General features: G+C 49.3%; 1 protein-coding gene across 4 annotated transcripts; it reads right to left on the minus strand.

Annotated features, from left to right (window-relative positions):
* Positions 1-25,210: 25,210 nt before the first annotated feature.
* Positions 25,211-55,188, minus strand: DPM3 (dolichyl-phosphate mannosyltransferase subunit 3, regulatory). Of its 4 annotated transcripts, XM_068252527.1 has the most exons (4): positions 55,045-55,188; positions 33,544-33,593; positions 26,815-27,015; positions 25,211-25,883 (listed from the first exon to the last, which is right to left on the minus strand). In XM_068252527.1, exon 4 carries the CDS (start codon positions 25,816-25,818, stop codon positions 25,540-25,542), a length of 279 nt encoding a protein of 92 aa, XP_068108628.1. In that variant the 5' UTR covers positions 25,819-25,883; positions 26,815-27,015; positions 33,544-33,593; positions 55,045-55,188; the 3' UTR covers positions 25,211-25,539. The 4 variants fall into 4 exon arrangements, with proteins under 4 accessions (XP_068108628.1, XP_068108627.1, XP_068108629.1 ...); XM_068252526.1 differs by lacking the exon at positions 33,544-33,593; XM_068252528.1 differs by lacking the exon at positions 33,544-33,593 and having other exon boundaries at positions 26,806-27,015.
* Positions 55,189-68,426: the final 13,238 nt, after the last annotated feature.

Consider the following 68,426-nt stretch of genomic DNA (forward strand, 5'->3'; position numbering starts at 1 on the left):
CGACGTCATCATTTATGTACTGCGCAGGAGCAGTAGTTTTGCACCTGCGCAGTACATACCTGATGACTTCAGGTTCTCAACATGCGGTACGCGTACCCCAGGGGGTACGTCTGATGGGTCCAGGGGGTACGTGGGCTTGATGTATTTAATTAAGTTTAAAAAATGTTTGGTTTCAGAAAATAACAAATCCTATTTAAACAACAGCCAAACTAGTATTTTAGCTATATAAAAACAATAGCAAATGCTTGGAAATGGTTTAGAAACAATCATCAAGTACTACTATTCAGTGTATCTGTATCAAGGGGTACTTGAGATAGTTCTTACCATATCAGGGGGTACTTGGCCAGCACAGGCTTTCAAAAGGGGTACATACCCATGAAATGTTGAGAAACACTGACGTGACACACGCCGTGGAGCGCAAAAGAAGCCGATCTGGTGAGGTCGGCTTCTGCAGCAGACACCGGGAGCCACCGGAGCTGCGGTGAGGGCACAGGACAGCTGCCAGGGGCTGGAGGAAGCCCCAGGTAAGTGGATTTAGATTTTAGCCTGGATGTGTCCTCTAAAAAGCTGTGATTGGTGCATGCAATCTCCTAAATTATGCTTCCAAGCGGCAAGACGGCTGTGGCCCGGAGTATTCTGCTCATGCGTAGTTCATAAATAATCTAAATCGCACATGCACAGAACATTACTGGTTGTGGCTGTCTTGCACAGATGCTGAAGAGCTTGAGGAAGTGTTGTGCACACAGGTCATTTGCAGGTGGCTTAGCTGCGTCACAGATTTTTAGGAGGGGTGACAGTAATATGACAGATATGAGTCCTAAGGAACTAAGTGGCAAGAACAAGAACACTATGGGGAGCTGCAAGAAATCTCAGGAACGTGTACATCTTCATTAACTCACACTGCCCTGGTCCCCTTCTCCACTGAAATACGACGTGCTCTCTCACTTCCTTAACGCTGGATGTGAGACTAGGTGCCCTGGCAGCCATACATTCCTTCAGTTCAGCCATGTAGAAAAGAGGCTGAGGAGTAGAGCCTCTTGTTGTCACTTTCGTAACTGCTGAACAAGGAGCTCCTGAATGCTTCACATGGCCCGGGCACACAAGCAAGGGGGAGGAAGCAGGGGAGGGGAGGGGCAGCCTTAACATTTGATGTCTAAGAGAATGACATCGGGCATGGCTTCAGTGATACAGCCACTGCTCCTGTCACACTCAGAGTCAGATTAGTAAAGCTCGCTGCCCGGCCAGCTCTGTATCCTGTCTGTAGCCTCTGCTGCTGCACACACAGAGACATGCTCCTGTGTGAAGAGCTAAGCAGAGGGCGGCTGCAGACAAGGCAGCACTACATTATTATGAGGAATGGTGTCGGCAGCTGTGAGGACACTGGTTGGCAGGTTGACTGCCTGTTTGTAAACCCGCCCCTTCTTTAGCTCCGCCCTAGGAACGGGCCTATATTGGCCTTCCCACAAATCCGGCCCTGGTAGTAGCACAGCGTCATAGTGCTGGCCAAAAAATTAAATGCACCCGGTGACCCGGGCAGTGTGAACGCAGAGTGTAGTAGCGTCTGAGTCAGGAGGACAAAGCGGGCGGTCAGTTCAGCAGCAGTAGCACAGTAGTAGTAGCACAGCGTCATAGTGCTGGCCAAAAAATTAAATGCACCCGGCGACCCGGGCAGTGTGAACGCAGAGTGTAGTAGCGACTGAGTCAGGAGGACAAAGCGGGCGGTCAGTTCAGCAGCAGCACAGTAGTAGTAGCACAGCGTCATAGTGCTGGCCAAAAAATTAAATGCACCTGGCGACCCGGGCAGTGTGAGCGCAGAGTGTAGTAGCGACTGAGTCAGGAGGACAAAGCGGGCGGTCAGTTCAGCAGCAGCAGCACAGTAGTAGTAGCACAGCGTCATAGTGCTGGCCAAAAAATTAAATGCACCCGGCGACCCGGGCAGTGTGAACGCAGAGTGTAGTAGCGACTGAGTCAGGAGGACAAAGCGGGCGGTCAGTTCAGCAGCAGCAGCACAGTAGTAGTAGCACAGCGTCATAGTGCTGGCCAAAAAATTAAATGCACCCGGCGACCCGGGCAGTGTGAACGCAGAGTGTAGTAGCGACTGAGCCAGGAGGACAAAGCGGGCGGTCAGTTCAGCAGCTCAGAAGGAGGACCATGGCAACTTACTGGTAGTAGTACCATAACACCAAAAAATTAACCAAGGTAGGCACTAGGCAGGTAGTAAATGTCTTTATAAAGGCAGGCATAGTTAACAACAGCACATGCAGCAGCCACTTCATGTCTAGGGTTGCCACCTTTTGGGGGGAAAAATACTGGCTTGTAGGCGTGGTCTGGGGGTGTGGCCTAAAAGTGGGAGTGGTTTGTCCCGACATTCTTAGTTTGGATCTGGGCCTCCTGCATAGCAACAAAACGCATCTCGAGCCTACAGGCTGGTTATGCATTTGTACAGCCTCAGTCCTGCAGTGAATAATCACAATACTTTTTTTTTTACTTATTGCAGTCAGTCGGGTGCTGTTTATAGTGGCTTTTATAGCAGTGACATATTTTTCATAATTAGAAGATTATTTTACCTTAAAAAGGTCGTTCCTTAATTTAAAGTACCCCTGAACTGAGGTACTGCTCATTGTCCTTGGGGTCTCCCATACCCCTTCATATTTGACGGAATCCTTCAGTTGAATATGAAATCCAGGAGGCTCCGCCTAACGATGGAGTGCGAATCAGAACTGCGCTGGTGTAAGTTCCAAATGGTGCAAACACAGAGAAAGCAAGTGCTCATTCACAAGCATTGTCTATTACTGTGCTGATCAAAACCCACGCCTGTCAGTTTAGAGTAGTGGGGGGTTGGTGGATTAATAGGGGTAACCCTGAGGATAACGAGCAATGCCAGGACACTTCTATGAAGGTAATATAGCCCACAATGGGCATCCTTCAATAGATTTTACCCTGGCTCAGGGGTACTTTCAGAAACATTCAAGATGGAGTCTTAAATGCTAAGAAGGCTCTAAAGGTCCCGTTCATATACTCAATGTCACTCAACGGCTATTGGGACCCAATTCCTCGGGCGACATTGCAGGGCAAAGGCTGTGCAGACACGTTGCTTGCTTGCTAGGAAGGAAACAATGCATTCTCCCGGGCTGCTGCAGATTTTGGATTGCGGAGGCGTTTCTGCCTCAATGTTAAGTATAGGAAAAACGCAAACCGCTCTGAAAAACGGCACTTCAGAGCGGTTTGCCAGGCGTTTTTTGTTACAGTAGCTGTTCAGTAACAGCTTTACTGTAACAATACACGAAATCTACTACACCAAAAACGCTTCACAAAACCGCAAAATGCTAGCTGAAACGCTACAGAAAAATAAGAAAAAGCGTTTCAAAATCTGCTAGCATTTTGCGGATCTGCTAGCGTTTTTTGGTGTGCACCAGGCCAATGTGGGCAACATGTCAGCAGAAAACAAACACAATTTGGGCCACATTTCAGCAAAAAACAAACACAATTTGGGCCACATTTCAGCAAAAAAAAATGCAATTTGGGCCACATTTCAGCAGAAAATAAACGCAATTTGGGCCACATTTTAACAGAAAACAAACGCAATATGGGGCACATTTTAGCAGAAAACAAACGCAATTTTGGCCACATTTTAGCAGAAAACAAACGCAATTTGGGCCACATTTTAGCAGAAAACAAACGCAATTTTGGCCACATTTTAGCAGAAAACAAACGCAATTTGGGCCACATTTTAGCAGAAAACAAACACAATTTGGGCCACATTTTAGCAGAAAACAAACACAATTTGGGCCACATTTCAGCAAAAAAAAAAAAAAAAATTTACTCACCTGACAGAAGTCCCCTCACACTGCCGACCTCTGGCGTGCAGCTCCCCGGACGATCCTCCTGCAGTCTCCCGCACTGAACTGAATAGCAGGGCCACGGGAAGATGGCACCCGAAGCCCTGTACTGGAGACACAAATAGTCTCCAGTACAGGACTTTGGACGCCATCTTCCCGTAACCCTGCTCTGCAGGCTGGAGCGGGGCTGCGCTGGCTGCCTATTAGACGCCGCGGCGCAGACAACAGTGTGACGTCTTGATGACGTCACGGAGCCTCCGAGGCCCCTAAAAACATGAGGCCCCAAGCGGCTGCTTGGTGCCTGGTGGCGCCCGTGCTGTACACACGCTTTTTAGCAGAGGTGGTTGTTAGCAGCCTCCTTGGACAAGTTTCATCAGGCCTTAAGATTAGTTTGATAAGGAGCCCTTGGTTATACAGTTATGCCCCTGCTGTAGCAGGACATACCACACATTAACTTTAAAGGGCAACTGAAGTGAGAGGGATATGGAGGCTGCCATATTCATTACCTTTTAAACAATACCAGTTGCCCGGCCGCACTGCTGGTCCGCTTTACTGGAACAACCACACTTCACCACCATTACAGGTCTCTAACAGGGATGCTCAAATCCGACTCGGGAGATAGCCGGATAGTTGCTATCCGGATATCTCCCAGGAGGGCTGTGCGGGGTGGGTCCCTCGGCGCCTCCCACGATGCGCTCCACGCAGCGGTCACGTGAGTAGTACAAACACTTCCTCCTTCCAGGTTGAAGGAGGAAGTGTGGAGCGCATCGTGGGAGGCGCTGAGGGACATATCTAGAAGACGTCAGACAGGTAAGCTTGACCGCTTGAACCGCCCACCCCCCCCTCCCCCAAACACCCCCGCACAGCCGTCCTGGGAGATATCCGGATAGCAACTATCCGGCTATCTCCTGGGTCAGATTTGAGCATCCCTGGTCTCTAACTCTAGAACTGGAAGCCGGTGCAAGCCCCCTGCGTGTACACCTCTCCTGCAACACCATGTACTAGAACAAACTTAGATCCTGCACACAAAAGGCTTCTTAAAATATCTGTATTAGCAGCATACAGAGCAAGCAGAGGCACACGACAGGTTTTCTCAGGTGAGGAAGAGCTATGCCCAAAACATGTTGTGTGCCTCTGCTTGCTCTGTATGCTGCTAATGCAGATACTTTAAGAAGCCTTTTGTGTGCAGGATCTAAGTTTGTGTGCAGGATCTGCTAGTCTGCTTGGCTGCAGTAGTGTCTTAATAATGCCAATAACCTCTCTATCGAAAAGTATTAGAGGCAGAGGATCAGCTGAGCTGCCAGGCAACCGGTATTGCTGAAAATGAAATAAATATGGCCACCTCCATAGACCTCTCACTTCAGTTGTCCTTTAAAGTGAACCTGAGATGGTTCACTAGCCCCTATTTATACTTACCTGGGGCTTCCTCAAGCCCCATGAGCACTGGGGCCTCCCTCGCCATCCTCCTCGGCCCCTCTGTTCTGCCGCTATATCTCTCTGTTCTGCTGGGCAGTCACGGGCTTCTGTGCATGGGCATCTCGGGTGTGCCCACACCCCTCATCGTACTTCGGTGTCCTGGAGGATTCTGCGCCTGTAGGGGAGTTTATCTGCCCTGGGCTAAAGCCAGATCTCAGCGGACCATTGGAGAGGACATTACACTGTCCTCTCCCTCTGACTGCTTGTGATCTGGCAGCAGGTGGGAACGTAGCCTAAGGACTCAGTCACATCACTGATGCAGAATGGCCGTGCTATTGGGACGCAATGCATATGATTGCACGCCATCTGCGCGCTGCTGATCTCATTCATTACAGTGAATGGGATCAGCGCTGTGATTCCTGAAAAATGCATGCAGCAGTGTGATAGCGCATCACACTGCTGTGCTGTACTGTACAGCGCAGCATAGAAGTGCGGTCTGTGCACTTCTGCCATTCTTGCGTGTTGCACATAATATGTGCTGCCAAAATGTGCACCAAAGTGCCTATGATGTGAATGAGTCTTTATCCTGTAAAAGCAAAAAGACTGTTTCCATTAAGTCTGAATGTGCAGATGGGAAACTACTGCCGATTCAAACAATAGCTTGCTGTCCAGATCGCTTGCCAATCTGGACAGCAGTTCTCCAAAGCACACACCTGAATCCCTGTAACCATAACTATAGTGATTCAGCTTCGCAGCAGCACTGGTGACATGCCCCAATGGAAATGGACATGGCACCTTACAGGTGGGAATGTCTGTTATCGTCTATAGCTACCATTCAGAAAAAAAGAATTGGTTGAAGTAGCTGCAGGGCTCCTGCTTTTCAGACAACTTGCAAGCTCAAAAGCCCCATTTGATTGCAGTGTTAATCTGCATATCTTTAGGTAATAGCCTTCTTCACAAATGTTTGACGCTGTAACAGCCTGTCATTAACACCTCCTGGTCCCTCAGGAATTTTTACGACAGGTAGCCTCTCCTGGACTCCTGGTACAGCGGAATATACTCTATTCACTCGTAACAATTCACTGAAAGAGAACTGTGACAGACTGACAACTGAGCCGACCATGAGAAACATAGAATGTAATTATGGAGAACCTGTGTGACGCTGCAGACTTCAAAGTTTCAGAAGACTGCACTGACTGCAGTGGAGCAGGAGGAGGGGCAGACACTCTGCTTGCTGCATGTAGAATACATTGCACTTCCTCCTTCTACACCTCGGCCACGAACAGCTAGTGTAGGCACAGGAGTGGGGCGGGCCAGCCCAGCCAGTGGAAGCGCTCTCATTGGCTGGCAGCAGTTTGGGGAGGTTTTATATAGCAATGCTCTGTTTCTCCTCTTGTTTTTACCGGCAAATCCTGAGCAAATGCCCTGCCGGTAAAAAAAATATTCCGGCACCGGCTTTCTAATGAAAAAAACGGCCCTGCCGCCCGAATACCGGCTGGGTGGCAACCCTATTCATGTCCCCCTGTGTCCGACAATAGGGGCCAGGAACTCACCTTCCACCCAAGCCTGGTTTATTTTCAGGAAGGTGAGTTTGTCCACAGAGGCGTGGGAGAGCCGAGAGCGCTTCTCTGTGACCACGCCACCGGCCGCACTAAAGCATCTCTCTGAGAGGACACTGGAAGGAGGGCAGGATAGGAGTTCCAGGGCGTACTGGGAAAGCTCGCTCCAGATGTCCAGTCTCTTGACCCAGTACTCCAAGGGGTCCACAGGGCTGTCGGTGTCATTGAGCCCGCTGGATGACCCCATATAGTCAGACACCATGGTGGTCAGTCGTTGCTTGTGCTGGTTGGTGGTGGATGCTGTGGCGGGCACCTCTGTTCTGGGCTGCTGCACTGCATACAGGCTCTTGCTTAGGCTCTTCAGGTCTCCGGGGCGCCAGTTGCTGCTGCTGCTGCTGGTGGTTGTTGTTGTGCTGCTAGTGGCAATGGCAGGCACCTCTTGCTGGCTTGGCAGAGCAGTTACAGTGGGGGTGGAAGGCTGGGGGAATGCTTCCAGTAGTCTGCGCACAAGGGCCTCCTTCAACTCCCTTGTGCGTTGCTCGGTGGTGGATGGCGTCATTAAGTCTCCCAGCTTCCCCTTCAGACGGGGATCAAGCATCAAGGTAATCCAGATGTCCTCCCTTGAACGCATCTGGATCACCCGGGGGTCCCTGCGAAGGCAGCGCAACATGTGCACAGCCATGGGAAACAAGTGGGCCCTGCCAGCAAGATCTTCCTCGTCCTCGCCATTGTCCCATAACGCATGCCTGTCCTCTTCCTGTGCCATGTCGTTGTCCTCCTCAAACCGCCATCCACGTACAACGCCTGCTGCACTCTGCTCCTCCTCCTCATTCAGGTTAGGGACCTCCAACTCTTCCACTACCTGCTGTGAGCCCTCCTCTGAGCTGCACTGTGCTGCCATCTGCTCCTGTTCTTCCAACTGCCTCAGGGCTTCATCCCCACGCTCAATTAAATTGTCCATTGCCTGCTCCAGTAGACAAACCAAGGGCACCCACTGGCACACAGAGGCCCGCTCCTCACTGACCATCTTGGTTGCCTCCAGGAAGGGACTCGGCACCAGGCATACTTGCTGCATCAGTGTCCACTGAGTGGCAGTAATCATGGGGACTTGCTGGTTGCTGGGGACACTTGGGTCTAGCATGTAGGCCCTAAGAGCCAGCCTGTGCTGACACAGCCGCTCCAACATGGCCAGAGTCGAATTCCAGCGAACTGGCATGTCGATGATCAGCCGGTGTTGTGGCCTTCCATACTGCTGCTGTAAGGTGGACAAGAGTGCAGAGGCAGTGGCTGACAGGCGGAAAAAGTGTACCACCGCCCGGGCATCCTGCAGCAGCTCGCTCATCCCCTGGTAGGTGCGCAAGAAGCGCTGCACCACAAGATTGAGCACGTGGGCCAAGCAGGGGATGTGCTGGAGGTTTCCCTGCTGCACTGCTGCCACCAGGTTGGCCCCCCGTTATCGGCTGCCACATACCCCACTTCCAGGCCTCTGGGGGTCAGCCACCTCCGCTCCTGCTTCCTGCTTCCTGAGGGCAGCCAGGACATTGGTGGCCATAAGCCTCTCCTTCCCCAGGGTCACCAATTTTAAAAGGGCTTGGCAGTGCCGAGGCTTGGCGCTGCTGCTGCCGAGGCGGGCTTGCTTTCCGGGTGCAGAGGGAGTGTCGTGACAGGACCCTTCTGCATCCCCCCTGATCCCGCGTGGTGGCACCACTAGCTGGGCTGATGCGCTCTTGTTCTCCCTCCCTTCCATCAGTGTCACCCAGTGGGCCGTAAAGGACAGGTAGCGACCTGTCCCAAATCTGCTACTCCACGAGGTCACGTGGACCCGCTTGCCCACAGAGTAGTCCAGGGAACGGGCCACGTTTTCCACCGCAAACTTGTGGAGTGCTGGGATCGCGCTCCTGCTGAAATAGTGGCGACTGGGGACTTGCCACTCGGGGATGCCAAATTGGAGCAGCGTCCGCATGGCGCTCCCCTCCTGCACCAGGGAGTAGGGAAGCAGCTGTGATGCCATGGCCCGGGCCAGCAAGTCATTTAGTTTGCGGATCCGCCTGTGGCTTGGAGGCAGAGGCTTGGTCAGACCCTGAAAGGTGTCGCTCAGCAGGGTCTGACGACGCTGGGATGCAGGGGAGACAGAGGAGAGAGACGAACACTGGCTGCCAGCCTCAATGTCTGTGTCCTGAGCAGCCGAGGTGGAAGAGCGCTTGCGTGCTACTACTGCTGCTGCTGTGGGGGATTCACGACCCCGAGGGAGGGAGGATGCTGCTGCGCTGGTGGGCCTTCTGCTCTCAGGAACCCCTGCCAGCAGTGCCTGCTTCCTCTTAAAGTCCGCATACTCGCGGCAGTGGCGGCTTCTCAGGTGGCCCTGGAGGGATGAGGTACCCATCTTGCTCAGACTTTTCCCATGGCTCAATCTTTTGCTGCATAACCTGCACACCGCATACCTTTTGTCATCAGTACATTCCTCAAAGCAATCCCACACTGGTGACTTTAATTTACTGCGCCCCCACTAGCAGAGGGTGCAGCGGAGCAATGTGTGGTAGTAGTTGCCGGGGGTTGCATGGTGGTGGTGCCGGCTGAAGCTGACTCCCCCGCCTCCTCTTCTGTCCCTACATCCCCAGACACAGACCCCTCTTCTTCATCACCAGAACTCAACAACGCTTGTGGTTGTGGCCCGATCTCAATCTCTGCCACATCAGTCCCCAGTAAGTCCTGAGCTTCTTGCATCAGCAGGTTCCCAGATGCCGGACTGAGGGACAGAACGCTGTCATCCTGGGAGGGCTGCTGACCAGTGGGTGCTGGGGTGGATGTCACAACAAGCGTGGGATGTTGGCTGCTGCTGCTACTGCTTGGAGTGGTGCTCACAGTAGAGGTCTGGGAGGAAGTCATGATGTCCATGAGTACGTCAGGTTCCATTTGCTCAACCACCACACGGGGACCAGAAACTTTAAAATATTTGGACAATGGCGTCCGCTGACTCGGCCCAGGCTTTGCTGCCCCCTTTTCTGCTGCATCACGACCACGTACAGCTGGGCGTCCTCTCCCTGGACGTGGAGCAGTCCCAGAAGTGGCTGAGGCAATTGAACTCCCTTTCCTCTCACCCCGCGAAACCCTGCCAGACATGTTGCTAGTAATGAATCACTGGATGCAGTGGGCACAGTACAAGGTCACTGAAGGATGCAGTGGGCACAGTACAAGGTCACTGAAGGATGCAGTGGCCACAGTACAAGGTCACTGAAGGATGCAGTGGGCACAGCAGTGGGCACTGGATATACAACTAGGTCACTGAAGGATGCAGTGGGCACAGTACAAGGTCACTGAAGGATGCAGTGGGCACAGCAGTGGGCACTGGATATACAACTAGGTCACTGAAGGATGCAGTGGGCACAGTACAAGGTCACTGAAGGATGCAGTGGGCACAGTACAAGGTCACTGAAGGATGCAGTGGGCACAGTACAAGGTCACTGAAGGATGCAGTGGGCACAGTACAAGGTCACTGAAGGATGCAGTGGGCACAGCAGTGGGCACTGGATATACAACTAGGTCACTGAAGGATGCAGTGGGCACAGTACAAGGTCACTGAAGGATGCAGTGGCCACAGTACAAGGTCACTAAAGGATGCAGTGGGCACAGCAGTGGGCACTGGATATACAACTAGGTCACTGAAGGATGCAGTGGGCACAGTACAAGGTCACTGAAGGATGCAGTGGGCACAGCAGTGGGCACTGGATATACAACTAGGTCACTGAAGGATGCAGTGGGCACAGTACAAGGTCACTGAAGGATGCAGTGGGCACAGTACAAGGTCACTGAAGGATGCAGTGGGCACAGTACAAGGTCACTGAAGGATGCAGTGGGCACAGTACAAGGTCACTGAAGGATGCAGTGGGCACAGCAGTGGGCACTGGATATACAACTAGGTCACTGAAGGATGCAGTGGGCGCAGTACAAGGTCACTGAAGGATGCAGTGGCCACAGTACAAGGTCACTGAAGGATGCAGTGGGCACAGCAGTGGGCACTGGATATACAACTAGGTCACTGAAGGATGCAGTGGGCACAGTACAAGGTCACTGAAGGATGCAGTGGGCACAGCAGTGGGCACTGGATATACAACTAGGTCACTGAAGGATGCAGTGGGCACAGTACAAGGTCACTGAAGGATGCAGTGGGCACAGTACAAGGTCACTGAAGGATGCAGTGGGCACAGTACAAGGTCACTGAAGGATGCAGTGGGCACTGGATATACAACTAGGTCACTGAAGGATGCAGTGGCCACAGTACAAGGTCACTGAAGGATGCAGTGGGCACAGCAGTGGGCACTGGATATACAACTAGGTCACTGAAGGATGCAGTGGGTACAGTACAAGGTCACTGAAGGATGCAGTGGGCACAGTACAAGGTCACTGAAGGATGCAGTGGGCACAGTACAAGGTCACTGAAGGATGCAGTGGGCACAGCAGTGGGCACTGGATATACAACTAGGTCACTGAAGGATGCAGTGGCCACAGTACAAGGTCACTGAAGGATGCAGTGGGCACAGCAGTGGCCACTGGATATACAACTAGGTCACTGAAGGATGCAGTGGCCACAGTACAAGGTCTCTGAAGGATGCAGTGGGCACAGCAGTGGGCACTGGATATACAACTAGGTCACTGAAGGATGCAGTGGGCACACAAGGATGTCACACTGTGTAATGAGATGCTCATATGCCAGCGAGCGAGCGAGCAGTGGGCACTGGGCACGGCACAAGGTCACTGACAGAATGAATGAACAGCGCTGGCAGAGAGTGGCGGCGCCGGCGGTGTGACTGGCTGCCTGCAAATAGTACAAGTGTATAACTGTCACTGGAATATACAAGTGAACACTGCAGCTGCACTAACCTGCCTGCCTGCACTCTACACACAGATAATCCCCACTCCCACTACACTGCAGCACTGAACCTGCCTGCACAGCACTACACACATTTAAATAATCACTAGACTCCCACACTCCCACTACACTACACTGACTACAACTAACTACAGCAATCACTCACTGACTAGCTAACTGTGTACAGTATAAGAGCAGTGTTAGCAAAAAAAAACGCTTTGTTTTTAACACAATAAATGCACTTGCTCAAACAACAATGGCCTGGAGATAATCCTCTCAGCACCACAGTCTAGCAAGCCAAGGACAGAGCTTTTCCATCATGGCTGCCGCTTTATATTCAGGAGGGGAGGGCATAGCTCCCCTCCTGTGATTGGTTGCTAGGGCCTGGCTGGGGCACTCTGATTGGCCTGCAATGTGTCACTTCCGCATAGTTTGACGCATTTCCGCAAACCACGACTTCAGCACCGGGTTTCACGAGCATGAATGCGGATTTCTGTCCGCATTCACGCGAAGCCGAAGTAGATTTTCGTGGTTGAAAATCTATTTACGGATTTTCGTGTCCGAGGCGGAATGCGTCAAAATGGTCGTGAATCCACGCGTAAGCGTGATCACGACCTGGCGGTGAGCACCACTGCAAGGCAGCCTTCATATCCATCTCACTTCAGTTGTCCTTTGAAAATTACGCTAAAACTAGAATGTGTAGCACCTGATCTGCATATTTGTTCGAGCGCCACACGCAATAGCCACCACGTGGACTGTCAGCAGGTCAGATATGCAATTCGCTATGTCAAATCAAATCAAAGATAGCATTATTGGCATGACCAAGATTCATACAGGCACTGCCAAAGTAAGGGAAAAGGGGGACACCACCTTAGTCGGCCAATTCTCCAACAATGACGAGCAGGAATACCGCCAGCAGGTTGACAGGATTTGCCACTGGTGCAAGGAGAACAAGCTGGTCCTCAACAATGCAAAAACCGTTGAGATTATCATTGACTTTAGGCAGGGCCGGGCCGAGGCATAGGCTGGAGAGGCTCCAGTCTCAGGGCGCAGTGTAGGAGGGGGCGCACAATTCATTCAGCTGTCATTCCTAATTGTGTATGAAGCAGAAAGAAATAAGAAAAGGGTATACATAGCCGTGACTGCAAGCCAGATAACTAGATATATGTTTTTCTCTCATCTATGTCTATCCATGTAAATGTGGTGTCCGTTATGACGGACATGTCATAGATACTGTTGCTATCTAGGACGCTGGGTTTTTGTGAGGTGTCTAATGGCCTAAGGGCCCATTCACACTTAAGTGATTAGTGGGCGATTCCTGCTAATTGCTAAAGCGATATCGCTTTTTTAAAGCGCTAGTGCTTTTGTTACCCTATAAAGGGGCCTGACGGAAGCCCCAGGTAGTTTCATTTTCTCAAGTTTCCTTGAAACTGGCCATACTCCAGCAGTGGCAGATCAACAGCCCATAGTGTTGCAGTGCATCAAACAGTGTAAAGCTGGCCATATAGCCATCCGATTCAATAATGTTACTGAATTGGATAAAAATTGGTGCCGTAACAAATGTGCCTAAATGATAATCTGATCAATTTCAGGCCAAAATAAGTCAAATACATCAATCAAGCAAGCTGGAAAATCTCAGTGCATGGTCAGCATGCAATTTCGCGACTACCAATGGGCCACTGCCCCCCTCAAATGTAAAGGGGGGAGGGGGCATTGAATTTAGGTGGGCAGCCAGGCAGGTGGAATCGTGAGGCCGATTCCTGTGGGATTTCATGCTAAAATCCATCGGGAATTGACCTGCAGTTTATGGGCAGCCATCAGATCTCTTTCCCACCAGAGAGGGGTTTGTCTCTTGGTCGATCGCCAGATGTATGGTCGCCTTAATGCTGCAGTTAGATTTTTAGTAGATTTCATGATGGAGAATGGTAGAACAGTTCCTGTTGAAACCGTGTATGGCCAATTTTAATCAGTATTTTTGTGTCCAGCCCTAGAGAATCCTGGAGATCCGGAAGATCTGATTGGGAGATGTTTCACAGGTGAATGACCATAGAATGAGCTGCTTTATTATGAATGTGTTCCCAGTCCAGATATTGTTGAAGTGGATAGTGAATGTTTCTATCCCAGGTTTCCTCACACCCAGCTACTGATGATTTCCAATAATGTGGCCATGATTGGCTGCTGCGCAGCACACATAGTCCCACACTGCGTGTTACATAACTTCAGACATGTGACAGTCACACATACTTCTCATACCAGCATAAAGCAAGAAATGTCGCCGTGACTCCATATTCCCGCATTCGCTTACTTATTACCCCACTTCAAAGAGAAGACTGACAGCCAGAACCTGAATGGCTGGAGCAATTCAGACAGTTTTCATTTCACTGTAACACAAGACACTTCTATGCTGAAGGCAGCGTGAGGGGAATTTCCCTCCCGGGCAACCTATTCAGCAAACAGACCTGACCCAAGCCCTATAGCTTCCCATAGGACTAAGAAGATATTTTGTTGCATTCTATGCCACTTCTGTTGATATTGTCCTCACTTCCTGCCCTGTGATAGTACAGGAAGTGAGGACAAAATATTCTTACATGCAAGGATACAGCCAGTAGTCCCATCACACAGTATTTCATCAGTTCAGAAGGCAGGCTAGACATCATGGACCCCTCCAGCACTGTCCCCACTGGAAAGCTCCATCTTCTGCTCCACTCCATATTTGTTATCCTCATCTTCTATCCCTGCTCTCCTCCAACCCCATCTGTATTCCTCATCTTCTATCTCCTTCAGCCAACCCCCGCCATAGACTCACAACCTTTTGCCCCTGGTACTCTACACCCACCCCATGTCATAGGCGCACAGTCTTCTACCCCTGGACCTCTTCAGCCACCAGCTTGCCATAAACACACAATATTCTGCCCTTGGTCCCCTACACCCACCCCATGTCATAGACACACAATATTCTGCTCCTGGTCTTCTTCAGCTAACCCCGCCATAGACACACAATCTTCTGCCCCAGGTCCTCTTCAGCTAACCCCGCCATAGACAACCAATCTTCTGCTCCTGGTATACTTCACCCATCCACCAGCCATAGACACACAATCTTCTGCCCCTAGTCTCCTTCACCCATCCACCAGCCATAGACACACAATCTTCTGCCCCTGGACCTCTTCAGCCACCCCCATGCCATAGACACACAATCTTCTTCCCCAGGTCCTCTTCAGCTAACCCCGCCATAGACACCCAATCTTCTGCTCCTGGTATACTTCACCCATCCACCAGCCATAGACACACAATCTTCTGCCCCTAGTCTCCTTCACCCATCCACCAGCCATAGACACACAACCTTCTGCCCCTGGACCTCTTCAGCCACCCCCATGCCATAGACACACAATCTTCTTCCCCAGGTCCTCTTCAGCTAACCCCGCCATAGACACAATCTTCTGCTCCTGGTCTCCATTAGTCAACCTCATGCCATAGACACACAATCTTCTGCCCCTGGTCTCCTTTAGCCACCCCCATGCCATAGACACACAATCTTCTGCCCCGTTCCTCTTCAGCTAACTCGCCACAGACACACAATCTTCTTTCCCTGGTCTCCATTAGTCACCCTCATGCCATAGACACACAATCTTCTGCCCCTGGTCTCCTTTAGCCACCCCCATGCCATAGACACACAATCGTCTGCTCCTGGTCTCCTTCACCCATCCACCAGCCATAGACACAATCTTCTGCCCCTGGTCTCCTTCACCGATCCACAAGCCATAGACACATGATCTTCTGCCCCTGGTACTCTTCACCCACCCACCTGCCATAGGCACACAATCTTCTGCCCCGGTACTCTTCACCCATCCACCTGCCATAGACACCCAATCTTCTGCCCCTGGTCCCCTTCACCAATCTACCAGCCATAGACACACAATCTTCTGCCCCTGGTCTCCTTCACCTATCCACCAGCCATAGACACACAATCTTCTGCCCATGATCTCCTTCACCAATCTACCAGCCATAGACACACAATCTTCTGCCCCTGGTCTCCTTCACCTATCCACCAGCCATAGACACACAATCTTCTGCCCCTGGTACTCTTCACCCATCCACCTGCCATAGACACACAATCTTCTGCTCCTGGTCTCCTTCACCCATTCACCTGCCATAGACGCATAATCTTCTGCTCCTGGTCCCTATTAGCCACCACCATGCTATGGACACACAATCTTCTGCTCCTGGTTCCCTACACCCACCCCCTGCCATAGTAATACCGTCTTCTCTTAGTAGTCCCCTCCAGTCTTGTTCCTGGTAGGACTCTAGCTACTGCCTGGAGCCGGTAAGGAGCAGAGTGCGTGTGGAAAACAGGTGAAACATTACTGACATTCCAGCACCCGCACACTGGGCTCTGCTGATGACAGACGCCTCAGGTAACAATAGGTTGGAATTCTCCAACGTCGGGGGGCCATGACGGACCAGACAGAGCACAGGGCACAATAAAGGAGGTTTACCCTCCCACAGATTTGGTCCTGTGTTGCTGTATATGATTTTCCACCAGAGCACTGCAGGCCAGCCAGTCAATGGTGAACCTGTCTGGGTCAGTAACAACAAACCGACAATATACAACAAGCTAAAATTTACTTTGCTAACCTCCAAATTATTTCTTGGTCATTTCAAATGACTTCTCCCTGTACAATTAACTGCAAGAGGTGCCCATTCCTGATAAATCATTATTGGTTATAAATAAACACATTAGGGCCCATATGCAATTACCTTTTTCTCCTCCTGAGTTATCTCCTAGGAGAGATTATTCATATTCTCTTTAAAATAACTTTCTGGCATTTTACAATTGAAAAAGTACCTAAAAGTAGGTGACAACGTACTATCAAAATTATTTTCTTGCTGGTGGTTTAAAAGGCAGTTTTTGACAATGTGTGACAATATCACCCAAGAGAAAACTCTAAGGCTGGTTTCACAGTGGGACGTTACAGGCGCACGTTAGAGCAGCCTGTAACGCACCCCACCGCACAGCAATGAAAAATCAATGGGCTGTTCACAGTGCCCACGTTGCGTTATACAGTAACGCTGCACGTTCTTTTGAAGTGCAGCATACTGTGCGTTCTAGCGGCTTAAGCCGTGTTAGACTGTTTGCACATGCTCAGTATGGATGATTTTTTTTTTTTTATGGGCGGAGAGGAGGCGGGGAGAGGCCGCTACGTAGCCAGGCACATGGCTACTTATTATTGTGTTTACTTCCTGGAGCGGCCGCTGATTGGCTGGCGGGACCACGTGATGCGGAGAGCTCCGCTCACGTGGTCTCCGCAGTGCCTCAGACAGAGCAGGCGCACCAAGAGCTGCTTGTAACGCAGCTCTTGGTAGCGTCCTGCTCCAACACCACCAGGCGTTGCGTTAGGGGCACGTTATGCGACCTTAACGTCCCCTAAAACGCAACGTCCTGGTGTGAAACCAGCCTTAAGAGAAAAAGTGAATTGCATATGGCCCAAAGAGTGCAAGTATTCATCTTCCTCCAAGAAAGAAAGTGGAGGCTCGGTTCCCACTTACGCCGGATCACTTGCGGCCAGTGGGAGCGGACATTTTGGTGTCCTCTCCAATGGTCTGTGGTCCGGCTGGAGCTCGGGGGAGATGTGTTACCTCCATAGACTATAGGGGGAATGCATCCACCTGTCCGGGATATGTGAAGTGCGGCCCGCTTACTGCAATGGATCCGTTACAGACTTGACAAGTGTGAACAGCTCCTATATAAAAAAATTGGAGCTGTTCACTGTCAGTTTTGCAATGAGTGGAGAACAGACAAAAAAAATGTCCATTCTCAGCTTAAGTGGGAGCACAGCCTAAGGCCTGGAACCCACAACAAAGCGCTATCGCTAATCCCTAGCGTTTTGAATGAGCTTTTGTAAGCGATTTCATGCAATGTAAAGTATATAAACACTGGCGTAATCGCTCGTCAAAACCTACACAGAGCGATTTTGCTAGCGTTTTAAAATTACTGCACACTGTAAAAAAATTAAGATCAATTGAAAGGACCAATCAGAATTAAAAACGCTAATCGCTACACAATCGCTGGCAAAAAGCTTACACTTTTTAAAAACGCTACCAAGATCACCAAGAAAACGCTCATGAAATCGCTTACAAAACGCTCATTAAAAATGCTAGCGATAGCTATTTGTAGTGGGTTCCAGGCCTCAACACACAAAAAAAAAGCCCAGCCCTGAGGGCTCTAACCCACTAGCAGCCTTTTCTAAGCGCTAGTGATTTAAAAAAGCTCTTGCTAATGCAATGCTATGGGGGATTTTTATAAAATCACATCGCTCTACAAAAGCGCTCCTAGTGGGTTTCAGGCCTAAAGCTGATTTAGCCATACAAATATTTTTATCGAAGCAACTGACATACACGTCTGCGTGGCCAAATCAGCCTATCAGCAGTTCATAGTAGTGTTGCCAGATTCCTTTAAATACAGACACATATGCATTATACAGGTGTTGCGGCTAGCTAGATTTAGTTTAGGCACCAATTATGTGTTAATAGACCCAGAACCTGCATAGCTTAGATGTGCAATATCTAAGGGGATGGTTTGGCAACCCTAGTTTAGGGCTGGCGTACACCGAGCGGGTTTTGTCGCGTTTTTTACAGCCGCTTGCGGCTGTGGAAACGCGTGGGTAATGTATTTCAGTGGGCTTGTGCACACCAGAGCGGGAGGCGTTTTGCAGAAACGCATACTCCCGGGCTGCAGCATTTTTTGGATTTCTGAGGCGTTTCTGCCTCCAATGTAAAGTATAGGAAAACCGCAAACCGCTCTGAAAAATAAGAGTTTCACTTACCTGGGGCTTCTGCCAGCCTCCTGAAGCCGACCTGCTCCCACGCAGCCACTCACCGATCATCTGGTCCCCCGGCACGGCTCACTTTTACTTTGCGCAGCTCGGGGGAATTGCGCCTCCTTATCCACGTTCCCGAAGCTGGACGCATACTGCACAGGGGCAGTAGAGATCTTCTCGTACTGCGCAGAGCGCTCCGGGCTACACGAATGCGTACTAAGATACACGTGGCTAGGGTTAATTTATAAACACAGAATGTTAACCCTATGGCTGCTTCCATGAAAGCAGGAAGTGGACACACTGCAGATTTATTGCAGGATTTGTATCAGCTGTAACACATTTTTTTCTTTACATTTTATTATGCTGTTGCTTATCTTTTGAAACAGAGAGGAAGTTATGAGTTCAGGTCCACTTTGAACTGAAACAGACCAAAATCCCCTGACACCTCAAGCAGTAGTAAAGATACTTAGGCCCGGTGCACACCAAAACCTGCCAGCAGATCCGCAAAACGCTAGCGGTTTTTGAAACGCTTTTTCCTATTATTCTGAAGGGTTTCAACTAGCGTTTTGCCGTTTTGGGTAGCGTTTTTTGTGTAGCAGATTTCATGTATTGTTACAGTAAAGCTGTTACTGAGCAGCTTCTGTAACAAAAACGCCGGCAAAACCGCTCTGAACTGCCGTTTTTTTAGCAGATTGCAGTTCCGCTTTAAAGGACAAGTGAATCGAGAGGAATATGGAGGCTGCCATATTTATTTCCTTTTAAGCAATACCAGTTGCCTGGCTATCCTGATGATCCTCTGCCTCTAATACTTTTAGCCATAGACCCTGAACAAGCATGAGGCAGATCAGATGTTTCTGACAATATTGTCAGATCTGACTAGATTAGCTGCATGCTTGTTTCTGGTGTTATTCGGACACTACTGCAGCCAAATACATCAGCAGGGCTGCCAGGCAATTGATATTGTTTAAAAGGAAATGAATATGGCAGCCTCCACATTCTTCTCGCTACAGTTGACCTTTAAGGCTGGATCTCTATTGTAACAATGCCACCTTTATTCAGTTTTTGTGGTTACATTTTTGGATTCCTAGTCACACTGGAGGGGGTGGGAGGAATTGTAAAGCCGGTACAACCTTCCCTCCTGTTGTACTGGTTGCTTGTAAGTACACTTTTGTGCCGTCTGTGATTTTCACGGACGGGCAGATGCGTTTCTCATACAGTAGAGCAGCCTTTCTCAACCTTTCTATCCTGGAGGAACCCTGCAAATAAGTTTTTGGATCTCAAGGAACCCCTGTATTTATTTTGCAGGAGGCATGGTCTTTAACCTCCTTGCCGGTCTAAAAAATCCAGCAAGGAGGCAGCGTCGCACTTTTTTTTAAAAAATTTTTAAATCATGTAGCGAGCCCAGGGCTCGCTACATGATAGCCGCTGAGCGGCGGCATCCCCCCACCCACTCCGATCGCCTTCGGCGTTTAGAGTATGCAGGAAATCCCGTTGAGAACGGGATTTCCTGCAGGGCTTCCCCGGTCGCCATGGCGTCACAGGGAATCCCGAACCGCCCCTCAGCGCTGCCTGGCACTGATTGGCCAGGCTGCGCAGGGGTCTGGGGCGGGGGGGGGGGGGGGCGGCTCGGCGCGGCGGGGATTGCGTACTACACGCAGCTAGCAAAGTGCTAGCTGCGTGTAGGAAAAAAAAAAAAATTATGCTAATCGGCCAAGCGGGGCCTGAGAAATCCTCCTGCGCAGGTTAACCGGCAAGGGTGTTGAAAGTATGTGTGGCTGTTTATTTCACTACCCCCATTACACTGCCACTCATTATACTGTCTCCTAAGCCCTCAATTTAGTGCTTCTTGTTACAGTACCACCTATTATAATGTGCTCTATTATACTTCCCCCACGATGGGGGAAAATGCCAAGGAACCCCTGCAGAGTCCTCAAGGAACCCTGGTTGAAAAAGCCTGCAGTAGAGGCTATTGCTGAAACACATTGGCCCCATGCTTCAGCCGGACCACAGTAACAGAAGCTACACACACTGCCCCCGCTGGCCATATATAGTCCAGCTGCAAGTGGGAATCCAGCCTTAGGGCCCATTCACACTAGAATCGCTTTTCTGAGCGATTTGCGATTGATTAGCGGTCTTTAAAATCGTGGTTTTCCCACTTTTTTTTTTACTAAAGGTGACTGGGGCGATTTTAAAAACTGGTAATCAATCGCAAAACGCTCAGAAAAGCGCTTCTAGTGTGAATGGGCCCTGAGCCTCTCAATGTTTGGCTGCTCTGCGCAACACAGACGGTGAAAGTGTCACCCTCTTCACTTCAAGAACAGAAAGCAGCAGCTCTGGAACCCACTGGGAGGTTTTCTCCATCCAAAAAGAAACCAGGCAACAGAATATCCTGGCTTCACATAATTTATTACTTTAGATTGCGCCTTCCCAGAGCCCTTCTGTCATCACACCGCCCAGAACTGACACATCAGGCTGGAGAGAGAAACCGGTTCCGCTTATCTCTCAGGGAACTCCAAGGGTGAGATCCCGGCACTCCTGGGTTCCCAGGTCTGTGGACCTGCCACACCCACTACAAGGTGTTTACCCTCCCCTTCCTGCTGGATTCATTTATGTAATGGGAAAGCAAGGAATTTGCACCAAATAAAGTCTGTAAGAATTATGAAAAGCCAATAGGGGACTTAACCACTTAAACCCCCGCGGTACGAATTTCTCCGTCCCTTTTTTCCCCCCTAAAAAACCAGGGACGGAGAAATCCGTACCTTCCGCGCTACCGCCGCTGTCCGCGCTCCCGCCGCTCGTGCGCGCGCACCCGCCGCTCGTGCACGCCGCCGCCTGCTCGCACGGAGATCAATGAACGGGAAAATCCATTCCCGTTCGTTGATCTAAGCCCCCGCAATGATCGCGCTGCTTCTATTAGAAACAGCGCGATCATAGTGATTCTCCCAGCCTCCTACTGCTTCCTGTAAGCGTCCGGAAGGACGCTTACAGGTCGCATGTAAACAAACACTGTGGCCATCTTGTGGCCAAATAGTAAACTACACCCTAAAAGCATTTTACATAAACAAACATTACATTTACACAATAAATTAACTCATTACCTCCCACACTCCCCAATTTTTTTTTTTTTTTTTTGTAATTAAAAAAAAAAAAAAATACAAAAAAAAAAAAAAAAACATAAATATTTACCTTAGGGACTGAACTTTTTAAATATTTATGTCAAGAGGGTATAACACTGTTACTTTATAAACTGCGGGCTTGTAATTAGGGATGGATGCAAAACTGAAAAAAATGCACCTTTATTTCCAAATAAAATATTGTCGCCAAACATTGTGATAGGGACACAATTTAAATGGTTTTATAACCGGGACAAATTGTTAAATACATTTCATGGGTTTTAATTACAGTAGCATGCTTTATTTAAAAACTATAATGGCCGAAAACTGAAAAGTAATATTTTTTTCCCACATTTTTTCCTATTTTCCCATTAAAACACATTTAGAATAAAATAATTCTTGGCATAATATCCCACCTAAAGAAAGCCTAATTGGTGGCGAAAAAAACAAGATATAGTTCATTTTATTGGGATAAGTAATAATAAAGTTATAGACGAATTAATGGAAGGAGCGCTGAAAGGTGAAAATTGCTCTGGTCTTCAAGGGGTTAAACCCCTCAGTGGTGAAGTGGTTAAAGTGAACCTGAAGTGTAAATAAAATTTATGAGAATGAATTATAGGTGAAGTATGGAAGTTCTGAATGCCCTGGGAGGAGAATTCTACATAGCTAATCAGCCTAGGCTAAGCATCACTGGGACAACGGGTTTACTTACCAATATACAGCAATATATACAGTGGCTTGCAAAAGTATTCGGCCCCCTTGAAGTTTTCCACATTTTGTCATATTACTGCCACAAACATGAATCAATTTTATTGGAATTCCACATGAAAGACCAATACAAAGTGGTGTACACATGAGAAGTGGAACGAAAATCATACAGGATTCCAAACATTTTTTACAAATAAATAACTGCAAAGTAGGGTGTGCGTAATTATTCAGGCCCCTTTGGTCTGAGTGCAGTCAGTTGCCCATAGACATTGCCTGATGAGTGCTAATGACTAAATAGAGTGCATCTGTGTGTAATCTAATGTCAGTACAAATACAGCTGCTCTGTGACGGACTCAGAGGTTGTCTAAGAGAATATTGGGAGCAACAACACCATGAAGTCCAAAGAACAGACCAGACAGGTCAGGGATCAAGTTATTGAGAAATTTAAAGCAAGCTTAGGCTACAAAAAGATTTCCAAAGACTTGAACATCCCACGGAGCACTGTTCAAGCGATCATTCAGAAATGGAAGGAGTATGGCACAACTGTAAACCTACCAAGACAAGGCCGTCCACCTAAACTCACAGGCCGAACGACAAGAGTGCTGATCAGAAATGCAGTCAAGAGGCCCATGGTGACTCTGGACGAGCTGCAGAGATCTACAGCTCAGGTGGGGGAATCTGTCCATAGGACAACTATTAGTCATGCACTGCACAAAGTTGGCCTTTATGGAAGAGTGGCAAGAAGAAAGCCATTGTTAAACAGAAAAGCATAAGAAGTTTCGTTTGCAGTTTGCCACAAGCCATGTGGGGACACAGCAACCATGTGGAAGAAGGTGCTCTGGTCAGATGAGACCAAAATTGAACTTTTTGGCCAAAATGCAAAACGCTATGTGTGGCGGAAAACTAACACTGCACATCACTCAGAAGGCACCATCTCCACTGTCAAATATGGTGGTGGCAGCATCATACTCTGGGGTGCTTCTCTTCAGCAGGGACAGGGAAGCTGGTCAGAGTCGATGGGAAGATGGATGGAGTCAAATACAGGGCAATTTTGGAAGAAAACCTCTTGGAGTCTGCAAAAAGCTTGAGACTGGGGCGGAGGTTCACCTTCAACCAGGACAATGACCCTAAACATAAAGCCAGGGCAACAATGGAATGGTTTAAAAAAAACATATTCATGTGTTAGAATGGCCCAGTCAAAGTCCAGATCTAAATCCAATCGAGAATTTGTGGCAAGATCTGAAAACTGCTGTTCACAAACACTGTCCATCTAATCTGACTGAGCTAGAGCACTTTTGCAAAGAAGAATGGGCAAATATGTCAGTCTCTAGATGTGCAGGGACATACCCTAAGGCTGCTTTCACAGTAAGACGTTACAGGCGCACGTTAGTGCAGCCTGTAACGCAGCCCCACCGCACAGTAATGAAAAATCAATCAGCCCGTTCACAGTGCCCACGTTGCGTTACACTGTAACGCAGCAGATCCGTTGAGAGTGCTGCATGCTGTGCGTTAAACTGCTTGCACATGCGCAGTAATGTTGGGGAGGAGGGGAGAGCGGCCAGGCACATGGCTAATTAATATTCACTGCACGGTGTGACGTGCAGTGTTCACTTCCTGGAGCGGCCGCTCTGTGCAGCGATTGGCCAGGCGGGACCACGTGATGCCGCATGCGTCCAAGAGTACGCATCACGGACGCCAGAGTGAGCTGCACAACGCGGCTCACTCTGACGTCCACATCAGAGAGCACCAGGCGTTGCGTTAGGGGCACGTTATGTGCCCTATAATGTCCCCTAAACGCAACGTCTTAGTGTTTAAGTAGCCTAAAAGATTGGCAGCTGTAATTGCAGAAGAAGGTGGTTCTACAAAGTGTTGACTCAGGGGGCTGAATAATTACGCACACCCCCACTTTGCAGTTATTGAATTGTAAAAAATGTTTGGAATCATGTATGATTTTCGTTCCACTTCTCACGTGTACACCACTTTATATTGGTCTTTCACATGGAATTCCAATAAAATTGATTCATGTTTGTGGCAGTAATGTGACAAAATGTGGAAAAATTCAAGGGGACCGAATACTTTTGCAACCCACTGTAGATAAAGGAAGTGTTTAAAAATGAGTATCCTAAACAGTTTACAGCATTGTCACTACAGTGCCTTTTTAAGCTGAAAAGAAGTAGTGATGACCCTTTTAACTTTCCTGTAGTAAAACCATATTATCTGCCGTCTCCCTGACCGATACCAGCCTTTTAGGTTATATTTACTTTTCAGGAAACTGGATTGAATTCGACAAGCTGTTTACAATCTCTTTTGCATGGATAACAACTCTTGCTGTACTGGAAAACAGTAAGGGTACGTTTCCACTTGTGCAGCGCGATTTGCTTGCGTAAAACGCGTCAACGAATCCGCATACGGTTGCGGATTCGTTGACGTTGCGGATTCGTTGACGTTTCCATGTGGATTTTCACGCGGAATCGTTCGCTTTAATGACGTGATTTTAACCATGTCAATGCCGGCAAGCATTAACATGGGTTGTTAAACGAAATCGCACGCGGAAACACCGGGAAAACCGCAAGACTCAAGTGCTTGCCTTTTTCCTATTTAGTTACATGACCGACGATTCGCGTGTGGGTGTGCGAATTCTAACGGCTCTGCTGTGCAGATTTTTTCTGCATAGCAAGCCGCACAGAATTCCGGACAAGTGGAAATGGCGCCATCCACTTGTATTGGTTGAGCGAATCTGCATGCAGGAAACACATGCAGATTCGCTCTAGTGGAAACGAGCCCTAAGGGACTTCAGATATTTTCTTAGTAGGGCTGGTACTACATATACATTATCTCATTATGTCACATGCTACCTCAGGTACGTTTCAAAACAGCAGACCCCACTCACAAATGAAATATCTGGAGAGAGTTTCCGGTTTTATTAACCAGTTGCAAACATAAGTTCATGAGGATCTATAGTGACCGTGATGTATTCGCAGTTTTTTCATAGGCATGTCCTGACAACGGCCAGCAGTGATTGGATAATAATGGTGTCACTGATTGGCCAGGCTGAGGAATCATGGGAAGTTTTCTGTGCCTGTATTGTGACATTTATAGGCTGGAATGATAAATACTGGGGCTCCATATACCAGCCATCAGTCCCTGGAGCAATGTGTACCCAGGACAATGATGTCTCTGCACATGTAACATGCCGCACAGCATGTAGCGGATGGGGCGTGGTCAGAAGTTCAGCCCCCTCCCTTTCAGGTCTTTTTTAGCTTCCCGGATTTGTGCCTGGAGCTCGTGGGCCGCATCCTCACAGTCATTGAAGGTGGCCACACGGTAGCCGACAGTGCCGAGGGAGTAACAGCCGAAAGCCACCAGCAAATAAACAGGAAAGGGCCACACCACTTCCCAGCATGCCTTGGGTATATTCAAGCCCAGCAGGTCAAAGGTCAGGGTCACCCAAGCTCCTCCCAGCAGGATCAGTCCCAGCAGCCACTCTGCCAACTTGGTCATTTCTGGAGCAGCAGAGGTGGTCTGATCAGATCGAGAGACGCTCCCAGCCAGGGGTCAGTATGGTTCTGGAAAGAGGAGAATAAATTAGAAGAGTTTATGAAAAACAAGCAGGCATGAAGCAGCTTTACAGCTGGCGATATAGAATATCCAGTTAAAGGCAATTGAGCACTACCATATTTGTAAGAACAAAAAAACTTGTCAAATGAACTTCTCCCTAATAGTTAGGAAACTGGGGAGGGGGGATAGTATACATCAAATATGGACCCTGCTACAAAATACAGAATTGATAATTACAGTGACAAATGAATAAAATTAATAAATTCCAAGACACAAAAGGGTGAGAAAGCCCAGCCCACTACCAGCCACCCTGTGCCCCCGAGCCGCTACTGAGGGATCCTCCAGTCCACTGCAGGAGGTGTGTGGACCGAGCCTGCACATCCACAGGGCGGCTGCAGCGGGCTGGTAGAAGCCCCAGGTAACTTATAATTGTTTTGATTTTTTTTTCCCAATCTAGGTTCACTTTAAGGGGAGGGTAGTTTGATGTTTATTAAAGCCCAATTACAGGATGTTTAATATAGTGTAGGAAAGAGGAAACGTCCTGTGGGATACAGAGATCACTGTGTATTATAATGGGATGTCAGATAATACAGAAACACACATAGTTCTGCTGATCACAATCATACAGAGAAGGAGTGATGGGAGCAAATGGGACAGAACAGGTTAAAGTGCAGCTCCAGGAAAAAAAAAAAAGATTTGTTGGAGGATTTTCAGGCAGCACATCAGTATTCTCTCTCCTCCCCCTCTTCACGTGACGTCATCAGGCATAGGAAATAAAGGAAAATCTCCCCCAGCGGGAACACAGAAAGCTATAACAACCCGCCCACAGCGGTAATCTACCGCAGCATCAACATTCATCCCCCCGACCTCCGGATCTCCATGCAGCGCCCCGAGATTCCCACACGTCGCACTTCTGTAATAATGACTTACATTACATACCTGTCTACAGCACAAGCGAAGCTGTACAGATACTTCCGGCTTCCTTTCAACGGGGGATGCCGGGACATGTAGTCCGAGAAAAGGCGAGAGACGGTCATGTGACCCGCTGGACCCGCCCCGCGTGCATCCCGTGTAATGAGTGGGAGAAGCCACGTGGGTAACAGGGATACGTGCTACATGTGCCCGCCTCTTCACACGTCACTGCAGACAAAGGTATTATGATAAATCATGTTAATTGAGATGGTAATAAAACCAGTAATACTGACAGTAATGATGATGATTTCATTATTGCTATTGCAAGTATCATTATTGTTAATAGTGTTTTTTTTTTTAATAAAATCTTTTCTATTGATAAAAAAACATAACAAGAGAAGACTACCGTACCAACTGCTCCATGCTCTGTACACACGCTGCTCCATGCTCTATACACACACTGCTGCTCCATGCTCTGTACACACACTGCTGCTCCATGCTCTGTACACACACTGCTGCTCCATGCTCTGTACACACGCTGCTCCATGCATTGTACACACTCTGCTGCTCCATGCTCTGTACACACGCTGCTGCTCCATGCTCTGTACACACGCTGCTGCTCCATGCTCTGTACACACGCTGCTGCTCCATGCTCTGTACACACGCTGCTGCTCCATGCTCTGTACACACGCTGCTGCGCCATGCTCTGTACACACACTGCTGCTCCATGCTCTATACACACACTGCTGCTCCATGCTCTGTACACACGCTACTGCTCCATGCTCTGTACACACGCTGCTGCTCCATGCTCTGTACACACACTGCTGCTCCATGCTCTATACACACACTGCTGCTCCATGCTCTGTACACACACTGCTGCTCCATGCTCTATACACACACTGCTGCTCCATGCTCTGTACACACGCTACTGCTCCATGCTCTGTACACACGCTGCTGCTCCATGCTCTGTACACACGCTGCTGCTCCATGCTCTGTACACACGCTGCTGCTCCATGCTCTGTACACACGCTGCTGCTCCATGCTCTGTACACACGCTGCTGCGCCATGCTCTGTACACACACTGCTGCTCCATGCTCTATACACACACTGCTGCTCCATGCTCTGTACACACGCTACTGCTCCATGCTCTGTACACACGCTGCTGCTCCATGCTCTGTACACACACTGCTGCTCCATGCTCTATACACACACTGCTGCTCCATGCTCTGTACACACACTGCTGCTCCATGCTCTATACACACACTGCTGCTCCATGCTCTGTACACACGCTACTGCTCCATGCTCTGTACACACGCTGCTGCTCCATGCTCTGTACACACGCTGCTGCTCCATGCTCTGTACACACGCTGCTGCTCCATGCTCTGTACACACGCTGCTGCTCCATGCTCTGTACACACACTGCTACTCCATGCTCTGTACACACGCTGCTGCTCCATGCTCTGTACACACGCTGCTGCTCCATGCTCTGTACACACGCTGCTGCTCCATGCTCTGTACACACACTGCTGCTACATCCAAAGTCAACTGTAGTTGGGAAATAAAGGGGCAGTGCTGAGAGCTGCAGGATACCTACAGATATTCTGGTGTCTCAACTTGTGCCTGTCCCCAGACACTACACCGGCCCTGGTCTGAGGGGGGATTCTGGGCAGCTGTAATCCCCCCTGCCTGCGTTTGCCTATGAGAAATGATTGCAATTTGCAAAAACACAACTTTCCCGCCTAATCCAGAACAATTACATGCTGTGCAATACACTGATTTCACATAAACAGTTAACAAGCAATTCATCTTGCTCATGCAGTCCAGGTCTTGGTGAATGACCCTCAGTGAGGCCTCTGTGGTGTGGGAGGGCTGCCTGAGGAGGACTGGGAGAGATGAGCAGTCTGTGTCAGGAGGAATCAGGATGGAGGAGACAGAGGGAGGGCAGAGACAGGGAGCGCACACTTCCTGTCACCCCTCTCATCAGGTCATGCTGCAGAAGCTTCAGAAATTAAAAACAGGAAAAAGAAAAGTCCATCGGGGAAATGTAGGGCCCACAGAGAGTGATAACATTCTGTGTCAAATGTGAACGGTAGAGTGACGCTTCCTCATGAGAGATCTCCATCTCTACCTGCTGAATCACAAGGCGACACCCTATTATTCTGGGCCTTCATCCCTCCCTGAATTCCCTGAGGAACATAGAGGGGTTCATCCTGCTGTTAGCGTGAGATTTAAAGATAGGAAGCTGAATTGATAGCGGGTCTTCTTTTGTATCACAGTTTGTACTTGTTATGTACGGAAAATTACTGGTATTTCTTATTTATTGTTCAGGGCTGCGCAATATGTTGTGCTGTGTAAATAAATAATAATTTAAAGCTGGCCATACACCTATTGACTTTTTCCACTTTTCGATGACTTCATCACCTTAAAGGGAAGGTTCAAGCAAAATAAAAAAAATGAGTTTCACTTACCTGGGGCTTCTACCAGCCCCGTGCAGCCATCCTGTGCCCTCGTAGTCACTCACTGCTGCTCCAGTCCCCCGCTGGCAGCTTGCCGACCTCGGAGGTCGGCGGGACGCATTGCGTACATTTTTACGCATTCCCGCTAGTGCAGGACATTAACACATACATTTTTATGCATTACTGGTTCAATGCGTACATTGAACCAGTATTGGGTAAAAATGTATGTGTTAATGTTCCTGCACTAGTGGGAATGCAGTGGCGTAGCAATAGGGGTTGCAGAGGTAGCAACCGCATCGGGGCCCTTGGGTCAGAGGGGCCCCAAGGGGCCCTCCCTCAAGCACAATATTAGCTCTCTATTGGCCCTGTGTTGGTAATAATCACTTCTATAGATGCTTTAAATAGTAGTGATTACTAACAAACTGTTTCCCATCCCCTTCTTGCACCTCTGACACTGTTGTTGTCCTTGGCAGGTTTTGGTGCACCGTATCAATTGTTATGTATAGGGTGCTTGGGGGGCCCCATGTAAAACTTGCTCCAGGGCCCATAGCTCCTTAGCTACGCCACTGTGGGAATGCGCAAAAATGTACGCAATGCGGCCCGCCGACCTCTGAGGTCGGCAAGCTGCCAGCAGGGGACTGGAGCAGCAGTGAGTGACTACGAGGGCACAGGATGGCTGCATGGGGCTGGTAGAAGCCCCAGGTAAGTGGAACTCCATTTTTTTTATTTTGCTTGGACCTTCCCTTTAAGTACACCTATAACAAAAAACAAACAAACCCAGCTCCATGGAGTACATACCTCGGGATGCATATAAGGCTTCCTCCATCCTCTGTAGTCTCGGGGATCCATCGCTGAGCTGACTCCTCCGAAGATTCCTCTGGCAAACACTGTGCAATATTTTCCTTCAAGGATCCAGCACAGGTGCAGTAGCGGCTTTCCGATGGGCTCCGGCGGACATAGACGAGCCTGATCAGGTCTGCTTTACTGCACAGACACTGCGCCTGCGCATTAGAGCTGACCTGAGCAGGCTTGGATATTTCAGCCTGAGCCCGAACGCAAAGCCGTTACTGCGCCTGCGCTGGATCGCAGTAGGTAAATATTAACCCCCCCTTGTTTTCGGGGGCTGCCAGCGCTGCAACGGAGAAGGATGGGGGAAGCCTCATTAGGATCCAGAGGCTTCCCCCTCCAGAGGTAAGTACCCCCCAGGGTTTTTTTTGTCATTACAGGTTTATACTTTAAAGAGGTTTTAAAGTACAAAGAACAAGTGCCACTTAACCGGGGCTTCTATCGGCCCCCTGCAGCTGGAATGTCCTGCGCCATCCTCCTCTGATGCTCCGTTCCCCACCGCCGGCATCGCTGTAATTATTCGTCTAACTAGACGAATAGAACTGTGGCTGCGCAGCCGTGGCTACACACGTACTCGCTCCCACGCGCGTCTTCGGGAGCTTACTGCACAGGCGCAGTACAAAGTTTTCCTGTACTCCCGATGACACGCGTAAGAGCGAACACGGCTGCGCAGCTGCAGCTCTATTCATCTAGTTACACGAATGATTACACCGGTGGCGGCGGCGGGGAACAGAGCATCGGAGGAGGATGGCGCAGGACATTCCGGCTGCAGGGAGCCGATAGAAGCCCCAGTTAAGTGGCAGTTTTTGTTTTTTAACAGGTGCAAGAGAACCCCTTTAAAGTGTACCTGAAGTGAAACCCTGAGACACACTCCCTATCCCCTCCCCCGGTGGTGCCTCACCTTAAAGCTATGTACCCACGCTATGAGCGCCAACTGGTTGTTTCCGCGATATCACAACGTGAGTATAGACGCACGACCACGCGAGTGTTGCTTAGCATTGCACTGCAATAACGGCCATCACAGCGGATCTTTAAGATCCCCGACGACTCCCAAAGTACTGCGATTGCGTCAAGTCTCGTTCGCACCCGACATGGTGGTGCCTAACCCTAAGACTTTCCTGGTGGTGCCTAACTCTAAGCCCCCCCCCCCCCCCCGGTGGTGCCTAACCCTAAAATCCCCCTACCTGATGCCTAACCCCACTTCCTGATGCCTAACCCTCCTTCCTGATGTCTAACCCTGAAACCCCCTTCCTCTGCTACAGAGTTATACATTTCTAAGACATTAAAGAGACTCTGAAGCGAGTCTAAATTCTCTTTATTAACTTGCATTCATTTGAATCACCATCAGCCCTGCTAAACCGCCGCTATCCCGCAGCAAAACGAGGGGTTTATACCCCCCCAAATCCCCTCTGCTACATCCACGACTTTCTTGGTCGTGGATTTTGCTGCTCATGGAGGCAGAGCTATGAGCTACCGCTCTGCCTCCATGGCCATCAATCTGCTGGCGGATCTCCGCCTCTCCCCGCCCCTCTCAGTGAAGGACGACTGAGAGGGGCGGGGAGAGGCGGCGATCAGTGGGGATTGACGCGCGAAGAGGCAGAGCTACAGCCCTAAGCTCTGCCTCATCAGGAAGCGCTCCCCGGACACAGGAGAGGGGATTTTGGGGGGCATAAACCCCTCGTTTTGCCGCAGGATAGCGGCGGTTTAGCAGGACTGAGGGTGATTCAAATGAATACAAGTTAATAAAGAGAATTTAGACTCGCTACAGAGTCTCTTTAAAATTCAAAACGATAATTAAGGAAGTTATACTTCTCAAAAAGAATTTCAAAAAGTTAAATATTTTTCAAAACACTAATTCTCAATGAAAAATGTTGGTTGAACGGGACCGACGGCCGCTGTTTATCAGGCGCCCAAATTTCTTCTTTAGTGCCCAATAGCTGATATTTTGCGTCAGCACCTATTGGGCTCCCAAATATCCTGATTCTGCTTAAGGCACATGTGTACAATGAATCGAAGGCAAAATAAAGAGAGCTCATGGGTTCATGTGACAATTACCGACAGCCACAGACGTACAATCATGATCTTAGGAAGGAATCAGCCTCCAGTAAAGCCCTTACTGGTCACAGGTAAGTATGTTTCTTTCTTTTTTTTTATTAGACATTTCTTGCAGTTTTATATGGCGCCTGCTATTATATTTTTCTGTCAGAGGAATCTTTATGGATATGTTTATTGGCATATGCATGGGTTTATTTGTTTGCGTTTGGCTGTCTCGCTGTGTTATGCGGGCTGCTGGGCTGCCTATTCTTTGTGTGCTGTCTATAGGATCACTCGTATGTTTTCAGCATGTTAAAAAGATCAATCAGCACAACTGCATTGTTTTCCTCCAAGTCTGAGTACAATTAGTCTCGTGACAATCAGGGAAACCAGCTGACTTACCAGTATGTTTTTGGTGTGTTGGCGCAAACTCATGCAAACACAGAGAGAATAAACAAACTCCATCCAGAGAGTGCCCTGGTGGGAGCTGAAACCAGCAGCCTAGCTCTACAAGCAGGTGTGCTAACTACTTAAAGCGGATCCGAGATGAAAAACTAATTATAACAAGTAACTTGTCTATATATCTTATCTAAAGTTTAGATAGTTTACACAGCATATCTAGCTGCAAACAGCTTTAATAGCTTTGATTATTTCTTCCTGTGATACAATGACAACAGCCATGTTGTTTGTAAACATTACACAGAGGCAGGCTTATCTGCATCTTGAGCACTCAGCCTGTGAAAAAACCCTAATCCCCCCTCCTACTCCCTCCTCCCCTCTGCCTCTGAAATCTCTGGCTAGCAATACCTCCCCCTCCTCCTGCCCAGACTGAGCTCCCATGAGCCCTTGCTACTGTCTGAAAATGCCAAGGCTCTCTGAAAACCTGTGGGCGTGGCTTGTTTAGTTTATAGAGAATTAGAGTATTAAAACAAAAACAAAAAAGTATTGGGCTTGAGGAATGCCCTATAAACTATAGGAAAGGAACACAATTATGCAATGAGTAAAAGTTCATCTCGGATCCACTTTAAAGTGCACCTGAACTCTTGTACAGGACAGAAGAAAACCTAGAGAAATGCACCCTGTGTGTATGTAGAGAGTTTAGCCTGAGTAACTCCCCCTCATCTGTGACTAATCAGTCACAAGTGTAATTTGATCTCCACGGCAGAGCAGCTAATTTGTAAACACAGGAATGTTAACACTATGTCTGCTTCCATGAAAGCAGAAAGTAGACTCACTGCAGATTTATTGCAGGATTTGTATCAGCTGTAACAAAGAAATGTTTTTCTTTAAAGGTTATTATGCTGTTGTTTATCTTTTAGAGCAGAGAGGAAGTTCTGAGTTCAGGTCCACTTAAAACAGAATGAGGCCACAAGTGGCTGTAGTAATCCTTATGGTTTCTGCGGAGAACATTTACACTTACGGGTTACTCAGCAAGTAGGGAAACTAATCCAAGTCAGTCATGCAGGACATCTAGAAAATCAATAAGGAAATACTGATCTTTATTTACCACTTGATATTAATCAATTCTCTACTACGCTGTGCTACCACTGGCTTTTTACCGGTCGATACATTATAAACATATAAAGCTCTGCAACCATGAAATTATCCTTAATTGCTCCCATATATTCCCACCCCCCTTCCTCCCCACACTCAGCTGAGTTGAGAATGGCCTTTCTTGATCAATGTTTTATTTATTTTTAGGCCAAGGCCAAAGTTAGTCGGATAGAAAATTAATAAAGTTTGGAGGTGTTCTAATCCCTGCGATAAGTAGTGCAACTGCAGAGCCAGGGCCGGTTCTAGTCTTTTTAAAGCTTGAAGCAATACATTGTAAGGACGCCCTCATCCCTGACGTGTGTGTGTGCAAAGCCAGTCTGGAGGGGAGAGACACATGGGGCTGTGCATTCCAGGCACTGGCACTACGCTTACCTCCAGGGCCGGTTCTCTCATGAAGCAAGGTGAAAATTTGCATCAGGTGCAGAGATTACAGGGGCAGCATGTTTGTACTGTATTTACATCAACAGCATGCAGTCAGAGTAGGAGGAGAAGCGAGAGGAGAGTGAGGTGAAGAGGTCATCATTTGGGAAAAGCAGCTTGTTGTGCTGTGTGAGAAGTTTGACAGTGAGGGAGGAGGCAGAGCAGAAGGGAGGAGGTGGCACTGCTGTCCCGACTGAGGAGGAATGGAGTGGCTGAAGGTGAGCAATTTTTTTGTCACAAACAGCCAGTGTGCTATTGTATTGAGCTGCAGCATGTCATGTGAGAACATTAAATGAAGTAGAGTAAATTGTCGGGTGCTGTGCAGTCATTCCAAGGGGGGGGGGGGGGGGGGGGAAGCTGCATCCTCACAAGTTTGCCTCAGGCAGCAAAAAGTCTACAACGCGCCCTGCTTACCCCTCTCTGCTTCCTCCAAGACAGCATCTCCGCCCTGCTGGCCCGCAGCATCTGATCCCCAGGATGCCGGGTATGTGCTGCACTGGTGCCGCATCACTCACCCTCTCTCAGCAGATGAGCGATGGGATCACCAGCCACATGTGAAGTCCTGCTTCCTCTCTGACTACAGCGGCACCCTTATGTGACATGGCAGCATGTAACGGGTCACATGAGTCACCGCTGTAGCTAGGAATACAGGACACCAGAGGGGCAGATGGAGATTCCATCGCTGGAATGCTGAGTGCAGGTGAGTGAAGTGGCGCCATGCATCTAGGGAGGGAGAGACGGGGATTGTGAGGAGGGGGACATATAGGGAGGGGCCTCTAGCCTCCCTGAATCACCTGATTCGTGTTGCTTCATGTAAGAACCGCCCCTGTGCAGAGCCATGAGGCCAAATACAAAATGTAAATGACTGGGCGTGACATGATGTTGAGGACCCTCAAAGGTGAGTGTGGGGGAGGGGGGTTGGGATTTGGAATGTAAAACTGAAGCCACCTGAAAAAGCAGTAGACCGAGGACACAGAGAGAGGACCGGTAAGACTTCTCTCTACAAACGTGAGTCTGCAACTCTGTTTTTCCAGGTCACTTCACATTTGCTTTCAATTAGCCGGGGAAGGTGGGGAGAACTATAGTAAAAATAAATGTAGAAATTAGATGATCACTCTAGATTGTAAGCTCGAAAGGGCAGGGATCTTCCCTTAAAGAGGAACTCCAGTGAAAATAATGTAATAAAACAGTGCTTAATTGTTACAATAATTGTGTATAAATGATTTAGTCAGTGTTTGCCCATTGTAAAATCTTTCCTCTCCCCGATTTACATCCTGACATTTATCACTTGCCGACATTTTTACTGCTGGCAGGTGATGGCAGTGGAAGGAGATGCTGCTTGCTTTTTTGGCAGTTGGAAACAGCTCTAAACAGCTCTTATTTCCCACAATGCAACAAGGCTCCCACAGTGCGATGTCAGAACCATGGTCCTGACATCACACTGTGGGAGGGGTTTCCCCACAATATCAGCCATACAGAGCCCCCTGACGATCCGTTTGAGAAAAGGAATAGGGAAAGGGGGTATCAGCTACTGATTGGGATGAAGTTCAATTCTTGGTTACGGTTTCTCTTTAAACTCAGCGATGGATCGGGGGACCTCACAGCCACGCCTCCTGACGACGGAGGTTCCCCGATACATCAACATGCGACGGCACACGACTGGCGCCAACAAGAGTTCAAACGATCATGGCAGTGAGGGATCTTGTCGCGGTGCACTGCAAAGTATTGTACGCCTAATCGCGCAATCGTACCCACTTGACGAGATATCTGAAATGGTCGCTCAAAAAACACAAAACGCTGGCCGTTGGAAGAATCGTGAGGTGGGTATGAGCCTTTAGATTCTCTTGTTTCTGCTATACTTTATCACATGAACATCTACTCATTAACCATGAATGTGTTTGTATGTGTATTGCTGGATGTCCTGATTGTAACTATGGTTCCTCCTGCGGCCCCCACGTTCCAGCGCTATCACCCCTGTTCAAATTTTCTGCCACGGGAGGCTTTGGAAGCTCTCATGTCCCTGAGTGCTCCCAAAGACTGGCGGCTCTGTACTGTGCAGGTGCGTACAAGAGCAATGCTAACGCAGCCCGGTGCAGCCCGTCTTTGGAAGCCCTCTAGAGACACAAGGGCTTCAAAGGACTCTTGGTAGCTGGCAGAGCTGTAATCCACCAATTGGTTGAAGAAGCTAATGGTGACAGTGCTGGATGGGGACCGGAAGAGGAAATGGAAGGGTCTTTAGGACACAGAGCCTTCCCTCTCCATAGGTAAGTATCTGATAAAAAAAAAATGTTTTAACCTATTAGCAGTCAAACAAAGTAAAGCTTTATTTGGCTTCAGGGCTGAATTTTTTATGCCCTTCCAAAGCCTGGCAGGCTACGCTGAGTATGCAGAGCGGGCAGCAGGGAACTTTTATAGTTAGTGGTCTCGATGGGTGGATCGCCTTCTTCCTCCACCGCGGCGTCGATGTAACCCCACCAGTCTTCTAAGTTGCGATCACATGATGACGTGATCGGGATCCAAGGGACCATGTCAGGGTTACATCGCCACCCGGGTGGAAGAGGGGTGATGGAAGAGTCTCTTCCATCACCCCTCTTCCACCACTGGGTGGCGCTGTAACATTGACACGGTCTCCTGGTTCGTGATTTCATGTCCCATCATGTGATTGGGACCCCGAAGACCTGTCGGACGAAGAGACTGTTTGGAACAGGTAACTATAACTGCTCCCTGCTGCCCTCTCGTTTGGCTGCACTAGGCTGGTTGAGTAGTTCAGCGGTCTTCAAAGGAAACATTTTGTATAAAGCTGCTATGGGTTAAACCATTACAGATTCACTTTAAAGGGCATTTTATTGATAAAATGTGAAAAAAAAATCACCTAGGAGAAAACATTGGACAAGAAGTGAATTGGATGGGGTCCTGTGTCTGTAATCCACGTCATCTGAAGCCACAAACTGATGCAGAGACTGGCAGAGGAGCAGAACGTATATGTATGCAATTACCAGATTGGACTGAAAATGACATGTAATTATCTTTCTCCATAGCAGAGCGCACAGCAGACACTCCTTTATAAACAACCATTTGTGATGTTTTTTGTATGATGTGAGTTTCTTGTTTAAAGTAACCATGAAGCATGAAAAATATATAGATACTCAGGGTGTTGCTAGGGTCCTAAGAGATCTGGGGCACTTTTGGGCACGAAAGATGGATGTGGTCATGCGCCAATGGGTGTGGTCATGGTTGGAGCAACATGTACATGAACTTAACAACAGTCTAAGTAAACCCCCCCCCCCCCCTCCCCCTGCAGAGTAGCACAGTGGAAGGAACTACTCATCTCCATTCTCTCTTCAAGTCTGGAGACATCCCCTGTAGCTGGCGATTCTCCCCCTAGCATCTGAGAGTCAGACGCTAGGAGCTCTAGCATCTCATAGCGTATGATTCTTTCTCAAACACTAGAGGAGAAGCCCAGTAGAGAAAATGTCTGCTGACTCTGGAGACCAAGCTGCAAGAGTTGTGTACTGCCACCCGCTGTCTGACTCTGCCGGGGGCAAATCCGGGGCACCCCAGAATAGATCCAGTGCATGTGCCACTGATCTTTGGGGCTAGCAATGCCCCTGATACTCACCTATGGAGAGGGAAGGTTCTGGATCACATAGAGCCTTCCCCCTCCTTCAGATTTTGCTCCTTTGGAACACCTCGGAAGGCTTTGGAAGCATTGGGGTCCCAGAGTGTTTCTGAAGATGGATGCACCCGTACTGCGCATGCGCGGCCCTGACTAGGTCGTGCACAGTACGGATCTGCTTGGCTTCAGAAGTAGGTTTCCAGTGTGTGCTTTATACAGAACCAATTTGCAGTCCATGTGTTTCCAATGTGTAACCTACAGAGTGCCTGTCTGCAATTTATACAGAGCAGGATCATCCACAAGGCAACCTAGGCAGGTGCCTGGGACCTAAAGGTTATTAATCTCTGACCCCTAACCACCTTAGAGTAATAAAAAGACTACGGGGGGAGTCAAAATTACTATCTTGCCTTGGGCCCCATTTCTTCGTAATCCTTCTCTGAGTCTATATGTTTCCTATTTACTAGCTTATACTATAGCGCCAGTCTGCAGTCCATTCTGCGCATGTGTGTAGTCTACATAGTTCAAGCACTATATTGTCATTGTATGTAAAAACAAAATTACTTTTCAGAGTGTCATAGTGACATTACACAGTGACAGCCTGCAGTCCATATATTTTAAATGTGTAATCTATATAGTGCCAGTCTGCAGGCTATGTTTCCACTGTTTAGTCTATCTAATGTCAGTCTCCAGTGTACAAGTTTCTAGTGTTTAGGCTATATAGTGTCAGTCTGCAGTCTATGGGCTTGATTCACTAAGACAAATAGCATGCCTTATCCGAGTTAACACACCTTATAAGAGATAACAAGCCTTATTAAAGCTAACACACCTTATCAGAGTAGCATAGCGAGCGCTAAGAACTTATGCCTGCTAATTGGCAATGACGAGAGCTCCACTCGTCCTGCCCTGAACCCCTGCGGGTTTGTAGCGCTTGCTATGCTACTCTGATAAGGCGTGTTATCTCTGATAAGGCATGTTAACTCAGATAAGGCATGCTATTTGTCTTAGTGAATCAAGCCCTATATGTTTTCAAATTTCCAATATTTAGTCCATATAGTGTCAATTAATAGTCTATATGTTTCCAATGTTTAGTCTATATAGGGCCTGTCTGCAGTCCATAGGTTTCCAGTCTAACGTCTATCTGTAGTGCACGTTAGAAGTACACGTGTCCATTCTGTAGTTTGTGTAAATTTATTATGGTTACATAATACAGAGCTGGTAAATAACATGGACATCAGCGTGTCTTATAATAAAACATACAGCAATTACAAGAAACAAAAAGGAAGAGAGCTCTGCCCTAGAGAGCTTACACTCTACAGGGCTCCATTGTGCAGGGCAGTCTATATAGTACCAGCCTGTGATCTATAGAGTGCCAGTCCACAGAGAGGCACGCTGCAGCAGTGACCCCTTGTGTTCTCTGTGGGCACTGCATTGTCACCCCATGACCCCCCGCCACCATCCTTTCCTCTTATAGTGGCTGAAAAGGCCGGACTCCCCCCCTCTAGTGCCCAAGACTCTTTGCCAGTGACCCCGGTCTCTGCTTCTCCCCCCGTCCTGTGACCTCGACGTGGCGACAATAACAGGATCGGCCGTGTTTGTGCAGGAGTGTGAGAGAGGAAGCAGCTGTCTTCCTGACTCTGCCCGGTCTGCCACAACAAGGAGCTGGGAGAAGATTCCCAGCCAGCGAGCATTGTCCGCCACTCCAGCATCGCTCCCACCAGCTCGCTGATTATTATTATTTCATTCATGGCGTGAATAGAGGACTTGTGTGATTACAGACACAGCATAAACCCCCACCTGCGTACAGTCCCCGAACAACAAGACGTTTCCACGCGGTCAAATATACAGTAAATCACACATGTGACCGCGCAGCTCAGTCCGTTCCCATCCGAAGGTCAACAACATCGAAAGCTCACTTGCTCCGGTGCTGGGATCCTGGCCTACAAGTGCACCTTCCTCCCAGGACTCCTGTCCTCCAGCCACATCTCCACCGCAGAACTCTCCAGTAACATGCTGGTATTGTGTGGGATTACACATGCGCTGGAGAGGACCAACAGCTGCAGGCAGGGACGTAACAATAGCCTCTGCGACCCCTGCAACCGCATGGGAGCCCGGGGCTGTGGTGGCCCGCCACTTCTCACTCTCCTTACCCACATGCAGAGTAGCACAAGGATCAGAGTAATATTTACTTGCTTCCAGCACTGTGGGTCTCCTCCCTGCATCACAGCCACACTGTTTCTGCTGCCATTTGCTGACTCCAGACCACATGACCGTTGCGAGTCACGTGATTGGGAAGTGGCAATTTGCAGCCGAGGGTGTGATGCATCAAGAAAACCAGCAGCACTGGAGCAGGTAAATATTACTATGGTCTTCACACTATTTTGCAAGCATGTCGGGGGAAGGGATGTGCGGGGGAAGGGGAGGGGCAATTGGGTACGGCGGGGAAAGGCTTTTATTCAGGGGGGCCCCATAACATGGGCCTCATGGGCTGTTGTGACACCCCTGGCTGCATGCCGTGGTGTGCCTTCTGCAGGCTGGCGAGGTGGCGGATTTGGCAGATTCGGCCAATTCCCAAGAGATTTCATGCTGATTAGAGCCAGTTCTGTCAGCTGCCCATACACCGCAGGCCATTACTCCTAAGCACCGTGCTTTGGGAACTGAAGTTATGGGGGTGTTATTAACATTTATTGTTATATCAGGTAGAGAGGGGGACAGAGACGGTGGAAAGATGATTAGTTCTCTTTTACGCATATTAAGTTTTAAGAAGAGAAAGGTTATGAAAAGGATAAAGCAGACAGGCAGTCAGGAACACGTGTGAGGAGGGAGTTAAGGTCTGGGACTGAGAAGTACAGTTGTGTATCGTGTGCATATAAGTGATACTGAAAAACAAATGAGTTGATTAAGTTGCCAAGGCCATGCATGTACAAGGAAAAGAGGAGGGGGCAAGGACAAAGCCTTGAGGTACCCAAACAAACAAAGGATGTGGAAAAAAGATCTGTTCTAAGATTGTGGCCATACACTGGTTGATTTGCCATCAGATTCGACCAAAAGATAGATCCCTCTCTGATCGAATCTAATCAGAGAGAGATCGTATGGCCACCTTACTGCAAACAGATTGTGAATCGATTTCAGCCTGAAACCGATCACAATCTGTGGAGCTGCCGCCCCCCTCATACATTACCTGTTCCGGCCGGTGCGAGTCCCCTGGTCCACCGCTGTCTTCCTCTCCGCCTGGTGCCGGCATCTTCTCCCATAGGCATCCGCGTATAACTTTCTGTCACTCCAGTGACAGCGGAAGTTCAAATAGAGCGCCCTCTATTTGTACTTCCGCTGTCACTGCAGTGACACAGGAAGTTATGCCGGATGCCGGGATGCGGAAGGTGATGGGAGAAGATGCCAGCCGGGAGGTGACAGCGGGGACTCTTGCCGTAGGAGCAGGTAATGTATCTTCGCTGTATTGCGTCGGTCGTCGGGCATTCGAACGCCGCTATCGACGCACTCCCGACCCGCGAAAAATCTTCCGCACGGATGGATCGATGGGAGTCGACGGGAACGATGGATTTCGGACGGAAATCCATCGTTCTGTCAGCGGTGTGCGCTGCGATTTCACGGCCGTTTCGATCACTGGCCGTGTTTCGGCGGGAAAATCGTTAGGTGTATGGGCCTACAAACTGTGGCATAAGAGACTGTGAAACACCTTCCAGAGAGGAAGATATCCAGGAGGGTGTGAGGCCCTTTATGCCTATAAATTAAAGTTGGAGCAAGGTGTGGTCAAAAGTATCAAACACCAATGACAGATCAAGAAGGATGAGTATGCAATAATGGTCGTTGGATTTAGCTGTAAAAAGATCATTGGCCACTTTAGTAAGAGCTGTTTCTGTGGAGTGTTTTGAGTGGAAGCCAGACTGGATCTGATGAAGCTAGGAGTTAGCAATAGCAGATAAATATTAGCTTAGTTCAACATGTATGTGTTGTTCAAGTAATTTACAGGGGTTGGACAAAATAATGGAAACTCCTTGAAAATCAACAAAATATATGTGAATATGGTGTAGATCCACGTTTTGTGGCAATTACAGCCTCAATTCTCTGAGGTACTGATTCATACAAATTGTGAATTGTTTCCAAAGGAATTTTAGCCCATTCTTCAGTTAAAACATCCTCCAGTTCTTTTAGAGACGATGGCGGTGGAAATCGACTTCTTGCTTGAATCTCTAATAACGACCATAAATGCTCAATAATGTTGAGGTCTGGGGATTGTGGTGGCCAGATGAGATGCTCAACTTCATTAGAATGTTCCTCATGCCATTCTTTAATCATTCTAGCTGTATGGATTGGGGCATTATCATCTTGAAAGATGGCATAGGATGAACTTGGTCGCCCAAAATTCCTAGATAGTCTCGGCTGTTAATTCTTCCATGAGGGGAAATCATTGGCCCGGCGGATTTCCAAGAAATAGCACCCCAGATGATCACAGAAACACCGCCATGTTTTACGGTTGGGAAAAGGCAGTCTGGATGAAACGCTTCTTTCGGCTGTCTCCAAACGTACACTCGGCCAGAGGTCGGAAATAAGGTAAACAATGATTCGTCAGAGAAAATCACATTTTCCACTGCTCGAGGGACCAATTCTGGTGGTTTCTACACCACTCTAAACGCTTTGAAACATTTGTCTTTGAGAGCAGAGGATTTCTAATTGCAGTTCTTACGTGGAATCCAGATTTGTGCAACAGTTTTTGTGGAAACTGGGTTCTGTAGGTGTTCATTCAGCTCTGCAGTGATTTTAGGAGCAGTGGTCTTGCAAGCTTTTCTAAGAATTCGATTTAGAGTCAGACCGTCTCTCTCAGACAACTTCGACTTTCGGCCACAACTGTGCTTTGTTGAGGAAGTTTTTCCTTCTCTTTCAAAGGCAGTCATTACTTTTGAGACAGTACCTCTTGAAATGCCAAGCATTCTGGCAGTTTCTGTTACAGTAGCGCCTGCTATACGAGCACCAATAATTTGGCCTCTTTGAAAGTCTGAGAGATCTGCCATTTTTATAAATTATAACCAACTTTGGTTTAACTATCTGTAAAAAACAATTATTTTAATTAAACTTATCAAGTAACAAAAATAATAAATGAAAAAAATTTAACATATGTCAAGTTTTGATTGCTTAAAACATGTTCAAAGATTATGATGCCAAAATGTTAGGTGTTTCCATTATTTTGTCCAACCCCTGTAGATGTGAATGGGAGAAGTGACACAGGGCAGTAGTTGGTAGCGCGGTGGGATCTAGAGATGGTTTTCAAGTAGTGGTGTCAAAGCCATTTTGAGTGAGGACGAAAGATGCCAGTGGGGAGGGATAGGTTAAATAGCGATGTTAGTACAGGGATGAAGGATGAGGATAGCTGTGGAATGATGGAGGGAATAGAATACAAAGAATAGGTGGTGAAATGGGATTTGGATATTAGAGCGGAGAGAGGACAGACAGAGAGTAGTCCAGAAGAGAGGTGTAGATGGAATATTGATAAGATGTGAAAATATCTTCTAGGAGAAAAAAGGAATTATATATGGGCTATAATGAAAAGGCAGGATTCACTGGTGAAGATCCTGATGCTGGGAAAGATCAAGGGCAAAGGAGGAGGATCATCTGCATAATTCCTCAATCTACCTATCAGGCTCAACTTTCCCTCCTCACCCCGCCCATCCACTAGTCCTATTGAACAGCTTTTGCTCCACCTGATGCCGATTGGCTGTTGTTTGAGAACTGTCAAGATGATTTTATCTATAAATGTAGCCACCGTCATATTGTTTTTTATTGATCTGAAGAGGCGTTCCTCCGTGAAACGTGTTACCTCTCTGCCCAATAAACTACCCTTTTTCTCCCAAGTGCTCCCCGTCCATCCTTGTTTAGAACCGCTGCATTACCTAGCAGCTGGTAGACGCTCTTCATCCCGCACAGTGGGAAGGGACACTCCCGCTGTACTACCACTCAGGGGAGTGCTGGTGTCTCTGCCGTACTGTCAGCCGTCTCCCCGACACCATTGAGCCTTGGAATCACGCAGCCAGTGACACGGACACCTGCTGCTGAAGACCCGCTGGCAAGCCTGGTCCCAGGCTACCTTAAAGGGGCACTATGGCGAAAAATTTTAAATATGTGCAAACATAAACAAATAAGAAGTACATTTTTTTTAAGAGTAAAATTAGCCATAAATTACTTTTCTCCTATGTTGCTGTCACTTACAGTAGGTAGTAGAAATCTGACAGAAGCGACAGGTTTTGGACTAGTCCATCTTTTCATGGGGGGATTCTCAGGGATTTATTTATTTTCAAAAGCACTTAGTGAATGCCAGTTGCTCTGTCCAACTGCCAAAAAAACTGTGTCGCTAGTATGGAAGCTGGCCAGCATCATTGTTGAAATCCATTTTAGGGAATATCTTTATAAAGAATAAAATCCTTGCTGAGAATCCCCTATGAAGAGATGGACTAGTCCAAAACCTGTCGCTTCTGTCAGATTTCTACTATCTACTGTAAGTGACAGCAACAAAGGAGAAAAGTCATTTATGGCTCATTTTACTCTCGAAAAAAACGTACTTCTTATTTGTCTATGTTTGCACATATTTTACATTTTACAATTTTTTCGCCATAGTGCCCCTTTAAAGGGGACAAAAGCTGTTATAGGCTGAACTCTGTGTCAGCCCACACTTACCAGGTGAGGGGGATATTTACATTTGGAGCAGCCAGGCAGGAGGCGTCCGTCGTGTTCGTTGATCATCATTATATAGAATGCCGTTACTGTAACGCATGTGATCGAGCACTTGTAAGAGATCGTTCCAGGATTTCCTATCAACGTATATGATTGATTTCTGCTTGAAGCCTGCAGAGGCGTAGCTATGGTTGGGCAACGGGGAGCACATTCCCCCGGGCGCAGCACTGTAAGGAGGTGCAGTCTGGGGTGGCTACCGGACCCCCAAGTGAGTAAAAGACAGCTCGCTGGCTGCCCGAAGTGCCCCTGCTTCTCTCCCTCCCTCTGCAGAGGAATGCCGAAGTTTTAACAGCAGCAGAACAAGGGGGGCACATCTGCCTAATTATAGGGGTACATCTGGCTATCAAAACGTGGGGAAGGGAGGCATATCTGGCTATCTAAAGGGGGGCATATTTGGCTAACTAAACGGGGTGGGAAGGGGGTCACATCTGGCTATCTAAACATCATTTGTACATTTGGCTCCACCCATGACCACACCCACATTCTGATGCATGGCTTTGCCCAATTTGTCCGGAGGGGGGTGCAAAAACTGTTTTTGTCACTGAAAAGCCTAGCTATGCCTCTGGAAGGCGGTCAAATCATCAATTGGGCATGTTTGTTGTGGCACCAATTTTCATCCGATTCAATAAAATTGTAAAATCGTGGGCTGTAAAATCGGTAGCTGTATGGCCACCTTTAGATGTCATTCTAATCCTCTGTCTATTATATAACAGCAAAATGCCTTGATAAACAGTGAATGAGATAACAGCATACATAATGCACCTGTAGGAAGGTCAGGATGAAATATTCAGCACTCTGGTGTCTCCTGTAGAGAGCTCTGAGGGTCTCAACAGAGATGTGACCCTGGTGTATATTGTCTGCACTGAATTGAGAGTTGTCTGTGCTGGTTCGGGGGCCTCTGCTCTGGGCTGGGGGGATGAGCTCATGCTGTCCGTGCTGGTTCGGGGGCCTCTGCCCTGGGCTGGGGGGTGAGCTCCTGCTGTCTGTGTGCTGGTTCGGGGGCCTCTGCCCTGGGCTGGGAGGAAGGGGGGGAAAGCTCATGCTGTCCGTGCTGGTTCGGGGGCCTCTGCCCTGGGCTGGGGGGTGAGCTCCTGCTGTCTATGTGCTGGTTCGGGGGCCTCTGCCCTGGGCTGGGAGGAAGGGGGGGAGGACAGCTCATGCTGTCCGTGCTGGTTCGGGGGCCTCTGCTCTGAGCTGGGGGGTGAGCTCATCCTGTCCGTGCTGGTTCGGGGGCCTCTGCCCTGGGCTGGGAGGAAGGGGGGGACAGCTCATGCTGTCCGTGCTGGTTCGGGGGCCTCTGCTCTGAGCTGGGGGGGAGGGCACTCAGAACAATGATGGAACACTCGGCTGGCAGCCGGAGAGGAAATGAGAAATGTTCCCACCGATTCTTGCCAAACGCTCACCATTCCCACACTGAGGGGAGACTGCCAGAGACACAACGCATCAGCTGCGCTCTGCATGATGTCATACAGGGCTGCATTGTGCCGTAACCCGTAGCAATCATTCCATGCTGTGGTGATTTCCAGGGACGTGACGTCGCTCAGCTGGGCGCTGGCAAGCGGACTGTGCAGACACTATCGCCAAATGTAACACCCAGGGCTGCCAAGCAGGTGATTATTGATGGTCCCAAGGGGGGCAGGGGTAAAGTAATTTGGGCCCAGGGATTAGCAGGCAGGCGTCTAAAGGCCCATACCCACTAAAAGATTTTACCAAACAATTTTGCGCAACCAACAATTTTTTTCACAATATCGTGCAACATAGTTCAATGAAAGTTCATTAAACGATGCTCAACGATGGCCAACTGTGTGCAATAATCGTTCAGTTTGGACAACTGTCATGATGGATCTAATCATAGACCGAGATACAGTAGTTCAATGTCGCGTTCGTGCCTGTCGTTTGTTCCTAAGGTTGTGAAAGATGGATCAGGGAACAATCGTTCGTTGCATCGTTTGCCACCGCATATCCGGCGATCTATCTTCCGCGGCCTTTGTGGTGCGTACTCAGCTTAAAGGGGAACTCCACTGAAAATAATGGAATTTAAAAAAAAGTGCTTAATTTTTTTAATAATTATTTATAAATGATTTAGTCAGTGTTTGCCCATTGTAAAATCTTTCCTCTCCCTGATTCACATTCTGACATTTATCACATGGTGACAGCTTTACTGCTGGCAGATGATGTCTGTGGAAAGAGATGATGCATTTTTGTCAGTTGGAAACAGCTGTTATTTCCCACAATGCAATACGGCTCCCACAGTGTGATGTCAGCACCCTGGTGCTGACATCACACCGTGGGAGGAGTTTCAACACAATATCAGCCATACAGAGCACACTGTTGATCCGTTTGAGAAAAGGAAAATATTTCTCACGGGAAAGGGGGTATCAGCTACTGATTGGGATTAAGTAGGGGCGTAACAATAGAACCTGCAAGGGATGCAGCCGCAGGGGAGCCCAGAAGCTGCAGAGGGCCCGGTAGGTGGAGAAGTTTCTTTTCCCTGTCCTGAGAGACTGACAACTAAGGGCACGGGGAGAAAAAGCTTTCTATTCTCTGCACAATTGTTCTAATGACTGTATCTGCTTAGCCACTGATAAGCAATCATGCAAAGTTTTGCAGGCAAAGATTTGTAGACAGTCCCTATTCAGTGCACAGCAGGCTTTTGTGTACAGTGCCCAGCCCCCAACCTCTCTACCTCTTCCCAAGTGCTGCCTGTTGTAGTGATGGTGGAAGAGTCTGCAGAGCCAGTTTTGCGCCATCGGAAGACAGGGTGAGTGTAATAAGCTGAGGCTGGGAGCACACTTCTCTGTCAGTTTTCTGTATGCGTTTTCTGCGGGGGGCAGGGGAAGACCGGGGGGAAGGGGACCCCATCCTAAGTCTCTCAGAGGGGCCCAGTGATTTCCAGTTACGCCACAGGGATCCTTGGTTACAGTTTCTCTTTAATAGAGGCATGTCGGTAATCGGGTGCCCAAGTGCTGAGCTGGGCAACCGATGTGGGTGTGTAGCAACCGATCGGTTACTACAGAGGCATAAATGGATTTGTAGCTCACCCTAGCAGCCGTTTAGGTGCTGGGATTACGAGGTTCAATTTAGGCACTTAGAGGTGGGGGTTAGGCATTGGTGGTGGTGGTGGGGGGGTTGATTTAGGCAATTAGTGGGTGGGTTTGTTGTTTGTTTGATTAGGGCTAGGCATTTGGTGGGAGCATGGCCGGATTTCTGGCAAGGCCTGTTGGCCATGGCCTAGGGCACCAGATAAACAAGGGGCGGCCTGCAGATAGTGGGCATTATTTGCAGGGCATTATTTGCAAGTGTCCAAACAAATGAAAGGGGCCAGGATAACTGCACTATTAGTACCATCTGGCATCTGCCTGTGCTGTGCTACAGGCAGCTGCAGTCCGTTAACCAAACGTTTGTGAACAGTGTGTGACTAGCAAAAAGTCAGACCTTGTCCAATGACATAGCAGCAGCTACAGGCAGTTACAGAAGGCCGGGTCTCACACACTTGGTGTGGGGGATGAAAGGACCAGGGGCAGCACCAGCAAATAGTACAGAATACAGAAGGCAGCTTTTCACAGTACCCATTTCTTAATTATTGATTGGCCAGCGCTGTTACCCTGGAGACAGCAGTGGGTACAGGACTCACTTTTACGTGTTGCTGACCCCACCCAATGTCCAGTTGTGAGCCACTTTTGACTGTGTGTGTGGTGGACAGCTCCCACCACGGCCATCACCTGTAGATCGCTTGATTGACCAGTTCCCCCGTGTGACGAGATTGATTCACGTCACGTTGCCATGGAGACCTCGGCACTAGCCGCAATAGAGGACACCAGCGGCCCAAAAGTTTTTGGGTGTGTGTGTGTGGAGAGAGGTGGTAGGATACGGTTTCGGTTGGGGCGGCTGGTAATAGTCGACCTTGGGCGGTAAGAAGTACAAATCCGGCCCTGGGTGGGAGGGTTTGGTTTAGGAACCAAAAATAGGGGGGGGGGGGGGGAGCAGTGGGAAGGGGGGTTAGGAATTTAGGCATTAGGTGGGGGGTTCGGTTTAGGCACTTAGAAGAGAGCTTTTTAGTAAGAATGGGAGGCGGGGGGAATCGGGCCTTGAATTTTGCCGTGCATGGATTGGTCTAACAAGGCCCCAGCAGGGCTGTATTTAGGGTTGGGGCTCCCCTAGGCACCCCAAACCTATGGCGCCCCCCCAGGAGAATGTTGGCGGCGCGCGAAGCGCGCCGCGGCGAAAAATGGGCGTGGCCACAGAATGCAGTGGGCGTGCCCATAACATAGTGGGTGTGGCCAATTAAAATATCCTAGTAAGAGTGCAGCCCAAAGTCAGTGGGACCATGGTTTCTCCCTGGGTATAAGTAAAGTGACCTTAAAAAAGCAAGTAGGAAATGTTCCCCCCTCCCCAAACCCCCCCCACACCCACACACACACACACACACACACACATTAGCCAGTGTTCTCTCGCACAAAATAGTGGTAGGTATTAGTGTGAGCTCCCCTGAGAAAAGTCAGTAACATGACTATGTTCTCTGCAAAGTGCTGCAGAAGATGCCAGTGCTATATAAATACATAATAATATGGTAGGACATTAGACTATGGGAGAATTAGATTGTAAGCTCCTCAGAGGATTGTTAGTGACATGACTACGTACTCCGTGAAGTACTGCTAAAGATGTAAGTGCAATATAGTACAGTGGTATGGCAGCATGATGGCGTAGTGGTTAGCACTCTCGCCTTGCAGCGCTGGGTTCCTGGTTCGAATCCTAGCCAGGTCAACATCTGCAAGGAGTTTGTATGTTCTCCCTTTGTCTGTGTGGGTTTCCTTAAGACACTCTGGTTTCCTCCCACATCCCAACAACATACGATACAGATAAGTATAATGTTAATTGGCTTCCCCTAAAAATTGGCCCTAGACTACGATACATACATAGACATATGACTATGGTAGGGATTAGATTGTGAGCCCCTCTGTGGGACAGTTATATGACAAACCAATACATACTCTGTACAGCGCTGCGTAATATGTTGGCGCTATATAAATAATTAGTATAAGTACAGTAGCCAGGTCTATAGGTGTCCAAATGTAGACATACTATAGGTGTCCCCAGTATAGATATCCAGGTCTATAGGTATCCCCAGTTTAGGTAGTAGTCAGGGGCGTAACTAGAAATCACTGGGCCCCCTTGCGAGAATTTGGATGCCCCCCCATAGGTGCCAAATAATCATAATGGGGCAGCGTTTCACCATAAAATAATCGTAATGTGTGCAGCATTTCAGCAGAGAATAATCACGAGTGCAACATTTCAGCAAAGAATAATCGCAATGTGGGCAACATTTCACCAGAAAATAATCGCAATGTGGGCAACATTTCAGCAAAGAATAATCGCAATGATTGCAACATTTCAGCAAAGAATAATCGCATTGGGCTCTATTCTCAAAGAGCCAAAAGTACCGCAAAATTTTACCGGTAAATTCCCGCCAGCGGTAAACTCCGCATTTTTTTAGCATTCACTAACATTTTCCGCATGTTTGCCGCATGCGGGAAAAAAGATGCGGAAACAGGCATTATTCATGCGGGAATCATGCGGTAAAAAGGTCGCATGAAAAAGTGTTTAAAAAAAAAAAGTTAAAGTCCACCAAGCACAGCCCTTAAGCCTCCACACTTCATTAAAGTCAATGGGATGCGGAATATATCACCTACTTCTTGTAGGTGATAAAAATTCGGTAATTAACGAAGAAAAGATGCGCCTGAACATCTTTGAGAATTGATCTTTTATTGCGGAAAATACCGACTTTTGCGGAAATTTTACCGCATGAATCCCGCACTTTTATCACACTTTTTCCGCATGCGGAAAAAACATGCGGAACATTTTGAGAATCCCAACTTGCCGGTATTTTGGGTGCAAACTTCCCGCATGTACTTTACCGCATGCGGAAACTCATTGAGAATAGAGCCCAATGTGGGCAACATTTCACCAGAAAATAATCGCAATGAGTGCAACATTTCAGCAAAGAATAATCGCAATGTGGGCAACATTTCACCAGAAAATAATCGCAATGAGTGCAACATTTCAGCAAAGAATAATCGCAATGTGGGCAACATTTCACCAGAAAATAATCGCAATGTGGGCAACATTTCAGCAAAGAATAATCGCAATGATTGCAACATTTCAGCAAAGAATAATCGCAATGTGGGCAACATTTCACCAGAAAATAATCGCAATGAGTGCAACATTTCAGCAAAGAATAATCGCAATGTGGGCAACATTTCACCAGAAAATAATCGCAATGTGGGCAACATTTCACCAGAAAATAATCGCAATGAGTGCAACATTTCAGCAGAGAATAATTGCAATGTGGGCAACATTTCACCAGAAAATAATCGCAATGTGGGCAACATTGCACCAGAAAATAATCGCAATGAGTGCAACATTTCAGCAGAGAATAATTGCAATGTGGGCAACATTTCACCAGAAAATAATCGCAATGTGGGCAACATTGCACCAGAAAATAATCGCAATGTGGGCAACATTGCACCAGAAAATAATCGCAATGAGTGCAACATTTCAGCAGAGAATAATTGCAATGTGGGCAACATTTCACCAGAAAATAATCACAATGTGGGCAGCATTTCAGCAGTAAATCACACAGTGGGCAGCATAACACCAGTGGGCTGGCTGAGTACCTGGCTGGGTGAGCGGGTAGTGGGCTGGCTGGGTAGCTGGGTGAGCAAGCAGTGGGCTGGCTGAGTAATTAATTGCAGTATTTGTATAGCGCCTTTCTCCTGTTGGACTCAAAGCACTTGCGAGGCAGCCACTAGAGCGCACTCAGTAGGCAGTAGCAGTGTTAAGGAGACTTGCCCAAGAAACTTCTTACTGAATAGGTGCTGGCTTACTGAACAGGCAGAGCCGAGATTTGAACCAAGGTCTCCTGTGTCCGAGGCAGAGCCCTTAACCATTACACTTTCCAGCCACTGCCTGGCTAAGCGAGCGGGCAGTGGGCTGGGTACCTGGCTGGGCAGCGGGCTGGCTGGGTACTTGGCTGGGCATGCGGGCTGGCTGGGTACCTGGCTGGCCATGCGGGCTGGCTGGGTACCTGGCTGGCCATGCGGGCTGGCTGGGTACCTGGCTGGCCATGCGGGCTGGCTGGGTACCTGGCTGGCCATGCGGGCTGGCTGGGTACCTGGCTGGCCATGCGGGCTGGCTGGGTACCTGGCTGGCCATGCGGGCTGGCTGGGTACCTGGCTGGCCATGCGGGCTGGCTGGGTACCTGGCTGGCCATGCGGGCTGGCTGGGTACCTGGCTGGCCATGCGGGCTGGCTGGGTACCTGGCTGGCCATGCGGGCTGGCTGGGTACCTGGCTGGCCATGCGGGCTGGCTGGGTACCTGGCTGGGCAGCGGGCTGGCTGGGTACCTGGCTGGGCATGCTGGCTGGCTGGGTACCTGGCTGGGCATGCGGGCTGGCTGGGTACCTGGCTGGGCATGCGGGCTGGCTGGGTACCTGGCTGGGCATGCGGGCTGGCTGGGTACCTGGCTGGGCATGCGGGCTGGCTGGGTACCTGGCTGGGCATGCGGGCTGGCTGGGTACCTGGCTGGGCATGCGGGCTGGCTGGGTACCTGGCTGGGCAGCGGGCTGGCTGGGTACCTGGCTGGGCAGCGGGCTGGCTGGGTACCTGGCTGGGCATGCGGGCTGGCTGGGTACCTGGCTGGGCATGCTGGCTGGCTGGGTACCTGGCTGGGCATGCTGGCTGGCTGGGTACCTGGCTTAGCATGCGGGCTGGCTGGGTACCTGGCTGGGCATGCGGGCTGGCTGGGTACCTGGCTGGGCATGCGGGCTGGCTGGGTACCTGGCTGGGCATGCGGGTTGGCTGGGTACCTGGCTGGCCATGCGGGCTGGCTGGGTACCTGGCTGGCCATGCGGGCTGGCTGGGTACCTGGCTGGCCATGCGGGCTGGCTGGGTACCTGGCTGGCCATGCGGGCTGGCTGGGTACCTGGCTGGCCATGCGGGCTGGCTGGGTACCTGGCTGGCCATGCGGGCTGGCTGGGCAGCGTGCTGGCTGGGTACCTGGCTGGGCATGCTGGCTGGCTGGGTACCTGGCTGGGCATGCGGGCTGGCTGGGTACCTGGCTGGGCATGCGGGCTGGCTGGGTACCTGGCTGGCCATGCGGGCTGGCTGGGTACCTGGCTGGCCATGCGGGCTGGCTGGGTACCTGGCTGGCCATGCGGGCTGGCTGGGTACCTGGCTGGCCATGCGGGCTGGCTGGGTACCTGGCTGGCCATGCGGGCTGGCTGGGTACCTGGCTGGCCATGCGGGCTGGCTGGGTACCTGGCTGGCCATGCGGGCTGGCTGGGTACCTGGCTGGCCATGCGGGCTGGCTGGGTACCTGGCTGGCCATGCGGGCTGGCTGGGCAGCGTGCTGGCTGGGTACCTGGCTGGGCAGCGGGCTGGCTGGGTACCTGGCTGGGCAGCGGGCTGGCTGGGTACCTGGCTGGGCATGCTGGCTGGCTGGGTACCTGGCTGGGCATGCTGGCTGGCTGGGTACCTGGCTGGGCATGCTGGCTGGCTGGGTACCTGGCTGGGCATGCTGGCTGGCTGGGTACCTGGCTGGGCATGCTGGCTGGGTACCTGGCTGGGCATGCTGGCTGGCTGGGTACCTGGCTGGGCATGCTGGCTGGCTGGGTACCTGGCTGGGAAGCGGGCTGGCTGGGTACCTGGCTGGGCATGCGGGCTGGCTGGGTACCTGGCTGGGCAGCAGGCTGGCTGGGAAGCGGGCTGGCTGGGTACCTGGCTGGGCAGCGGGCTGGCTGGGTACCTGGCTGGGCATGCGGGCTGGCTGGGTACCTGGCTGGCCATGCGGGCTGGCTGGGTACCTGGCTGGCCATGCGGGCTGGCTGGGCAGCGTGCTGGCTGGGTACCTGGCTGGGCATGCTGGCTGGCTGGGTACCTGGCTGGGCATGCGGGCTGGCTGGGTACCTGGCTGGGCATGCGGGCTGGCTGGGTACCTGGCTGGCCATGCGGGCTGGCTGGGTACCTGGCTGGCCATGCGGGCTGGCTGGGTACCTGGCTGGCCATGCGGGCTGGCTGGGTACCTGGCTGGCCATGCGGGCTGGCTGGGTACCTGGCTGGCCATGCGGGCTGGCTGGGTACCTGGCTGGCCATGCGGGCTGGCTGGGTACCTGGCTGGACATGCGGGCTGGCTGGGTACCTGGCTGGCCATGCGGGCTGGCTGGGTACCTGGCTGGCCATGCGGGCTGGCTGGGTACCTGGCTGGCCATGCGGGCTGGCTGGGCAGCGTGCTGGCTGGGTACCTGGCTGGGCAGCGGGCTGGCTGGGTACCTGGCTGGGCAGCGGGCTGGCTGGGTACCTGGCTGGGCATGCTGGCTGGCTGGGTACCTGGCTGGGCATGCTGGCTGGCTGGGTACCTGGCTGGGCATGCTGGCTGGCTGGGTACCTGGCTGGGCATGCTGGCTGGCTGGGTACCTGGCTGGGCATGCTGGCTGGGTACCTGGCTGGGCATGCTGGCTGGCTGGGTACCTGGCTGGGCATGCTGGCTGGCTGGGTACCTGGCTGGGAAGCGGGCTGGCTGGGTACCTGGCTGGGCATGCGGGCTGGCTGGGTACCTGGCTGGGCAGCAGGCTGGCTGGGAAGCGGGCTGGCTGGGTACCTGGCTGGGCAGCGGGCTGGCTGGGTACCTGGCTGGGCATGCGGGCTGGCTGGGTACCTGGCTGGGCAGCGGGCTGGCTGGGTACCTGGCTGGGCAGCGGGCTGGCTGGGTACCTGGCTGGGCAGCGGGCTGGCTGGGTACCTGGCTGGGCAGCGGGCTGGCTGGGTACCTGGCTGGGCAGCGGGCTGGCTGGGTACCTGGCTGGGCAGCGGGCTGGCTGGGTACCTGGCTGGGCAGCGGGCTGGCTGGGTACCTGGCTGGGCATGCGGGCTGGCTGGGTACCTGGCTGGGCATGCGGGCTGGCTGGGTACCTGGCTGGGCAGCGGGCTGGCTGGGTACCTGGCTGGGCAGCAGGCTGGCTGGGTACCTGGCTGGGCAGCGGGCTGGCTGGGTACCTGGCTGGGCAGCGGGCTGGCTGGGTACCTGGCTGGGCAGCGGGCTGGCTGGGTACCTGGCTGGGCAGCAGGCTGGCTGGGTACCTGGCTGGGCAGCAGGCTGGCTGGGTACCTGGCTGGGCATGCGGGCTGGCTGGGTACCTGGCTGGGCATGCGGGCTGGCTGGGTACCTGGCTGGGCAGCGGGCTGGCTGGGTACCTGGCTGGGCAGCAGGCTGGCTGGGTACCTGGCTGGGCAGCGGGCTGGCTGGGTACCTGGCTGGGCAGCGGGCTGGCTGGGTACCTGGCTGGGCAGCGGGCTGGCTGGGTACCTGGCTGGGCAGCAGGCTGGCTGGGTACCTGGCTGGGCATGCGGGCTGGCTGGGTACCTGGCTGGGCAGCGGGCTGGCTGGGTACCTGGCTGGGCAGCGGGCTGGCTGGGTACCTGGCTGGGCAGCGGGCTGGCTGGGTACCTGGCTGGGCAGCGGGCTGGCTGGGTACCTGGCTGGGCATGCGGGCTGGCTGGGTACCTGGCTGGGCATGCGGGCTGGCTGGGTACCTACCTGGCTGGGCGAGCTGGCTCCTGGCTGGGTAGCTGGGCTGCAGTTGCCAGCGGCTCCTTGCAGCGGCTCCTTCGCGTGTCTCCCGGGCTCCTGCCCTCCAGCAGAGTGGCAGCTGTTGGCCAGGCCCAGGACGAGATCCTTAACTCTGCATGCCCCCTCCTGGTCTAGTGACGTCACTAGACCAGGCGGCGGCATGCAGAGTTAAGGATTATGTCCTGGCCGGCCGCAGCCACTCTGCTGGAGGGCGGGGGTGAGCGAGCTCCCCTTATCTGTAAGTGCCCTCTCCGCCGCTCGCCCCCCCCCCCCCCCCCCCCCGCTCAGCAAAAAAAAAAAAATTAAAAATTTTTTTTATGAATAGAAAAAAAAAAAAAATAAAAAAAAAAATAAATGAACTATAGGTGGCCGCCCCCCCCGAGGACCCGCCCATGGCACCGGCCCACGGGTGCCTCTTAGTAGATACGGCCCTGGGCCCCAGAGGTGTACTTTGTCAGGGGCCCACTAACAGATGATGCGTCCACCTCTTGCTTTTTATCTGGTAAACAAGTAATAAGGATGCTAACCAGGCAATCCAAAAGTTAAAATCACTATTACTTTTCTTGTTGATAAATGATCATTCCCCAGTTTACCTGACACTTATTTGGTACACACAAAATTTGGTACAGAAAAAGGAAGTTGCAGGGCATGCTGGGTTGTGTCTTATTTTGCTTCTCTACTTCCCCTCAGACTTAACCAATGCAGCCTAATTGGCTGAAGCCTCTTTCTCTCCTGATTTCCCCTCCCACTCCTCTGTTCCTCTCTGATTGGCCAATATTTCTCATGCTGAGACAATGCATTCTCTATAGTGAAGGGCGGGCAATGCATACACAATCAGGCAGAGGAAGTAAGGGAGGAAATGACATCAAGATTGGCTTCAAAATAGCCACAGTTAAAATGGGAAATGCTAAGAAGGATTTTCTCTTTTTTTACTGTAGAAAAATCACTAAAATCAAAAGGTGGTCAGTGCTATACATCTGTTATGTAAGTAAAGCAAGTATTTATTTACTTATATATGTGTTTTTTTTCTGAGATAGTATGGCTGACAGCTCCTCTTTAAAGAGGCGGAATGTAGTGCCTTCCCCCCACACACATTTCTCTTCTCACAAAGCACTTCATTTATAAACTGCTAAAATTCCGGTTCCATAGTCCGTATTTTCCAGCTTCCTGCTTGCTAGCCAGTGAAGAGAACCGGTCACGTCTTCCTGTTTTTGTTCTGTGCTAACACTGAGTGATTCCCCGCACTGCGCCCCTCCTCCGCTTTTTATATTCTGATTGGGCAATAAAGATGGTCAGTGAGATGCAGATCATTCCGAGTTGATGCAGAATTATCAAAAAGATGATCATGACAGCCGGGTAACTGGCATTGTTTATAAGGGAATGAAAAAGACACCCTCCGTATTCCTCTCACTTCAGGTTCCATTTTAATTTTATCTAAAATCGAATCAAAATCAGGTGTAGTAATATTGATCACTTCTAACCAATACATTTTCAGGTGGAGAGTGATTGATCGCTTGCCACATTGAACTGTTGAGGTAGGCACACATCAGGTGACTTGGTGACCGATCGACTATCTGATTTGATAATTATAATCGAATCGGATGAAAAGCGGTGCCACCAAAAGCATGACCGACTGGCAATGCGACCAATTTCAGGACGAAAATTGGTCACATTGTTGATCGCACATGCTGCAAGATGTTTGGCTGACATGCTTGGTCGGGTGCGCGGCAGTAACTGCGTGCAATTTTGGGATAATCAACGAATGCAGCAAAACCCCCCGGGGCTGCTCCCCCAATGTTAAATGTCCCCCTGGTGCCCAGTGCAAGGTATACATTACCTGTCTGCGGTCTCCGCTTGTCCCTCCGCTGGCTCCGGGCGCACTCTTTGCTCCATACATGCACGCCGAGTGGTTTCCTAGTAAGGGTGCGTGTGTGACGTCAGGCGTCATACACGCGGCAACGTTACTAGGCAACACTGGCACGCGTCCGGAGCCAGCGGGGACAAGCGGAGGCCGCGGACAGGTAATGTATACCTTGCACTAGGCACCAGGGGGGATATTTAACATTAAGGGGACAGCGGCGGATGCGGCATCACAAGGCTGATTCCGGATTGATTTCGGCATGAAATTGATCGGGAATTGCCCTGTGGTGTATGGGCATCTGACAGAGCTCTCTCTTATCAGATTCGATCATAGAGATTTGTCTCTTTGTCCAATCTGCTCGTATAGGTACCTTTAAGGTGCCCATACATCAGATGATGTATGGGCAGATTGACCAAGAGACAGAACTCTCTCTGATCGGAGGGGGATCTGTTGGGCACCATAAATCGCAGGCCGATTCCCAATCAATTCCAGCATGACATTTTTGGGGAATGGGCCTTATGACGTTGCCTCGTCACCTTGCCACCCCTGGCCACTGCGCCCCCCCCCCCACATGTACCCCCGGTGCTCTGTGTAATTAAATTATACTTTATCTGTTGCCGCCTGCTTCTGTCTCCGCACTCCTTTTGAATTTGAGCCCCACATGGTTGCCAGCGATTTGTATTATAGCGTGTGTAACATCACTTGCGCCCCGTGTGCTATAACGAAATGCACCAGCAACCACGTGGGGTGCAAATACGGAAGGGGTGAGGAGACAGCAGCGGACAGCAAATGGTAAAGTATAACTGCATGGGGCACATTTTACACTGGAGGGCAGGCAGGGGTTTGCTTTGCGTTCATTCGTGATTATCACACACGATTATCGCCACACACCCAATCGAGCATGTCGGCCCGACATCCTGAAGCATGCCTGATCGATACATACAACCAATCTTGCCCCAAAATCGGTCGCATCGTCAATTGGGCATGCTTTTGGTGGCACAGAGTTTCATCAGATTTGATAATAATTATCTAATCAGATGGTCGATCAGCAGCCAAATCAATAGAGGTATGGGCACCTTTATAGACTCATGTCTAGCTAGCATGACAGGCTACTGACAGAAAAAGAGAGTCTATTGCTTGCAATTAGATAACCCTTGCCTGAGTGAGAAAAGGGGAAGTAAAACATCGTTGTGAAGTAGTAGTTGCTCATGCCTGCGTACTGATATAATGACCCATATGGGCAGGGTTCTCTCACCCATTGTACCTTGTTATTGCTGTATCTCCCTTGCTGATCATCTCTATGTACATTGTACAAGGTGTGCAGATATTATCTGTATTGCCCTCGTTTGTCCATGATGTAACTTTGTATGTTTGTATTGTACACCATTTGAACAGCACTGCAGGAGAAGACCGGGTCATAGAAATTAATAATTGAATTATATAATAAGATTATGTAAAAATAATAGGTGTGTAGATGATGATCAGGCGCTAATGGGATGAATCACACAGAGCTAATCCCTACAACATACATATTTCATACAGATCACATGGAGCAGAGTACAGTCAGTAGAGTGACCCCCCCTCCCCCCCCCCCCCTCTGCTGATAATCAGCTGATTGCCTTCCAGGTGTTTTGTGGCTTCAGGTCTAGACAGACTCCTGACAGCACATCGACTCAGTGATCCCCCCCATGCTGCTGACTCTGCACACCTGGTCGCCTGCAGATCTGATTGTCAGCTCTGCGCACAGACACAACCCCACCCACTCTGACAATAGCTCCATTGTCTGCCTGTCCATATACTGACCACACAATTTACAATCTGGTTGTATGATCCGTGTGCAGTCTTACCACATCTGTGCAGTAGGAAGAGCGTCTGGTGATACTATATCTTGTTTGTGCCAACCACGCACTATGCAGCTGTTGATAAGATTATAATGTCGGACTGTAAGCTCTGTGACCAGACTTAAGGTGTCCATTAATGGTACAATTTTTCACTAAATGCCATCTTTCGATGCAATCTGAATGATCGAAACTAAACTGAAGGTAATTATCGATTGTTCACATTTACTAAAATTCAATCACAAAATCCAACTTTCAGATCGATTTTATCCTATGAGGCAATCGACCAAAGAATCGTTTCTCATCGACTGCCTTCATAAAAAGTGAATTTTACATACAAATCGATCATTCAAATTGCATCGACAGATTTGCATTCACATTTAGTGAAACAATTGTAACGTTAATGGGCACCTTTAAAGTGGAACTGAAGTAAGAGGTATACGGAGGCTGCCATATTTATTTCCTTTTAATCAATAATAGTTGCCTGGCAGCCCTGCTGGTCTATTTCTCTGCAGTAGTATCAGAATAACACCAGAAACAAGCATGCAGCTAGTCTTGTCAGATCTGACTTTAAAGTCTGAAACACCTGATCTGCTGCATGCTTGTTCAGGGGCTATGGCTAATAGTATTAGAGGCAGAGGATCAGCAGGGCTGCCAGGCAATTGGTATTGATTAAAAGAAAATAAATATGGCAGCCTCAGTATACCTCTTACTTCAGTTCCACTTTAAAGGGATACTTAAAGTGTACCTGTGATTATCAACGATTATCCTATATTTATGCTTACCTGGGTCTTCCTCCTGCCCCATGTGCTCCATGGAGCCCCTTGCCATCCTCCGCGGCCTCTCCGTTCTGCCGCTATCTGGTCCGGTAATCCGGCCAGTCGTGCCCCTGCAGTGCATGCACAGCTTGGCCGCACATGCTCCCCGTCGTGCTCCGGCACTTGGGTGCTTTCTGCGCCTGCGCAGTACTGCTCCTGGCAGAGGGACGACAGACGCGCGTCGAGCATGCGCTGCAGAGCTTGACCGGCCCGATTACCGGACCAGATAGCAGCAGAAGGGAGGGGCCGAGGAAGACCGCGAGCACATGGGGCATCCTGTATAGCTACAGGATAGTCATTGATCTCAGGCTCCCTTTGCCGATCGGCTATTTGCAATTGCCACTGTTATTGGCCTGAGGAAGCGGACTTAGAACCGCGAAACGTGTTGCCTGTGCTAAATAAATATTTCTTTGTTTATACAAAGATCTCTTCATTGAGGCAATATGACAGCCTCCATATACCTCTCACTACAGTTCTCCTTTAAAATGAAATAAATATGGCCGCCTCCATATCCCTCTCACTTCAGGTGTCCTTTAATGACGGTTTTCACATAGGAGGAATTTTGTGACGGTGACTGTACGTGAATGGGGGTGATTTTACCAGTCGCCCCGTGTTAGATTGCAGCGAGTAAGATGTAGAAATTCGCAGACACGCAGAATGGGGGCTAATCTACCATGACAGGTCCTTACTAAGCTCCTTATCTCCGAGGATTAATTAGGGACTCCCCCACCTCCAATACTGGGTGGATTATTGCACTGGAATTCTGCTAATTGCCTTAAGAAAATAAAAGGGAGTGAGCAGGCGATGGAGAGTCAGTGACCCCCGATCCAGGGTGGGGGGATTTCACCAGATCACGTTGCTGATAATCCGCATGGATTAGAGTAATGGCGGTCCTATTCCCATCCTCGGGGGCTGCTCGGGGTTGGGGGGCAAGCAAGGCCTTTCTGCTGAGTAAAGGGAATTTTGTTCTCAAATCACTTCCATCTGTTAATTGCGGTAATTCTGACAATGGGGAGGTCGGGGTGAAAAGGCACCGCAGGAGTGTTTTCTGGGAACGTTTGTGAAACATTCTCAGCCAGGAACATCCCACTCCTCACAACACTGTGACTATCACAGCACTTGTATTTACTACAGACAGGCAGTAAAGAGGCTGAGGGGAGAGCACTTTCACCTTGCAGTGCTGGGTCCCTCGGTCAAATCCAGGCCAGTCCAGGACACCAGGGCCAGGCCGAGGCAGAGGCGAGAGAGGCTCCGGCCTCAGGGCGCAGTGTAGAAGGGGGCGGACAACTCACTCAGCTATCATTCCCCTATTGTGTTTAAAGCAGAGATAAATAAGAAAAGGGGATACATGGCAGGGACTGCAAGCCATATAACTAGAGATTAGATCTAATAGCAATCAGTGTGTGACACCTGGGGTGGGAGGCGTACTTTCGTGTCTCAGCCTTGGGTGCTGGATGGGACCTTGTCCCGGCTCTGCAGGACACTATCTGTATAGAGGTTGGATGTTCTCCCTGTGATTTGTGGGTTTGCTAGTATTCTGGTTTCCTCCTACATCCTCAAAACACACACATACGTATAAATATCCTCCCAAAACTGGCCTTAGTGAACAAAAGGGTCTCTGATAGGGATTCGATTGTAAGCTCCTCTAAGGACAGTTAGCTGGGTAGTATTCTGGGTAAAATAAACCTGAGACGAGAAAAAAGAATGCTTGGTGAAATTTGCCTTCTTAAAACAGGAGGAAATTTGCAATAATTCAGCTATAAGTGAACATTTGTGGTTACCCACAATGCACCACTACTGAATATGCAAATTATCCCCTTTCACCCCTGTAAGCAAGGCTAGCATCCAGAACCGCTGGTGTATAGCAAGTCTATAGCTCTAAATATTACACAGCCACACCAACTACACATGCAGAATCTGTTTCAGGCTTTTGGCCCTAATCAGTACATGGCAGGGATTGATATGGCTGTATGGGATAGGGGCTTGGACCAGTACAACAGAGTAACCAAGCAGCTCAGGGTGAACCAAACCACCAGGAATGTATAGGGGGATAAAAGAGACCAAAAAGCCCTCCTACTAATAAGCAATGCTTGGTGAAATTTTCCTTCTTAAAACAGAAGGAAAGATTTGAGATTTACCCAAGCTTCCTCCAGCCCCATAAGCACCACTGAGTCCCTCGCCATCCTCCTGACTGCCTCCGTTTTCCGGCTATTGGCTGGCACAACTGAGCAAGATTACCAGGACCCATAGCCGAAGAACGGAGGGACTCAGCGGTGCTTATGGGGCTAGAGGAAGACCAGGGTTCAAATCTCGGCTCTTTCTGTTTAGTAAGCCAGTACCTATTCAGTGCGGAGACCTTGGGCAAGATTCCCTAACACTGCTACTGCCTATAAAGCGTGTCCTAGCCAGCACCTATTCAGTAGGAGACCTTAGGCAAGTCTCCCTAACACTGCTACTGCCTATAGAGCGCGTCCTAGTGGCTGCAGCTCTGGCGCTTTGAGTCCAACAGCAGAAAAGCGCAATATAAATGTTATTTGTCTTGTCGTTGTCTAGTGGCTGCAGCCTTCTGAGTGGCTCTCTGAGTCCGTCTTGTCATGACTATGTACTCTTTAAAGTGCTACAGAATATGTATATATATATATATATATATATATATATATATATATATTACACCACATAATAATATGGTAGGACATTATTCTTCGACTATGGCAGGTATTAGACTGTGAGCTCATCTGAGGACAGTCAGTGACATGACTATGTGTTCTGTAATGCGCTGCAGGAGATGTCAGTACTATATAAATACATAATAATATGGTTGGGCATTAGACTATAACTATGGTAGGATATAGATTGTGAGCTCCTCTGAGGACAGTCAGTGGCATGACTATGTATTTTGTAAAGTGCTGCAGAAGATGTCAGCACTATATAAATACATAATAATATGGTAGGGCATTGGACTCCGACTATAGTAGAGATTAGACTGCGAGCTCCTCTGAGGACAGCCAGTTACATGACTATGTACTCTGTAAAATGCTGCAGAAGATGTCAGTGCTATATAAATACATAATAATATGATAGGGCATTAGACTATGACTATAGTAGAGATTAGATTGTGGGCTCCTCTGAGGACAGTTAGTGACTTGACTATGTACTCCCTAATGTGCTGCAGAAGATGTCAGTGCTATATAAACACACAATAATAAATCAGATCGGTCTTCTTATCTAAACTCCCATTTTTACTGGAACCAAATGTAAAACTTTGAAACTGCAGATTAGACTGTCAGTTCTAATGTTCCTTTTACTGTAAAGGGGCCCATACACTGGTCGATTTCAGCGTTCGATTGAATCAATCGCAAACCTATGCACGATCAAACGGCTGATCATTTTGATCTGTCAAGATGGAAAATCTAGGTTGATCTGCTGCTAGCAGCAGATCGATGGCCCATAGAGCTGCATTTGATCTACTGGTGCAGTAATACCTTAAAGGTGCCCATACACTGAGCCGATTACCGGCCGATCGATCGTTTTGCGGCCGATTTAGATTGATTTCAATCGATCTGACATGCTGGAGAATCTAGGTTGATCTGTTGAGATTGCTTATCATTTTGCATTGGACCTAATGGAGATCGATTTTCCATAGATTTCATACTGAAATCTATTGGAAATCTGTTCCTAGTAAAAAATGTTCCTAAACACATCAGATAGATCTGAAATCTATCTGATGATCTATCTGCTGCTAATCTAGGCCTGCTTAAAGGTGGCCACACACCATACAATTTTTTAAATATCTGTTCAATTTAAGAATTGCAATCAATTTTTCTAACTGATTGTAACGTTTCAAAAATATGACCAATGTACCACAAACCCATGTTCAATTTTTCCCCAATTATGATAAAAATGATTGGAAACTCTGACAAAATTGCTGGGGTGTGTATATTAATGAATTGACAATCTAACACACACCATAGAACATCACATAGAAAGATTGAAGAAAAATATCTGGCATTCCGGATCGCTAAAAAGCAAAGAAAACGGGATATCCGATCGGATTTTTCAGTCAAATGAAAAAAAAAAGCTTTAGATTTTTTTGGGAGATCCGATCGTTTTTATCGAATTGCCGTAAAATCGGATCATTTTATTGTATCATGTGTGGCCACCTTAAGATTGATTTTCAATAGATTTCCAATAGATTTCATTCTGAAATCTATTGGAAATCTGTTCCTACTTTGTAGCACGCATCAGATAGATTCCGGTCAGATTCAACCTGACAGGCATCTGACAGAAATCTGATAGTGGAATCTGCAAATCAGTGTATGGCCACCTTACAAGCCTGTCAAGATACAGTTGCCGCGTCGACCAAACCAAAACTAGCTGGTGGCAGGAGAACGGAGGATCATGGAGGACCGGCGCGGGACAGGAAGGCTGCAAGGGCTGGCAGAAGCCCCAGGTAAGCGTGTTTTTTAACTGTTCAGTACTGCTTTAGTAGCACATAGGCCCTGCGTGCCGCCAACCATCCCTCTCACCCAGGCTTCCGCTTCTTCAGTTGGCTTGGCTCCGGTCCATCTCCACCAGGACCGCAAGACAGCTTCTTCCCCTCAGCCATCAACTCTCTGAACTCCATAAACTCTCTAATATTGACTCCTTGCCCCCCTCAAGGTGATCAACCGTCCCTAATAAGCTGTAATCAATAGGACATGATTGCACTGCTGCACATTTTTGTGGTCTAAGTCTGTGTTAATGTTCTGTGTTTAAACTGCTGTATTTGTATGCATGTCCTATTTTATGCTAGCCCTGAACATGCCAAGCTTGCCAAAAAAAAAAAAATGATTCAGATTCTGAAATGAGTTGGGTGGATTGGATTGGTTATACAAGGCTGCCCTCCAGTGGTTGCGCTAGGTATTACACTTCACCCTCTGGAATTTCCAGTTTAATCTGGAGTTGTGCAGCATGGAAATTCCAGTTTGTCCCCCATCCTGTGAAGTGGCAAGCACTGAACTGCACAGTTACAAGCGACAGAGTATATTGAGTATAGGAAGAGAGGGGTGAGGTCCTAGGCAAAGGCGGCAGCTTTGGCTCATTCTGATTGTCCTTTTGATGAACTAGGGTGCGAGACAGGACAGAGAAAGTGGGAGTTGGGCCCCCTGACTCGCACTAGGCCCCAGGCACCTGCATCAGTTGCCTTGTGGATGATGCTGCTATGGTGGGGGGAGGGGAGCCTCTGGAGGATCCAGGGACAGGTACATTCATTATCGTCATGGGCAATTTCAGCACAAGGTGAAACCTAAAGATGGCTCATGCACTAACTCCTGCCCGGGCGTTAATTACTACTCCCCCTCCGAGTTGTAGCAACTCTGGTGAGATGCGGAATTCGGACACCAGCTATTGCCGCCAGCTGAATTACCTTTTGTTTTAGCTAATTTGTGAGGCACCCTGCTGAAACTCCAGGCTCCAAAATAGCTACACAGCGCTGGCACCGGAATGATCGACGCAGCGTTATGCCGAAATCAGCTACCTCACCGGGGGATCTAACATTTACTTTGGAGAAACTTCCAGGTTTGCTTTAAGTTTGGAGAAAGTGAGGATGATTGATGGGAGTTTATTTCATGGCGGGATAATAATATCACTGCTGGGATTAGATGAAACAGTAGTCGTGTTTCCCATCGGGGGACGCTGACACACCCGCCCGGGCTCCGCCTCTAAGAACCTTTCATGTTCCCCGGAGGCTGCCATTCCCAGCACATGAAACAACTCATTTCACTTTGATCTCAGTCTTCCCAATCCCGAAGGATTCAGAAGCCGGGACACCACATCCTCTAATGTGTGATTTGTTTTATTTATACATGTCACGGGGTGGCTTCATGTCACATGCAGCGCTAACAACTGTACAACAATTTTCTCCTATAAGACTCAGGCCTGGAACCCACTAAAAAGCGCAAACCGCTAACGCAATCGCTAGGGATTTGTGATAGTGTCTTGCAAGCAATTTTGGGAGTGATTTCCCTGCTCCTATACAATTCATTAGAATGGAAACACTCCCAAAGTGCTGCATGTCCTGCGATTGTGATTTCCTTAATTGCAATCGCTCTAGTGGAGTCTGTCCCATCCAATTACATTGGCAGAGCGTTTAAGGAAATCGCTAGTGATTGAAAGCTCTCCTTAACCTGCTGAGCGGTCTGGACGAGCTCAGCTCGTCCAACACCGCCAGGGGCTGCCGCTCAGGCCCTGCTGGGCCGATTTCCACCAAATAAAAAGCAGCACACGCAGCCGGCACTTTGCCAGCCACGTGTGCTGCCTGATCGCCGCTGCAGCGCGGCGATCCGCCGCGTGCAGCGGCGAAAGAGGGTCCCCCCAGCCGCCCGAGCCCAGCGTAGCCGGAACAAACAGTTCCGGCCAGCGCTAAGGGCTGGATCGGAGGCGGCTGACGTCAGGACGTCCATGACGTCACTCCGCTCGTCGCCATGGCGACGAGGGAAGCGAAACACGGAGGGCCGCTCATTGCGGCCTTCCGTGTTATTCCTTGCCGCCGGAGGCGATCGGAAGATCGCCTCCGGAGCGCCCTCTAGTGGGCTTTCATGCAGCCAACTTTCAGTTGGCTGCATGAAATAGTTTTTTTTTAATTTAAAAAAAACCCTCCCGCAGCCACCCTGGCGATTTAATCAGAACGCCAGGGTGGTTAAAGAGAACCCGAGGTGTGTTTAAAGAATGTTATCTGCATACAGAGGCTGGATCTGCCTATAGAGCCCAGCCTCTGTTGCTATCCCAAACCCCACTAAGGTCCCCCTGCACTCTGCAATCCCTCATAAATCACAGCCGTGCTGTGAGGCTGTGTTTACATCTGTAGTGTCAGTCTCAGCTGCTCCCCCGCCTCCTGCATAGCTCCGGTCCCAGCCCCTGTCCCTTCCCTCCAATCAGCAGGCAGGGAAGGGATGCAGGCGGGGACCGGAGTTCTGCAGGAGGCTTGGAGAACAGCAGACTGACACTATAGAGATAAACACAGCTAGCTCTGACAAGCTGTTTGTCAGCAGCGTGGCTGTGATTTATGAGGGATTGCAGAGTGCAGGGGGACCTTAGGGGGGTTTGGGATAGCAACAGAGGCTGGGCTGTATAGGCAGATTCAGCCTCTGTATGCAGATAATATTCTTCAAACCCACCTCGGGTTCTCTTTAAACACTCAAAAAAAGCTCTAGTAGCTTCTGGGGGGGGGGGGGGGGGGGTGACAACAGGATGCGAGTATGAACACAGTGTTCATACAGTCTTATTGACCCAACAACCGTAACCTGGGGGGAGAATGATAGGGGAGGGCGCTGGAGGTGGGAGGGCCAGAAGCAAGTTCAAGAGGTTGACAGCAGAGGGGAAAAAGGAGTTACTATCGGTTCCTACCACACACAATACATAGATTGTCAAAAGATTCCAGCAGGGAACCACAGCGTTGCACTATGGACTATCGATCGACTTCCGCTCCTGCACCACCACTGATGCACTCAGATTTTTCGTCTTGTCTGATCAATACTTTCTATCGATTTTCGGTTAAACAATAGATCACAGATTTGTGGGGAATCAACTCCCAGCAGATGAATTGAATCGGCTGGGAATCGATGGGAAAAATCGATGTATGTATGGGTACCTTAAAAAGGACAACTGGTGAAAAAATAATCCTGTGCAAAAGCCTGCAATGTAAGACTCTCCATTAGTGCTGCAAGGATTGGCGGGTGGTGGAGTTAATAACTCACCTGCTATTTATTCATTTCAGAAACTCCACCCTCTCCATCTGCAGTGGAAAGTCAGTGCATACAGGGCTCAGGAGGAAAGTTACATCAAATACACTGGTAAAGTCATACGTTTTTATGACAGGATACGTGCAATGCTGATTTTAGACTTTATAGTTTCTTTAGAAGACATCTGAGCTGACAAAACTACTGTACAGTGTATATACAGATTTACTTAAAGAGAAAACATGACCAAGGATTGGACTTCATCCCAATCAGTAGCTGATACCCCCTTTCCCATGGGAAATCTATTCCTTTTTCACAGATAGATCATCAGGGGCTCTGTATGGCCGATATTGTGGTGAAACCCCTCCCACAGTGACCATGGTGCTGACATCACTCTGTGGGAGCCTTGTTGCATTGTGGGAAATAACAGCTGTTTCCAACTGCCAAAAAAGCAAGCAGCAGCTAGTACTTCTACTGACATCACCTGCCACCAGTAAAAATGTCACCATATGATAAATGTAAGTCAGGGAGAGGAACGATTTTACAATGGGCAAACACTGACTAAATCATTTATACATTATTGTAAAAATGAAGCACTTTGGTTCATTACGTTCTTTTCACTGGAGTTCCTCTTTAACTGGTGCTTCATCCAGCCCCTACAAGTCAGTATGTCCCTCGTCGCAGGTACGCTGTGCTCCATGGTCCTGTTGTCAGCCCCATAGTGGGTCAGCTCTGATGTCCTATAAAAGGAACCTGAATTGAGAGAAATATGGAGGCTGCCAAAATTGATTTCCTTTTAAACAATACCATTTACCTTGCTATCCTGCTGATCTCTTTGGCTGTAGTAGTGTTTGAATCACACACCTGAAACAACCATGTGTCTAATCCAGTCAGACCACCTGATCTGCATGCTGGCTCAGGGTCTATGCCTAAAAGTATTAAGCCTTGTACATAAGTACATAAGACACTGTATTGTTATCAAATCATTTGCATGATCTTGTTTTGTAGTGAGTTTCCGTATGTTCTACCTGTATGTTAACCCATTTATCTATTGTGCAGCGCTGCGTAATATGTTGGCGCTTTATAAATACAATAAATAATAATAATAATAATAATA

The sequence above is a fragment of the Hyperolius riggenbachi genome, chromosome 9 (genome assembly GCF_040937935.1).
Source record: "Hyperolius riggenbachi isolate aHypRig1 chromosome 9, aHypRig1.pri, whole genome shotgun sequence".
NCBI classification, from domain to species: Eukaryota; Metazoa; Chordata; class Amphibia; order Anura; family Hyperoliidae; genus Hyperolius; species Hyperolius riggenbachi.

What these genes read in the sequence shown, in the direction of transcription:
- DPM3 (XM_068252529.1), bottom strand. Translation starts at nt 25,818, where the DNA reads ATGACCAAGTTGGCAGAGTGGCTGCTGGGACTGATCCTGCTGGGAGGA.